General features: G+C 40.1%; 1 protein-coding gene across 4 annotated transcripts; it reads right to left on the bottom strand.

Moving 5' to 3' along the window:
• Positions 1–37,129: 37,129 nt before the first annotated feature.
• Positions 37,130–68,074, bottom strand: naif1 (nuclear apoptosis inducing factor 1). Of its 4 annotated transcripts, none has more exons than XM_017468901.3 (3): positions 66,392–68,074; positions 46,711–46,758; positions 37,130–38,273 (listed from the first exon to the last, which is right to left on the bottom strand). In XM_017468901.3, the coding sequence occupies exons 1-3, from the start codon at positions 66,849–66,851 to the stop codon at positions 37,801–37,803; spliced, it is 981 nt and encodes a 326-aa protein (XP_017324390.1). In that variant the 5' UTR covers positions 66,852–68,074; the 3' UTR covers positions 37,130–37,800. The 4 variants fall into 4 exon arrangements, with proteins under 4 accessions (XP_017324390.1, XP_017324389.1, XP_017324388.1 ...); XM_017468900.3 differs by having other exon boundaries at positions 46,711–46,761; positions 66,392–67,209; XM_017468899.3 differs by having other exon boundaries at positions 37,130–38,276; positions 66,392–67,181.
• Positions 68,075–72,089: the final 4,015 nt, after the last annotated feature.

The following is a 72,089-nucleotide window of genomic DNA, read 5'->3' as shown; positions in this document are numbered from 1 at the left end:
GATAAGAAAAAAAAGATATCTGATAATATTTGAGCTATAGATGACCAATATGCTCTCAACCCGACCCCTGAGCTGCATAAACAAAGGCTTAATTTGCAGGTGGAGTTTGATTTGTTATCGACAGGTGAGGCGGAGAGGCTTTTGTTACATACACGTGGCAATTATTATGAATATGGGGATAAGGTCGGTCGGTTGTTGGCTCACCAACTGCATTGCTGAGCTGCTTCATGCTCTATTACTCAGATTATGCAGTCCATTGGGGCATTAACCTCGGATCCTGTAGAAATTAATTCAACTTTTAAAAGTCTTTTTTCCTCTTTATACACAGCTGGAGCTCCAGACAATTCGGGTAACATGAACCATTTTCTTAGAAATATTGATTTTCCAAAAAATTGACCCAGTAAAATCTCGCATTAATTATAAAATACTTTTATTAACCTATAAAGCACTAAACGGTCTCGCGCCACAATATCTAAGCGACCTTTTGGTTTTATATGATCCGCCACGCCTACTTAGATCAAAAGATGCAGGCTATCTGACGGTACCTCGAATAGTGAAGGCTACAGCAGGGGGAAGAGCTTTCTCTTATAGAGCCCCACAGTTATGGAACAGTCTTCCTATTAGTGTTCGGGACTCAGACACAGTCTCAGTGTTTAAGTCTAAGCTTAAAACATATTTGTTTACTCAAGCCTACCCTGACTAGATTCTGTTCTACTACTTCGCAGTCATAATTATCTTTTTTCTCCCTCTCTCCTTTCGCCGAGCCCCACACGAATTTATGGAGATACTAGAGATCCAGATCCTTTCTGCCTCTGGATGGAGCTCAAATCTTCTTTAATTCCAGACTGCTGGGACTACGGCTGCTCTTAACGCCATACAGACTTCATATAAATCCATAATGAACTTTTTCACAATATCTGTTGTTACCCAGATGAGGATGGGTTCCCTTCTGAGTCGGGTTCCTCTCAAGGTTTCTTCCTCTTAAAACATCTTAGGGAGTTTTTCCTTGCCACCGTCGCCACTCAGTGGCTTGCTCAGTTGGGATAAATTCACACCTTTAATATCTGTATACCATGTTGATATTTCTGTAAAGCTGCTTTGAGACAATGTCTATTGTAAAAAGCGCTATACAAATAAAATTGAATTGAATTGAATTGAATTATTGGCATCTGAACTTGACAGCCCCATCACATTAGATGAGATCATGAACTCAATCAATTCATTGCAATCTAAGAAATCACCTGGCCCGGATGGGTTTCCTTCCGAATTTTATAATAAATTTCATGTTACATTGGCCCCATTACTTCTGGCTGTATTTGAGGAATCCTTAGAACTAGGTACGCTGCCACAAACACTGAGACAAGCATCTATAACTCTATTGCTTAAAGCTGGGAAGGACCCAACATTATGTGATTTGTAAAGACCTATTAGCCTCCTCAATGTTGATGTCAAGATTTTAGCCAAACTTTTGGCCTCTTGTTTAGAGTGGATTCTCCCAAGTATTATTTCAGAGGAGCAAACCGGATTTATAAAAGGACGGCATTCCTTTTCAAATATCCGTACTCTTCTTAGTATTTTATATTCAAAACAAAACAGCAGCTCCTCTGAAGTGGTAATTTCTTTGGATGCCAAAAAGGCTTTTGATGGGATAGAATGGGAATATCTTTTTGTGATGCTAAAGAGGTTCGGCTTTGGGGATGTACTGATATCATGGATCCGTTTATTATATGTGGAACTGCAAGCTTCCATATATACCAACGATGTTAAATCTGACTATTTTACTTTGTCACGGGGTACATGCCAGGGATGTCCTCTGTCTCCCTTACTTTTTGCCATAGCGATTGAGCCTCTCTCGATAACGCTTAGAACTCTTCTTGTATTTCAGGGTATAATCCGCAAGGCAATTGAACATAAACTAGCCCTATATGCTGACGGCTTTCTACTTTGTTACAGATCCAATTGCATCTATTCCAGAGATAATACGCATATTAAATGACTTTGGGAAATTTTCCGGGTATAAACTGAACCTTCAAAAATGTGAATGCTTACCCATAAACCAATCGGGCCAAAAAATAAAACAGTCTGACATACTTTTTCACTTGGAGGATTCAAAATTCAAATATCTCGTTATGTTAATGTCACCCGTTCCTATTCTGCATTAATTGTGGCGAATTTTAACACTTAATTTCATACATGAAGTCAGCCTTTCAAAGATGGGCAGCTCTACCATTATCCCCTCTTGATAGAATAAATGACCTGTGTGAAGTTGGCCCCCACCCAACGCAAAACGTCGGCAAAATAGTCTCAATCGTTTGTGCTCCGTTTTTGCTGGTTTGTGCTGTAAAATTTTTCGTTTGTGCTGCTTTAGTTTTGGAGATATTAAAAGAATATTTATAGGTCATTCTGAGGTCATTCAGCACCCCACGTGCTCCAAATTCACCCCAAATAGTCTCAATCGTTTGAGCTTTGTTTGTGCTGGTTTGTGCTGATAAAAGCTTCATTTTTGTGACTGTCTTTTTTTTAAACAATAGATATGTGAAAGATATGATTGATTGAAAGGGTAAAATTGATTGATTGAAAATTGATTGAAAAATTGATTGAAAGGATGAAAGATATGATTGGTTGACAGGAGGCATGTTGCACAGACACTGTTTGAAGTAATTATCTTTAACCAAGAATGTAGAGATTTTGTTCACTCTGTCTCTTCACAGACATTATGGCATTCCATTTCTAAAATAGGCCTACTTATTGTTGCATTCATTTGAGTTGATGCTAATATGCAAAAAATTTACAGGTAAACTATTTGTGACTTTGTAGCAGACATTACTTTGTAACAGTTATTGGTTTCTGCTAAATATGTCTGCAGTTCAAATGGATGCCTCAAAAATTTAAGAGATTGTTATTGAACACATGTTAAATATGTTATTGTTAATGGTTGTGATAATAAAACTGAAGAATGTGTTTCCTTAATCCAGCTTCTCATGCATTTATTTATTTCAACACTGCACGTTTATGAGTAAATCTTAGTATATTAAATTTGTGATTAATTGTGATTAATCACAGCCCATGACTGTGATTAACTCGATTAAAAATTTTAATTGATTGACAGCACTATATATATATATATATGTCTTGACAAAGTCTTCGGCAATTCGACTCTAAAAGTGTGCTCACACCGAGGAGATTTGAGCCTATAAGTATATGACTACATTTACATGGACAGCAGTAATCTAATTATTGACCTTATTCTGAATAAGACAATATTGTGATTAAGGTGTTTACATGAGTCGCTTTTAGAATACTCCTTTCATGTTCCTGTTTTACATGTTATAGAACATAGATCGATTAACGGCACACGTCATTACGTCACCGTCACCGATGTTCCCTCCAGAATTTCACATATCAACATACAGTTCGTCTTCGTTATCGTACCGTATACAGTTTGGGGTGTTTTCAATTTTAATTTTTACGAACGCTTCAAGTGCGGTTAATTATTTTTTATACTATAAGTGCAAATAGACGACTGCTTGAAGCTGTGGTCTGCGTCCCAAACCGCGTACTTACCTACTATATGGTAGCTGAGATACATGTATCTCATGCATACATGTAGATCATGTACCTACTATACAGCAGGTAAGTACGCAGTTTCGGACACAGCCATGCTCTCTTGTTTGCCATAATGGTTGAGCACTGCCGTATTTAAACGTGTCCTGCCGCAAAATGCGGTGAAAACTCCCACACGACGTTAATAATCTGATTAAGGTGTTTACATGTCTGTAATACACGTCGATAATGCAACTAAAACAGGAGTACTCCACACGTCTTCATTCGATTTGTGCTTACTTAGAGTATGACTTTAATCGGATTAAGGTAATAAAAAATGGCTGTTTACATGGTAGTTTCTTAATCAGAGTATTGTCTTAATTGGGTTAATATTGGATTTTTGTTATCCATGTAAACATACTGAATGTCTAATATTTTAAAAACAGAAGCAGCACAAACTAAACTTTTATCGGCACAACCCAGCAAAAATGAAGTACAAACGAGACTATTTGGGGTGAATTTGGAGCATATGGGGGGGCTGAGTGACCTCAGAATGACCTATAAATATTCTTTTAATATCTCCAAAACGGAAGCAGCACAAACAAAGCGTTTATCGGCAAAAACGGAGCACAAACAAACGAGCCTATTTGGAGTGAATTTGGAGCATGTGGTGGGCTGGTAACACCATTGCACCATAATTCAATGTGTAATATTTTAAAAATGGAAGCAGCACAAATGAAACTTTTATTGGCACAAACCAGTACAAACAGAGCACAAACGATTGAGACTATCTGAGGTTGAATTTGGAGCATGTGTCGTGGGGTGTGTGTGTGTGTGTGTGCGGGGGGGGGGGGGGGGGGGGGGTTGAGTGACCTCTTAGAATGACCTATAAATATTGTTTCAATATCTCCAAAACCAGAGCAGCAGAAATGAAAATTTTTACGGTACAAACCAGCACAAATGAAGCACAAACGATGGAGACTATTTAGCCAACATTTTGGGTTGGGTGGGGGCCAACTTCATAGATATAAATGAATGAATAAATACGGTAAAAATGAACATTCTTCCAAAATTCCTCTACCCTTTTCAGTCCAATCCTTTGTTTTTGCCCAAATCTTTCTTCAAGAATATAGACCAATTAATCTCATCTTTTATATGGGCAGGATTTTCCAATTTTGGAAGTGGTGGCCTCTCATTGCCCAATTTCATGTGTTATTATTGGGTGGCTAATATTCAGAAACTGGTCCTCTGGGTGCAGGCCCCCTCTCTTCCATGGTGCCACTTAGAAGCAAAGTCTTGTATTTCAACTTCCCTCCTGGCTATGGTGTTCTCCTCCCTTCGTATACCCCTTTCACACTACACGGATAATCCTCTCTAATGTGTGTATGTACCTCTCTAAAATTTTTTTATCAGTTTAATTTAAATCCATCTCGGCCTCAACGATGGCACCTATATGTAATAACCACCTCTTTCCCCCCTCCTTTATAGATTCCACATTCTCTTTTTGGGAAAAGAAGGATCTGAAATGCTTTGAGGATCTTTTCATTAATGTATTTGCAAACTTTTCTGAATCATCCTCATCTTTCAGCCTGCCTCCGTCTCACCTATTCCGTTTCTTTCAAATTAGGCATTGTGTCTCCTCCCCTTCACTGGGTTTCACTCCTTACCTACAAAGTCTGCATGGGAAGATGTGTTCAAACTGAACCCTCATAAGGGTGGTATTATTTCACAGATATATGCAACGATCTGGTCACAGGACAATTCTTACGATATCAAAACCAGTAGTGCTTGGGAAGAGGAATTGGGCCTAGAGCTTGAGGATGATTACTGGGGCAGAGCGTTAGATAATATACATACCACCACGTCATGTACTAGACTTTGTTTCATACAATTTAAAGTGGTCCATAGAGCTCACCTCTCCAGGAGTAAACTATCTAAAATATATCTCAATGTTCCTGACATATGTGAAAAATGCACACTTTCGCCCTCAGCCATATGTTTGCACTCTGTCCCAAACTTTCTTCGAAAGTGTCTCCGACGTTTTTGGATGTCTGCCCTTTAATTGCCATCTTTGGTGTTCCATCTCAGCATCAGCCTCTGAACCATAAACAAGCTAGTGTTGTGGCTTTTGTATCGTTACTTGCTCGGCACAGAATATTGCTGTCTTGGACCTCTCCACAACCCCCCTGTATATCAGTCTGGCTTAAAGATTTAATCTTCTTTTTAAAACTTGAAAAAATCAAGTATAACATCAGAGGCAGGGGTGAATAATTTTTGGGAAAATGGCAACAATTTATTACCTACTTCAAAGATATACGCACCCTGGAGGTGGATTGAGGAAAGGTATACATTAAATACTAATCATCTTACTCTTTATTTATTTATTATTTTATTCTATTTTTTTTTTGTTTGTTTGTTTTTGTTTCCCCCTTTCTTTTGGTTTTGGCTGTGATTATTTTGTTGGGGTTGGGTGTGGTGGGGGTTGTTGGATGGGGTGTATATAATATGTAAAATGCGATTTTCCAATAAAAATTCTATAGTTAAAAAAATTAGTCTGTAATGGATATCTTGACATGGGCTCGGGAATTCTTTGGTAAACCTTTGTCAGTCAACACCATTCGTTGCTGCATCCACAGATGCAAGATAAGGCTTTACTATGCAAAGCAGAAGACATACATCAACACTGTCCAGAATCACTGCCGACTTCTCTGGGCTCTGTCTCATCTGAGATGGACAGTAACACAGTGGAATCGTGTTCCCTTTCAAAGGGAACTTCGACCTTGCATTTAGCATAACATTATAGGAAGCGCCTTGCGCACAATCTGAAGCTTGTGTAAAATCATGCCTCTACTTATAGGCCTGTCATGATCAGGTGACGTGGCAATTAAGCGCGTCACATGATATATATATATATATGGCACCTGTGAACCACACCGCCAGCCTTATTATCTTCAGCGAGACTGCATATCTGTTGTTTGTGTGACAAAAAACGCTTCTGTTCTACTCTATATTTTCTCAAAATCCCTTTTTTAGAAAAAAGAAAAGAAAAGAAAAGAGAGGGAAATAATGTGTGAGAAAGAATTCAGAAAGTGTGTTATGCCTTGCTCCCGTTTCATCACGGGGAATAGCGCACACTTTCTGGGTGAAGTGTTTAGGAGTGTAGCATGCGATGTCAGCCTTGAGAGGCTGCGCATGGTAACGCCTACATTAAGCAGCTCAGCTCGTGACTCGCGCTCTTCTCAGAAGCCGAAGCGAGTTCGGTTTCGGAGCCTCGTGGATCTGGGCCGGCTGCTGCCGAGGTAGCTAGCCATCTCAGGTTCGTGGGATCTCTTATGGATCCGGAAGAGGAGCCGGAGACGAGCGCTGCTCTATCTCTTGCTCTGTCTTCCGGGTTCGGCTCTCTGCTGGATTTTGGAGCTCACGTCGCGACTCCTCCTTCCGCTATGGAAAGCCAAAAGGGGAGGGTGGAAAAAAAGCACACACAAAAATAATAGTAATAATTCCTCTCTGACTCCGAGGAGCCAGAAGGATGTGCTAAAAACTGAGAGCAGCATATAAAGAGCTGCTTGAAGTGATTACTGAGGCTGGATGAGCCTTTTTCTCCCCACTGAAAGTAAATCCCTCACACTGCAGAAACTCCCCTTTCTTCCAGAAGTGCATGACAAAATATCAGGCTTCTGGGGGAAAATCATGCATAAGCCATATTTATAACCCCACGATGTTGGATTATTCGGCCATTGTGGGGAATGAACGGCATGGCTATTTAGCTATGCTGAAGGTGGAGGAGGCACTTGTGAGCTACCTCTCTCCATTGACGGCAGGTAATTACGGGGGCCGGCTTTGCCATCCAAACCACTGTGTAAGGCCACTGTGGCATTGGTGGGCAAGCCTATGCAGTAGTAGTCTTGCTTGTGGGTCTCTGCAGACAATGACAGTGTTGCAGGCCTACCAAGCAGACCTGCTGAGTGAGCTCGACATATGGTGGCATTCAAAAAAGCCAGTTCCTTCCCTGTTGTCTCGAGCTCACCCGGGCGTCCACAAGTGGAGCCTGGACCAGCAATAGTGTGAGGGAGACCCAGAAGTTGAGTATGGCAGCCCTCCAACCCCTGCATACAGCCAGGGTAAGCGGGTGGCCACAGTCGCGGTGTGCTACTAGGCCTGATCTGAGAATGGTCTTAAAGACCAAGCAGGCAAAGAAGAGCGGTCCTGAGGGGCTGTGGAGGGACGTATCAGGGGACATGAGGTTGTTAGGGTAGGTAGCCCCCAGTGCTACTGTAGGGCCTCCCCTAGGGACCCAAGGCGATCCCCAAGTTTTCAGTGTTCTCTGGTCAGTGAGCTGTCACAGGGCAATGAAAATCTAATGCTTTCCCTCCAATAGAATGTGGAATAGTTAATGTCACTAAAAGACCATCGGGCAGTGTGGAAACTACTGCCAAATGTGTCTCCATGGTTCTGTCTACCGTAGAAAAGGGTTACCGGGTCCAGTTTATAGCTCGACCCCCCCGGTTCAGAGGTGTGCTCACCACAGTAGTCAGCACAGACCAGAGCCTGACATTAGCGCAGGAAGTAAGTTCCCTTTTGGACAAAGGGGCCATAGAACATGTACCCCGTTCCCTAAGGGAGGGAGGTTTTTACAGCCATTATTTCCTGGTCCACAAAAAAGATGGGAGTATGCGGCCAATTTTAGATCTGCGTCATCTGAACCATACTCTTTGGACATTCAGGTTCAAGATTCTGATGCTCAAACTTATCATGCCACAGATTCAGTTCGAGGACTGGTTTCTGACGATAGAGCTGAAAGATGCATATCTCCACATAGGAATATCACCCAGCCACAGGAAGTTCCTGAGGTTTGTGTTGGAGACAACACATAACAATTTTGGGTTCTTCACTTCGGGCTAGCTTTATCCCCTCGTACCTTCACAAAGTGCATGCGACTCCAGGGCATCCATGTACTAAACTACCTGGATGACTATTTAATTCTAGCATGATCCAGGGAACAGGCAGTTCAACATCGAGATGTTCTCACCCACATGAGGAGCATGGGGCTCAGGTTGAACCTCAAGAAAAGTATGCTTTCTCCAGTGCAGAGGAGAACATTTCTAGGGGTTATATGGGATTCTACTACGATGAGTGCATTTCTATCCCCAATATGCGTAGGATCGATCCTGTTGTGGATAAAAATGACATGAAATAAACAGGAGGGAGACCTAGTATGAGTAATATGTAATTTTATTGAAAATTCCTCTTTCAAAACATAATGGTAGTCAGAAAATCCTCTTTCAAAACATAATGGTAGTCAGAAAGTCCTCTTTCAAAACATAATGGTAAATTTGATAAGCCTCTTTTTAAACATCATGGTAATGTAGATGAGCTCTTTTTTTTTTCACCCTATTGGTATTGATATCATAGTCTTTCTAAAATATATTGGTTATCTACTGTGTAAATACAGTATAAATACTGGAGTTTGAGCTCCAGATGTCAGATCACTTCTGAGAATTCTCATTGGTGTGGATCTCGTGTGGTGGAACGGAACCAATAAATCTGGACCCTTGCTTCTTCTCACTCACAGCTGGTGTCTTTTTTCTATCTCCAACTGGGTTTACAGATGTGAGTATTTGCTTCTATGTTGAATTTTAAGTGTCTTTGGGTGATAGGCTAAATTTGGGCCAGCATTTGGCACCCCAGATGGGACTTGGTTAAGATCTATATGTCTGTAATCTCTCCCGTGGGACTTCACTCTCTAAGCAACAGATAGGCAGTGTAGAAAGAAGGCATTGCAGACGCCTGTTATTTCAAACGTCTGTCTTAGTGATCTGTTGTTACGGGTGGGAAGCCCCCGGGGTGGGAAGAAAGACTAAAGTTGGTCTCCAAAAGAACCTTGAATGAGTGAGAAGAGGTAAGAGAAGTGTGAACCGATTGTAATTGTATAAGGGCTATGTATAAGTTTCATAAGACTGTTTAATGAAATTGTATGTGTTGTGTGAGTGAAAGTCCTGCAATACCGCTGGTTAAAAATTCCAGGGCTGGATAAGAAGCAGGTGGATACGAGGCCTCAAACCCCAGATACCGGCCACTCGAGGTGGTGGCTGCTTTGGTGGGGGACCCCTAATACCGCTGGTGAAAGATTCCAGGGCTGGATAGAGAGGGGTTAAATCCTGGGCCCATTTCCGGGTCACGCAACTCGGGGAAAGGGCCCGTCAAGAGAAGCGTGCCTGGTGTATGAATGTGTATTAACAAATGTGTAATAGAATATTGGTGTGAGAGCTTGCATGCATGTGTGATAAACTCCAAAAATTAGTTTTGGATATAAGTGTGAGTGAGTCTTTTCTGTGCAGGCTTGCTTCTGTGTGAAAGGGAAAAAGAAAAAAAAAACAAAAAAAAAAACCACTATGTGTGTGCTCTTCAGATTGAGATGGGTAACACAGAACGTTGTGAGATATTTCTGCTTTTTCATTGAATGTTTTGAAATTGGTACAGACTTTGTGTGAGTCGGGTGGGACTGTTTGTATTATAATTACTTTGGTATCAATAACTGCTGTATGAATGTTTTAAAAATTGGAGCAGTCAAGAACATTGTAAATATTTTAGACATCTGCCTGATTGCCCGTTGTGTAAATCAGAACTTCTAGACCTGTAATATATAAAAACATATTCCCAGATTGTGTGATCCAGGGAAAAAGGAAGACTGAAGGTGAAAAAAAAGTGTGCATTTTCAGTCTTAAATGGCTGTCCAGCTCACGGTCTTTGGAACGGCCCTCATCTGGAGTGGAATGTAAATCGCCTAGACATGCGGGCCGTATTCCTAGCACTGAAATTCTTTCTTCCTCAGTTGAGAGGTCACCAAGTGCTAGTTGTGTCGGACAATCCGGCGGTGGTCTCATATATCAGCCACCAGAGAGGGTTACGTTCACGCCCCCTGTTCAGGCAGGCGCAACTAATCCTTCGCCGGGCAGAGGGAAAGTTCTTGTCAGTGAGTGCAATGTACATTCCGAGCAGCCGGAATGTAGGGGCGGACATCCTGTCAAGGCAGGGGCTGAGGCCTGGGGGTTTGAGGCTTCATCCACAAGTCTTGGAGTCCATATGGCGGAGGTTCGGACAAGTGTAAGTGGAGGTGTTCGCCTCCGAGGAGACAACACACTGCCCGCTGTGGTCTGCCCATTGGGACTGCCCATTCCTGTACCATTGGGGCTGGAAGCCATGGTGCACACGTGGCCGAGGTCACGTCTATATGCTTTTCCCCCAATCGCTCTGCTCCCACAAGTTCTAGCGAGAATTCGCCAAGACTGTCTACATCTGCTGCTAGTAGCACCTTATTGGCCAGCTTGAATATGGTTCTCGGAGATAATTTTCCTGCTTGATGGTACTTCTTGGAAGATTCCCATCCATAGGGATCTACTGTCTCAAGCCAGAGGGCTGATTTATCACCCTCGGCCAGAACTATGGAAACTGTGGGTCTGGCCCCTGAGGGGCACCAGCTCATAGATTCTGGTCTCACAAGTGAGGTTGTAGAGACCATGTTAAACGCTAGAGCACCATCCACAAGGAAATTGTATGTGCGCAAGTGGCGGCTTTTTGTCTTGTGGTGTGAGGAACGTCAGCTAGACCCAGTGAACTACGCAATAGCTACAGTCCTGGAGTTCTTACAAGAACGTTTCTCAGCAGGGTTGGCTCCTTCTACAATCAGGGTTACGTGGCCGCTGTTTCGGCCAGCCATGCCCCGGTTGATAGAGCCTCTGTGGGGCAACATCCTCTAACTTTGAGGTTCATGCATGGTGTCAGACGGCTGAGGCCCATCTGTAGGCCGCGCATACCTTCCTGGGACCTTTCTGTGGTCTTGGAAGGTCTGTCAGGGGCCCCATTTGAGCCCTTAGAGTCAGCCTCTGAGAAGCTTCTGACTCTAAAGGTAGCTCTTCTGCTACCCCTGACATCTCTCAAGCGAGTGGGAGGTCTACAAGCTCTCTCTGTTGCCCCTTCCTGCCTTGACTTTGCCCCTGGATTAGCCAAAGCCTTCCTGTATCCTAGGCTGGATGATATTCTTAAAGTGCCTACATCGGCTGCCCACCCTGTGGTGTTGCAGGCTTTCTGCCCTCCTCGGTTCCTCACACTGGAACAAGAGAGGATGCACCTGCTGTGTCCAGTAAGGGCTCTCTGTACTTATGTCCACCGCTCCGGCCAGTGGCGTAAATCAGAGCAGCTGCTGGTCTGCTGTGGCGGCGACAGTAAAGTTGATGCTGTGTCAAAGCAATGCATCTCTAATTGGATAGTGGAAGCAATCTCTATGGCTTACGAGGCACGCAGTCTCGGCACGCCTCTGGGCATAAGAGCTCATTCCACTAGGGCGGTTGTCTCCTGGAAGGCTTTGTCCAAAGGGGTATCCTTGCAGGATGTGTGTGTTGCTGCAGGGTGGTCTAGGCCACACACATTCATTCGTTATTACTGCCTGGATATTCATTCCACCCCGGGCTCGAGTGTCTTGCAGTGACCCTCGGGCTAGGGTCTTTTTGAACAGGCCGTACCCTCGGTATGATGGAGTGGGTATTCCTGTTCCTATACTGTTATGCTAAATGCAACGTCGAAGTTCTCTTTGAAAGGGAATGTCGGTGTTATGCATGTAACCCTGTTCCCTGAGAAGGGACATTGCATAGCTCTGTCATACCAGGGCAGGCCTGTGAATTGCATCTTCGCTTCAAATAATAGAGGCTGGCGGCGTGGTTCACAGGTGCCATATATATATCATGCGACGTGCTTAATTGCCACGTCACCTGATCATGGCAGGCCTATAAGTAGAGGCATGATTTTACACCAGCTTCAGATACCAGTCACGTGTGCAAGGTGCTTCCCATACTGTTATGCTAAATGCAACGTCTCGTTCCCTTCTCAGGGAACAGGGTTACATGCGTAACCCCGATGTTTTGTGTCCGATGAGTCAACATTTCAAATAGTTTTTGGACAAAACAGCCATCGTGTTCTCCGGGCCAAAGAGGAAAAGGACACTCTACAACATTTGTGGAGTGTGTTGCAGTCATCAGATTTTAAATGAGTGTATATTTTCAAAAATAAATTAAATTCACAAAATAAAACATTAAATAATGTGTTAATGTGTTTTCAATATAGTACAGGGAATTTTCAAATGATTCTTTTGGGGTTTTTTTTTTTTTTTTTTTTTGCATTTTCCATTTTTGGAATTGGCATTGTACATAATTTAATAATTAAAACCAATAAAAATGGCCAGCAGGCTTTAATGGTTACCTGTGCACATGAATGTAATGGAAACCACTTAACATATTATAATATTTTGGACTACCCAAAACCAATACTAATTTATAATGGAAACAAGCCACAACATTGTAATTGAATATGGCCAAAAACACACTACGTAATGGAAACAAGCTTGGATGCTAAATGTCCTGGCTCTGTGCATAATTTAAGAATGTTCCAAGAATGTTCCAACTGTCAGTGCTTTGAGGAAAGTAAGGGGAGAGGAGAAAAAATCCTATCCTGACCATGAGAAAAGGCCCCACAGCAGTTCAATGTGGCCCACAGCAGAACCTGAGAGTGTCACCACAGTGGGCATATGCAATCCTGCACAATATAGTCACTATCAGAAAAGAGTGAGTGCCACCAAACCAACAACTACTCCCTGATGAGACTGACCCCATTACACATTGGACCATCCAGCTGGCAGAGCAGTCAGAGATGCAGTGACAGCACAATATTTCATTTAAATTTAATGAATTAACTGAAAATAAAAGATGGCGCTGTGGATGGCTGCCTGTGTGTTGGTGCACTTTGTTTTGTCTTGTTTTGTGTGTTTTGTGATAATACTGGGAGTTCACTCACCAAAGAAGAGCTCATGAACATCAGGGCTACAGTCCCTATGAATTTATTTCCCACCTTTATCTAAACATTCGTGAATTTACTAGACATTCTGGTTACAGGTGCCCTCAACTTTGCACATGCAGTGAAACACCGGAGGAAGGGAAATGTGCCAGTGCGATTGTGCGCCTCCGCCAACGCGGACATATTGAATATGTCCCTCTGCTTGGAATATTTCTCTCCTACGTGCATTCTTTGTACAAAAAACTGGATGAACTTTATCGACTTGCGGGGAAAAACAGAGACTTACAACTTCCATCTTGTGCTTGGACTGATACCACACATCGCTGCAACTGGGAGGATTCCAACTCTTCAGAGCGGATCGCAACATGGAACTTTCAGGCAAGACGAAAGGTGTAGGAATTTGTTTTTACACAAATAGTGGCTGGTGCAATGATGTGACAGTGATTCAGCAGTACTTTTCTCCTGACCTTGAGTCATTTTTCATGAACTGCAAACTCTTTTACTCCCCACGTGAGTTTTCTTCATTCATACTAGTCGGTGTTTACATTCCACCACAAGCCAATGTGCAGGAGGCACAGCGTATGCTCGCTGACCAGATACTGTGTGGGGGAGCACACATACTCATGATTCAGACTCATTTGTTATTGTCCTTGGTGACTTTAACAAAGGTAATCTCACACATGAACTTCCCAAATACAAACAATCTATTAAATGCCCAACCAGAGAGGAGAACATTCTGGATCACTGTTACACTACAGTAAGCAGTGCTTATCTCTCCATCCCACATGCTGCAATGGGACACTCTGACCACGTCAAGGTCCATCTGATTCCTGTATACAGGCAGAAATTAAAGCTCTCCAAACATGTTATGAGGACATCAAAGCAGAGGACCAGGGGGATTGTGGAGGATCTTCAGGCATGCTTGGACTGTACTGACTGGGATGTATTCAGAACTGCTACCAACAGTCTGGTTGAGTACACAGAGGCTGTGACATCATACATAAGCTTTTGTGAAGATAGCTGTGTACCATCACACACCAGGGTGAGTTACAACAATGACAAACCTTGGTTCACAACCCGAATCAGACAGCTAAGGCTGGAGAAGGAAGCTGGGTTTAAGATTGGGGACAGAATCAGTTTTAAAAAGTCAAAGTACAAGTTTAGCAAGGATGTGAGAGAAGCTAAACAGCTGTACTCTGAGAAACTACAACAGTAGTTCTCAGCCAATGACTCTGCTTCTATCTGGAAAGGGCTCAGACAGATCACAAACTGGAAATCTAAAGCCCCCCCCACTCTGCTAACAACTTGTGTCTGGCCAACAGACTAAATGAGTTTTACTGTCGCTTTGAAAGACAATGGGACAGTCCTGACACCATCCCCCGTGACACCAGCTATCAGCTTCAGCTCCTGCCCAACAGCTTCACTACCTCTACCACAGTAGAGGCTGGGGCTTCTCCACAGCTGCACACTTCAATGGCTCCCTCCCCCTCCTCCCCCACCACAAGTATGACTATCTTCCTCCCGTAGAGAGATATTAACAGGGTCTTCAAGAGACAAACCCCCCGCAAAGCAGCTAGACAAGACTCTGTCTCTCCATCCACCCTGAAATACTGTGCTGATCAGCTATCGCCAGTGTTTACAGACATCTTTAACACCTCACTGGATATATGCCATGTGCCAGCCTGCTTCAAGACCTCCACTATCGTCCCCATCCCCCAAAAACCTGTTGGACCTGTCGCTCTGACATCTGTGGTAATGAAGTCCTTTGAACACCTCGTGCTGTCCCACCTCAAATTCATCACAGACCCTCTCCTGGACCCTTTACAGTTTGTCTACAGAGCCAACAGGTCTGTTAACTGTTAACAGTTAACACAATTATCCCAGCTCTGCTACAGGACAAGCTCTCCCAGCTGAGTGTGCCTGATTCCACCTGCAGGTGGATCATAGACTTCCTGCCTGACAGGAGAGAGCATGTGAGACTGGGAAAACATGTCTCTGACTCCCGGACCATCAGTACTGGTTACCACAGTACTGTGTGCTGTGTTCTTTCTCCTCTACTCTTCTGTCTCTACACCAACAGTTGCACCTCCAGTCAAAAACCCATCAAACTACTGAAGTTTGCGGACGACACCACCCTCAATGGGCTCATCTCTGAGGGGGATGAGTCTGCCTGCAGATGGGAGATTGACCCTCTGGTGACCTGGTGCAGTCAGAATAACCTGGAGCTCAACGCTGTGAAACTGTAGAGATGTTGGTAGACTTCAGGAAGAACCCAGCCCCACCTGCCCCATCATCCTGTCTGACTCCCCATTCAATACTGTGGACTCCTTCTGCTTCCTGGAACCATCATCACCCAGGACCTCAAGTGGGAGCTGAACATCAGCTCTCTGCTTAAAAAAGCACACAAGAGGATGTACTTTCTGCGGCAGCTGGAGAGTCTATACTCACCTCCTCCATTACCATCTGGTATGCTGCTGCCAAGGTCAAGGACAGACTGCAGCATTCACTTTTGCTGCCACCCCTTCATGACCTGTACACTTCCAGGACCCTGAAGCAGGCAGTTAAGATTGTGGCTGACCCCTCTTACCCTGGACACAAACTTTTTTAGGCACTCCCCTCCGGCAGGAGGCTGCGATCCTTCAAGACCAAAACCTCACACCACAAAAACAGTTTTTTTCCATCCGCAACTGGCCTCATTAACAATACTCAGGACCCACCATGGTCTCTTATCCACCTCCAAGGACATTGCGCATTACATTAACAAACAACCCCACATTGTTGTTTCATATGCGTTACATTAACACACACAACACAGACTTCAATACTGCACCTTTTGACATCAACTGTGAGCATTTGCACTGGACCACTTTTGCACATCCTGCACTAATGTACAGTTAATGTCTTATGCACATAGTTTACATGGCTTTATAGTTTTTTAATACCTCTCATTTTCATAACTTTCTCTACTGTTTATCTTATTAATATTATTTTATTTCTTGTATTTTACTGTTATTGTTACACACCAGTACACCAAGACAAATTCTTTGTACATGTAAACCCACGGTACTTGGCAATAAAGGTGATTCTGATTCTGATAAAAAGCACAGTAGAGAGAAATAGTTTGCCAGTTTTGTATGATACCAAAAATCACTAATTGGATGTGACAGGTCTAGGTCAAAGGTCATCATCAAATATAATTATGTTGGCAGGTCAAAGGTCATCACCAACCATCATTTTCTTAACAACTGTCGTTAACGGTCATTATCTTAAATCGTAATTATTTTGAGAGTTGTATATCAATGATAAATTTAAGTTTCAAAAGGGCCTACTTAGTTTACCTGACCTAATAATAATGATAATAATAATAATAATAATAATAATAATAATAATAATAATAATAATAATAATAAATGAATACAACTGTAGGCAGCCTCACAGTCATGAAAATGCATAAGTATACTACATTATATGACCTGTGACACAAAGTAATTGGAGTAAATATGTTGCAGGACATTAATTTTTTTTTATATGTTTAATAATGTTTACAGTGGATATAAAGAGTATACACACCCCTGTTAAAATGGCAGATTTTTGTTATGGGGAGAAAAAAGAGACCAAGATAAATCATGTCAACTTTGTGTGAAATTGCAGCATATAAAAATAAGTGAAAACAATCAGAAAATTGTCAAAAAAAATAAAAATCACAAATTACAATAACCTAGGTGCATAAGTGTTTACACCCCTAAACTAGTGCTTGAAGTTTGAAACACCTTTTGATTTTATTAAAAAACTCAGTCTTTTTGGGTAAGAGTCCATCAATGTGGAACATCTTGACTTGGCGATATTTTCGCACTCTTTCGTACCAAAAACATTCGAGATCCATCATATATTGAGGGCAGCTCCTGTGCACAGCCCGCTTCAGGTCCCCCACAGATTTTTAATTGGATTCAGGTCTGGGCTCTGGGTAGATCATTCAAAAACATTGATCTTCTTTTGCTTAAGCCATTCCTTTGATGATTTGGATGTATGCGTTGGGTCATTGTCGTGCTGAAAGGTGAAATTCATTTTCTTCTTCTGCTTACTACGAGGCACCTGAAGGTTTTATACTAAAATTGACTGGAATTTGTAGCTATTCATGATTGATTAAATCCCCAGTTCTGGTTGAAGAGAAGCAGCCCCAAAGCATGATGCTGCCACCAGCATGCTTCACCGTGAGTATGGTGTTCTTTTGGTGGTGTTTTTTTTTGCACCAAACATAAATTTTGGAATTATGGAATTATTATAACTTTTGGATTTGGTCTCATCAGACCATAACATATTTTGCCACATGGTTTGGGGTGACTTAGTTGCTTTAGGGCTTGGATTTATTTATTTATTTTGTGAAAAAGGGATTCTGTCTCCATTTTCTCTATTTGTTGATGGCCTTCATGGAGTTCCATGGTAAATATAAAATTTTGGAATTTTATACCCCTTTCCTGATTGATACCTTTCAACAAGTGATATAAATTCAACAAGTGATTTGTAAGCTCTTTAGCTTCAGAAGTCGTATGAAACCAAGAAGATGTGAAGAAAATCCTACAGAAACAGCTGGTCTCAATATTTGGGGTTAATCAGAATCATTTCATTGATGAAAGCTGTGTGATTATTACTTTTGAACATGAAATTGAATGTGATTGGTTCATTCTGAGCACAGCCACACCCACAATTATAAAAGGGTGTGAACACTTATGCAGCAAGTTTATTGTAACTTTTTCCCCCTAAAATGTTTGATTGTTTTTCAATAATTTTTTTATATATTGTAATTTCACATTGAGGGTGGATAAAGTTCTGACATGATTAATCATGGTTTCATATCAAACCTCCCGTTTTAACAGGGGTGTGTAGACTTTTTATAATTATTATATCTTTAAAAAATGTCTAACACAGCACTTCAAAAATATCAACATCATCAAGTTGGATCAAAAATATCAACAAAAATTCAAAAATCAAAAATACCAACAAGAACTTAACAAACAATAGGCCACCAAATACAGACTATTTAATACTTCATTTGTAGCAAATGATCTGCCTGAATCCAGAATGCTGGGATTGTGGTTCATGCTGTTGTATGAAAATAATCAACCTCATGGTGGTGACAGTAACTTTGCTTTTATTTGGGCCACATTAAGCCACCTTTCCATTGACTATTTTCTAACAATATGTACATGGTACTTTATTCATTATTAGATTGCATTAAAAGCATTTATGATATTAAAAATTAAGCTACGTGTTGCTAGTTAATTGAAACTGTTTGGCCAGGGCTGGGCCTCTGTGGGTCACCCTTAGCACTGATGATGATGCCGGTTTTTTTTATGTATGTATATACAGACGTTATTGAGTATCAACGAGTTGGTGACAGTTTTGCCCCGTTACTGAGATGCGTACATATAATGGGTGAAAACAACAAAGTCGTCCAAATTACTTATGATAAGCTGCATTACGTACCTCTCACCAAGAACCACATTACCGATATAGTAATCAAAGTCAAAATGGATGAGAACAAGCCTATGCCATTTAGTTACGGGAAATTTATAGCTAAACTACACTTTAGACCCACTAAACATTCGTTCTGTATGTAAAATGATGGATAGGGACTATGTTCATCTGCAGTCCTACGTGGATTATTATGTCCACGAGGCTGGAAATGGCCTTCCGGGTTTTCAAGGTGCACCCACCATGTATGGGTCGGGGCTAGGAGGTCTGTTCAAGAGTCTTTTTAGAATGGCGGTTCTGTTCCTCAAAAGGGGATTTGCTATTGCAAAACCTCATATAAAAACAGTGGCTAAAGGTTTTGTAAGCGATGTAGAGAGCAACATTATGAGCCACAGATTCGTAAGACACACACTCAGAATCAAGACGGATCAGGCCTTGCATTGATTGTGTATAAAAATTCTAAAAGGCTCTTAGGGCATCGACACGTGATTCTGAATAAAAGACGTAAGGTTACTAAAATCAAGACCAGTGTGAAAAAGACCGAGCAGAGAGGCAACAGGCATCCTTCCAACTCTCACAAGAGAAAGCAGCTGAACATTTTCTAACACCATGGCTTTCTTACACAGTCTATCCTCAGAGTGTACTAAGACAGAATTGGATATTTTCACAGTACCTTATACCCAAACGAGTATCGAAAAGTACACTTATGTCGAAATACCTCCTCTTTCCGCTCTTAAGGAGAACGGGCCCCTGGAGTTCTATGTGGCTGGAAATGGGGAGGATTACCTCGACTTAAACAACACTTTTTTACATCTGTCCTGTACAATCGTGTACCACGACGATTCCAACATAGCTAACAATGCAAAGGTTGGGCTCATTAACTGTCCTGTAGCCTCACTTTTTTTTCACAAGTGGATGTCATGCTCGGGGATCGTCTTATTTCTCAATCTAACAGTACATACCCATACCGCACTACCTTTGAAAGTCTTCTCAACTATGGAAAAGATACCCTGGAAACCCAATTTTGCACCGGGCTATTCTACAAAGTCACAGCAGGGCATATGGATGCCATAGACCCAGACAGTCGAAACGAAGGTCTCAAGAAAAGGGACAGTTTCAGTGCTGAAAGCAACACCTTTGACCTGATTGGACACATTCACTCAGATATAATTTTCAGGATAAACTTTTACTGAACCGGATCAATTTGAGGATTAAAATGGTTCGCAGCAAAGCTGAATTCTGCTTGATGAAGGAAGGAAATGCAAATTTCATTCTGAAAATACTCAACACTTCTCTTTTTGTGAAGAAAGTAACCGTCTCACCATTTGTAAAACTCGGTCAAGGGCAAGCACTTCTCAGTTCCACAGGCATGTACCCGATCGAATGAGTCTGTTTGAAGACCTTCAGTCTAGCTGCAGGGAGCCGCATTTGTTCACAAGAGAACCTTTTCCTCGGCCCTTTACCTAAAACCATTACCTGTGGGATGGTAGACAACGATGCCTTCAGCGGATCGTACAATGAAAACCCTTTTGATTTTAAACATTACGATACAGAGTTTATCACACTCTATGTAGACGGTACTCAATATCCTGCAAAACCTTTTCAGCCTGTTTTTCAGTCCGGTAACGTGGTCCGTGAATTCCATTCTTTAATTTTTGCATCAGGAACGCAGCTGAAAGATCAGGCTTTGGCAATAAACAGAGAAGAGTACCTGAACAGATATACTTTATTCGCATTTAACCTGAATCCTGACGACGATTGCGGGCAACATTTGTCATTAATAAAGTCGGGGAATATGCAGTTGGAACTCAGATTTCGACAACTGCTTCCGAGCACAGTGAATCTAATTGTGTACGCCAGTTTCGACAGTATTCTAGAAATGAACAATCAAAGAAACGTGCTCATCGATTACCAGTAATGCATGGATACCAGAGAACTAACTTAGGTTATGAGAAGTTGTCCTGAAATAGATAAAATATTTCACGGCGTGATGGCCTGTGACGAGCTTCCTGTGAGTACACTGAGAAAGTTTCCTGCTTTGTTCATCGTAAACACACATCCGAGACACATGCCGGGTGAGCACTGGCTAGCTTTATACCTTAATGACGAAACCACCGGAGAATTTTTTGACTTGTACGGAAACCCTCCAGACTACGAGCTCTTTCCTCCATCGATTCATTATTTTTTTTTACAAAGAACTGTTGCAAAATAAAATATACCCTGTACAAGTTCAAAATTTTACTTCAGTTTGCTGCGGGAAACACTGTGTTTTTTCTGTGTCACAAAGCTAAAGGTTATTTGTTTAACCGTATTATGTCTATGTATAGCAAAGATTTAAATAGAAATGATAATGCTGCTGTGTCTTTTGTTTAAAAAAAAATGTACCCTAGAGTAAATAAAAAGCATTCATTGACTTGTGTACAATGTGTTAACTCTCTAGATATGTTTCATTTGCATGTGAATATTAAATGACGACGCTTCACAAGAAAATTGTTGATGCAAAGTTATTTGATTGAAAAAAAGGGTAACGAAATATAACATACGTTGTCCCTCGCCATTTCAAAAACCAAACTAGCCAGAACGGTTAAAAACGGGAGATTTGAAAACTGGCTCAGAATCATAGTCTTTGCTTTTTGCGGGGGGGGATAAGAGGTAACTTTAGATCTTTTTTGTCAGATATTTTGCATCGAACACATCCATTAGGTATTGCTGAAAAGGGTATATTTAGGCTAGCTATTGTCTGTAAGAACTCTTTCCAGCCTAAAGGCCTCCGATCGTCGGATACTCTATGAGGGCCGTGAGATTTTTAAGCAAATCCACCATGTGAGATCCTTTGATAGTGTTTCCTTTAAAAATAAATTCACCGCTATCGTTTCATGAAGCACCGGCTTTTAAAAGTTTTTCCATAACATACAAAGCGTTTCTTTTGTTTCTTGCAGAAATGTTATTAAGCACCTCTTGTACGATCTCGTCTTTGGGTGGTTTGGTCACCGTTGCTTCCGTTTTGCTTTCCGGTATTTTAGGTAGGGACAGGGTCATTTTCCTGAGCGGTTTCCTGCTCTCCTAGTTTAACCAAGTTTTAAAAATTTTGCAGTGCTGAAGCATAGAGTTTCGCCTTATCATAATCGTTCAGATCAGTCCTTGACAAAATACCCCGTATTGCTTCATCCAAGTTGTTTTCGACAGTCTTTCTTAAACTTTCCTTCTCTGCGGTGATGTTTCTAGGTTTATCGAGCTGATGTTGAGGGACTAAATACATTTTCTCTGCGGTCTCCATGTTAATTGTTGCAGGCTGCAATTAAGCTGCTTATAAAAAGAATGGCTACACTGAGCAAAGGCAGAAGAAATCCTCCGGATTGATTAATAACTTTCCTTTTTCTTTCTACAGACTCTCTTTTATCCGCAAATAGTTTGATCCATTTATTATATTTTTTTTAAATCCCGGTATTGTTTTGTTGTCAGCGGTATGTTCCCTCTGAGTATGTTTAAAGCTAGTTCACATATTCTCAGGATGAGATCTGTGGGTGCATCACATAATATATCCTTTCTCCTTCGGGGTGGAGACCGGTATAATGAATTCAGCAACGGGAGGGTTTTTTTCAATCGATCAGACATTTGTTGTCGATACTTTAAAGTTTTTTTTTCTTCGGAGTATACACAACCGGATTCTCTCTCGGAAACAACCCTGACCGGAGACGAAGTTATTCTGGTGTTTGTGCTTTCAGATCAACAAATAAATATCCGTAAGCTCTAGAGACGGCATTGAGAAAGCATTCTAAAAAAACTTGATGTTACCCGGGTACATTTGACGAGCCAGTATGCTGATCTGTAATTTAACTCTAGGGTTTTTAAAAAGAACCATGCAGTTGGTGTTCAGGTTGATTGTTCTGCTAGTCTTGCCTTGAAAAAACAAGTTTTGAACGTGGTAGATGATGCTCAGATTTCTGTGGTGGGTATATTTTGTAAAAGCCTTTTCTACTTCATCGTTTTTACTGGCGGATTCCATCAAGTCATCGATTACCAACAAGTTTTTTTTATTGGGAGGAAATAGTTTGTCATCGCACAAAGAATCAGGGATTCCTTGAAGAAATTTTATATTTATTCTGGTCATCAATTCATTGTACAGAGGTTGCCAACACGTATAACATCAGACAATGTTTTCGGGAACTACAGACATTGCCTCTTTACAGTTTTCCAACAACATTTTGATAAATAAGATTTTCCGCTATTACTCGGTCCACATACGATACATGAAAAGGGAAGTTGAATCCTAGCGTCAAAAACTGTCACGTTCATATTTTCCATTACAAAATACATAAACAGAAACTATACACATATATATACATGAATAGTCTTAATCACCGTAAGGGAGAGTTCTAAAATCAGATAATAAAACACTCTTATCGTACACAACCCTGAACCTTTTTAACTGTGATTTGATTCTCAAATGAAATCCCTTTTTATCTCTCACAATTTGGTTATGCATGGTTACGAGTTATCTGGTTTGATCTGGATTTTTCATTCGCTCATCCACCAAGTCTGTCAGTGATTTCAAATAGACAATTTCAGAATTGATACAATTTAAAGTAATGCCTTTAGCTTTCATAGTTGTTTTTCGTTTTATGGTTTTGTAACCGTAGGTATTAGGACCTGCACTTCTAGATGATGGCGATCAAATTCTACGATTTGATCGCCATCATCTAGTTCGCTGGTAAGACCACCCAAGTAATTGCTTAAGGGCGGCATCCAGTCACCTTCCTTACTTTTAAAAATGATGCTGTCGGTGTCTGTGTCCATACAACGCTGATCCAATTGATCCATCAAATTGTACAGTTCAAGTCTAGCGTAGGCTGTAGTGAAAATGCCAACGAATACATTAATGTTCAGCGGTTTAATCAGTCTCTCGTCTGCATACCGCCACTGCACCATTGCCACCTTCTCATTCAAAAAAAAGAACTGGCTCACATAAGTAATGTCGGAAAACATGAACTGTAAAAACTAGGCAGGATCGCGGATTAAGGTCGCGTTTGATGTGTCTGGTCTTTGACACATCTTACCCCACAACGAATTTAGTGCGAGTTTAGCCACGGATTTTTTGGCAGGGTTAACGGTAATACAGTTCAGATCCAATGTGATCCCTTCGTTCTCCTTATATTTGCAAATGTACTCACGTTTAGAGGATTCATCAGCGACCCAGGAAGCATAACCTGAACTTTCCTGTTTGGTCTTGAGGAACATTTTAATATATTTCGTAAAAAGCTTATCAGACCTTTTTGGAAAGTGCCACACTTCAAACACTTTTAGAATATTGTAACCTTTTTCGGCATCTTTCTCAATTTCGACATAAGCCCATGTTCCGGTAAGAGCTCTCTCCTGATCCGTACGATTGCATTGTTTTTGCTGATGCTCGGCGCACGTTCTACATAGAGGAAAGAGGAATTTGCTTTTTACACAAAACGGAAGAACAGGTGCCCACAGACCCATAGGCGGTAATACTTTTGCTCTTACAATACCGAAGTAATATTTCAGTGTTTTAAAGTCATGATAAATGATGATAGGGTGATCGATCGGGTACGTCTTTGTCTTATTTACAAATGGGTAAAGAGAGGTAAAATTGAAATAATCAATTCTTTCACCAGGGTGAGCTACATAATGCAAATGTAATGCATTTGTTCGACTGCCGTAAAAAGGTTTAAACCTTCAGGAAAGCCAAAGTCTTTTAGGAAGTTTAGCACACGGTTGTTGTTTTTCTTCATTTCATTCCACTCGTGTCCCACATCAGAGTGACTTGCAAATTGAGAGTGTCTTGCAAATTCATAATTCTCTCCATCGAATTTTGATGGACATCTCCGAAGGTAGCTTTGGATGAGCTAAGAGGATATGGGGTCATTGAGGGAAACCACTTTCAACAGCCGTGATAAAAACACCCGAGAAACTCAAAAACCTTACGGTTTTCCCCATCTTCACAGTACCCATCTACATAATAGTTACCAAACCTGACTTCACCTTCGTTCAACACTTGTTGAGAAATGGGGAAAATAGCCTTTCTTGTTTTCGAAAAACCCATGGCTTTCGGGATGCTGCTCAACTTCATGTGTAAGAACGATAGGCTATCAATGTAGGACTGGCAAAACGCAGTTTCCGCCTTGCGCTATGATTTCGGGCATGATTCCTTCTTTCGCTAAATGGTTTAACAAAAGGTATGAATCGAAACCCTCTAGTGTTATGCATGATAAACGTGTAACCGTTGTATGTCTTACAACGAAACTTCTTAAAGGCACTGATGCATTCATCCCCTTCAGCCACCCACTCCTCTCCCTCAAAATCAATACAGCATAAGAAATTAGCTACATGAGTTCCTGTTTCCTGTCTAGTCTCGAACTCATAAAACACATAATTCTCATTGGCGCGTTCTTTCCTAGCCCGCTGTATAAAACATCTATGCTCGATATCCTCGTCAAGTTTTTGACCACAGAGTATGCATTTGGAATCTGCACACACGTGTTCCTTACGTTTAGAAGGTTTATCCCGTATCACACATTTACATTTATCGCAGTACAATCCCATTTCACACATAGAATGCCTTCGCATGACTGAATCTTTGCTTTATGTCTGTCGAAACAATATTATGATCTACATACTCTCCGACACTGTGGACATTTAGTTACATTCATAGGGTGCTTGTGACAATCGGGGTCGCGACAAAAGTTGCAGATATAATCACATTTATGTTTCCATAAAACATCAAACTCTGAGTGACAGAAATGACAAACATGACTTGTTCCTAAAAGTCTGGTGATACTATTAACCTCATAATAGTGGTTGTCATGCAAAAACAAGTAAATCGTTTTTTCATGGGGAATCTTGCTAATTTAAAAGAAGAAGTATCTGGCTTTGCTGACAGAACAGTGTACGATTATGATTTTACAATTCAAATGTCTATCAAATCTCGATACGCACAAAGCTGACTGCGGTGTTTACGGATAATCCCACATCATGTTGTAATTTTCTAGCGATTTGTTTGGTTTCAAAATCCTTTTTTTCATGATTCAAAAGTTGGGTAACGCACAAGGCAAAACACATGATGCTTCACTTTCTTCTGTATGGTTTCTGATTTGAATATATGGCCTATTTTCCTTCTATTTGCACCACCCCAATGTGGTCGGATGATCTGGAGGACTATTTCAAGGGTATTATCCGTAAAAATTTCGCATTTACTCTGAATTGCATTTTCGAATATGGTCAGAAAAGAATGTAAATCGATGACACCATTGTCTAATTGAACACGTGATGAAACATTGATCGTATCACCTCTGATTTCAACGGTGACGACATCCTCAGCAGAAATTAAATTGTTAGCGATTTCAATCACACTGTTTAAAATCTCTAAAACATAATTATAAAAATCTGCAAAGCTGTTGACATTAGCGATCGAAGAAAAATTCACTCTCCTCCTAATCTCAGTGTTGTTGAACCTTTCACGATTAATTATTCTAATATTAGGATATAACCCAGCACGATCTTGTTCATCTTGGATATTAAGATCTAACCCAGCACCATCTTGCTCATCTTGGATATTAAGATCTAACCCAGCACCATCTTGCTCAGCTTGGATATCAGGCGATTGAATGTTTTAAATGTGAGAATCTCGGATATCAGGCGATTGCATGTTTTCCATTGGACGGTTGTACTCATTATCATTTTCCGAATTTTGTGGAATATTGGCGGGGGTTTCGATTAAGTGGACCAGACTGTCATTTATTCTCATAAGACTTTGATTAAGCTCGTATAACATATCATGGGAAGATAACGGTCTAGGTTCCTGAGCGATTTCTGGAGTTGAGACGATATTGTGATTGGGAGATAATGCCATATTTTCATTGAATTGATTCACCGCATCTACTAAACAAGGATTTATCTGCATAGATTGTATTTGTTTGTTTAGGTTAGTTTGTAACTCTAACAGACATTGATTTAATTCGAAAAATATGTCGTACGACGTCCCCAGCGTGCTTGGTACACTTTGACTGGAATTTCGGCTAGGATTTTCATTTTGAGTATTGCTCTGGTCTGACGATCTTAAATTTTCATTCAACTGGTTGACTGCATCGATTAGATCAGGGTTTAATTGTACTTAATGACCGTGTTTATTTAGGGTATTTTGTAACTATAACAGACACTCATTTAATTCCGAAAATATGTCGCATGGCGTCACCGGTGTGTTTGATATGATTTGGACTCTGATTAGGTCTCTCACTAACAACCTGGTGTGACGGAATTAAACTTTCATTCAGCCGGTTGATTGCATCAGTTAAACATGGGTTCAGGGTTGTGTACGGATCATGATGTACAGTATCTCACAAAAGTGAGTACACTCCTTACAGTTTTGTAAATACTTGATTATATCTTTTCATGTGACAACAATGAAGAAATGACTTTGCTACAATGTAAAGTAGTGAGTGTACAACTTGTGTAACAGTGTAAATTTGCTGTCCCCTCAAAATAACTCAACACACAGCCATTGATGTCTAAACCGCTGGCAACAAAAGTGAGTACACCCCTAAGTGAAAATGTCCAAATTGGGGCCCAATTAGCCATTTTCCCTCCCCGGTGTCATGTGACTTGTTAGTGTTACAAGGTCTCAGGTGTGAATGGGGAGCAGGTGTGTTAAATTTTGTGTGCTCGCTCTCACACTCCCTCATACTTGTCACTGGAAGTTCAACATGGCACCTCATGGCAAAGAACTCTCTGAGGATCTGAAAAAAAGAATTGTTGCTCTACATAAAGATGGCCTAGGCTATAAGAAGATTGCCTAGACCCTGACACTGAGCTGCAGCACGGTGGCCAAGACCATACAGCGGTTTAACAGGACAGGTTCCACTCAGAACAGGCCTCGCCATGGTCGACCACAGAAGCTGAGTGCACGTGCTCAGTGTCATATCCAGAGGTTGTCTTTGGGAAATAGACGTACGAGTTCTGCCAGCATTGGTGCAGAGGTTGAATAATCATAAAAAATATAATCAAGTATTTACAAAACTGTAAGGAGTGTACTCACTTTTGTGAGATACTGTATATCCTTGTCTTTTAAAAGTATGCCTTTATTTTACTTTATTATCCTGCATGTAATCTGGCTCAGTAAGTACATGCCTTCTGTGTCTGTGTGTGTGTGTGTGTGTGTGTGTGTGTGTGTGTTTCCCCTTCTCTGTGTCTGTGTGTGTGTGTTTACCCTTCTTCTGCTAGAGCTGGTTAATGGTTAACTTTTTGTGGAGTTTCTATGTAACATGAGAGTGTTTTTCCACTGGGTTTTTTTCTACAAGGAAAGTGACTCTGTTCCTTTTCAAAGGGAATTTCGACGTTGCATTTAGCATAACAGTATGGGAACATCTTGCGCGCGTGACCGGTATCTGAAGCTTGTGTAAAATCATGCCTCTACTTATAGGCCTACCATGATCAGGTGACGTGGCAATTAAGCGCGTTGCATGATATATATATGGTACCTGTGAACCACACCGCCAGCCTTATTATCTTCAGCGAGACTGCATGTCTGTTGTTTGTGTCTCAAAAACACTTCATTTCTACTTGATATTTTCTCAAAATCTCTTAACTTTTCTATCCCTTTTTTTTAGAGGAAAAGAGAGGTAAGTGATAAGTGAGAAAGAATTCAAGAAGTGTGTTACGGCTTGCTCCCGTTTCATCACGGGAGTAGTGCTGGGTGAAGTGTTTAGCGGTGTAGTATGTGATGTCAGCCTCGAGAGGCTGCGCATGGTAATGCCTACATTAAGCAGCTCGGGTCGTGACTCGTGCTCTTCCCAGAAGCCGAAGCAAGTTGGGTTTCAGAGCCTCGCGGATCTGGGCCGGCCGCTGCCGAGGCAGCCAGCCGTCTCAGGTTCAGGGGATCTCTTATAGATCCGGAAGAGGAGCCAGAGACGAGCGCTGCTCTATCTCTTGTGCTGTTTTCCGGGTTCGGCTCTCCGCTGGATTTTGGAGCTCATGTCGTGACTCCTTCTTCCGCTATGGAAAGCCAAAAGGTAATAATTCCTCTCTGAGTCCGAGGAGTTAGAAGGAAGTGTTAAAACTGAGAGCAGCATATAAAGAGCTGCTTGAAGTGATTACTAAGGCTGGATGAGCCAGTGAAAGTAAATCCCTCACACTGCAGAAACTCCCCTGTCTTCCAGAAGTGCATGACAAAATATCAGGCTTCTGGGGGAAAACCATGGATAAGCCATATTCATAACCCCACGATGTTGGATTATTCGGCCATTGTGGGAATGAATGGCATGGCTATTTAGCTATGCTGAAGATGGAGGAGGAACTTGCGAGCTACCTCTCTCCATTGATGGCAGGTAATTATGGGGGCCGGCTTTGCATCCAAACCACTGTATAAGGCCACTGTGCATTGGTGGGCAAGCCTATGCAGTAGTAGTCTTGCTTGTGGGTCACTGCAGACAATGACAGTGTTGCAGGCCTACCAATCAGACCTGCTGAGTGAGCTCGACATATGGTGGCATTCAAAAAAGCCAGTTCCTTCCCTGTTGTCTCGAGCTCACCCAGGCATCCACAAGTGGATCCTGGGCCAGCACTAGTGTGAGGGAGACCCAGAGGGCGAGTATGGCAGCCCTCCAACCCCCCGCAGACAGCCAGGGGAACCGGGCGGCCACAGTCGCGGTCTGCTACAAGGCCTGATCTGAGAATAGTCATAAAGACCAAGCAGGCAAAGAAGAGCGGTCCTGAGGGGCCGTGGAGGGATGTATCAGGGGACATGAGGTTGTTAGGGAAAGGTAGCCCCCAGTGCTACTGTAAGGCCTCCCCTAGCCAAGGTGGTCCCCAAGGTTTCAGTGTTCTCTGGTCAGTGAGCTGTCACAGGGCAATGAAAATCTGATGCTTTCCCTCCAATAGAATGTGGAATAGTTAACATCACTAAAAGACCATCGGGCAGCGTGCAAACTACTGCCAAATGTGTCTCCATGGGTTCTGTCTACTGTAGAAAGGGTTACCGGGTCCAGTTTATAGCTCGACCCCTCCCCGTTCACAGGTGTGCTCACCACAGTAGTCAGCACAGAATAGAGCCCGACGTTAGCGCAGGAAGTAAGTTCCCTTTTGGACAATGGGGCCATAGAACATGTACCCCATTCCCTAAGGGAGGGAGATTTTTACAGCTATTATTTCCTGGTCCACAAAAAAGATGGGAGCCAATTTTAGATCTGCATCATCTGAACCATACTCTTCAGACATTCAGGTTCAAGATGCTGATGCTCAAACTTATCATGCCACAGATTCAGTTCGAGGACTGGTTTGTGGCGATAGATCTAAAAGGTGCATATTCCCACATAGAAATATCACTAGTTTTATCCCCTCGCACCTTCACAAAGTGTATGGATGTCACTCTGGCTCCATTGTGACTCCAGGGCAACTGTGTACCAAACTACCTGGACGATTGGTTAATTCTAGCATGATCCATTGAACTGGCGGTTCAACATCGAGATGTTCACACCCACATGAAGAGCTTGGGGCTCAGGTTGAATATCAGAAAAGTATGCTTTCCCCGGTGCAGTGGACAACTTTTCTAGGGGTTATAGGATTCTACTACAATGAGGGCGTTTCTATCCCCAACATGCGTAGTGTCAATCCTATCAACACCGAGCAAGATAAAGCTGGATCTTGGGAGACTATTGGGGTGGAGTCCATACGGCGAGGTTTGGCCAAGCAGGATGGCGTGTGGTTCGCCCTCACTCCTCCCGCACAATTAGGGGCTGGACGCCATGATGCACATGTGGCCGAGGTCACATCTGTATGCTGTTCCCCCCATCGCTCTACTCCCACAAGTTCTAGCGAGAGTTCGCCAAGACAGTCTGCTAGTAGCACCTTATTGGCCAACTCGAATATGGTTCTGAGAGATAACATCCCTGCGAGATGGCACCCCTTGGGAGATTCCCGTCCGCAGGGATCCACTGTAGACCCAGTAAACCGCGCAATAGCTACAGTCCTGGAGCTCTTACAAAAACATTTCTCAGCGGGGTGGGCTACTGTCTCAAGCCGGCGGGCTGATTTATCACCCTTGGCCAGAACTACGGAAACTGTGGGTCTGGCTCCTGAGGGGCACAAGCTCATAGATTCTGGTCTCACAACTGTGATTGTAGAAACCATGTTAAATGCTAGAGCACCATCCACAAGGAAATTGTATGCACTCAAGTGGCAGCTTTTTGTCTTGTGGTGTGAGGAACGTTAGCTAGACCCAGTGAACTGCGCAATAGCTACACTCCTTGAGTTCTTACAAGAACGTTTCTCAGCGGGGTGGGCTCCTTCTACAATCAGGGTTTACTTGGCCGCCATTTCGGCCAGCCATGCCCCTGTTGATGGAGCCTCTGTGGGGCAACATAATCTAACCTCGAGGTTCATGCGTGGTGTCAGGTGGCTGAGGCCCATCTGCAGGCCGCGCATACCTTCCTGGGACCTTCTGTGGTCCTGGAAGGTCTGTCGGGTGCCCCATTTGAGCACTTAGAGTCAGCCTCTGAGAAGCTTCTGACTCTAAAGGTAGCTCTTCTGCTGGCCCTGATGTCACTCAAGCGAGTGGGAGGTCTACAAGCTCTCTCTGTTGCCCCTTCCTGCCTTGACTTTACCCCTGGATTAGCCAAGGCCTTCCTGTATCCTAGGCCGGATTAAATTCCTAAAGTGCCTACATCGGCTGCCCACCCTGTGGTGTTGCAGGCTTTCTGCCCTCCTCTGTTCCTCACACCGGAACAAGAGAGGATGCACCTGCTGTGTCCAGTAAGGGCTCTCTCTACTTACATCCACCGCTCCGGCCAGTGGCGTAAGTCGGAGCAGCTACTGGTCTACTTTGGCAGCGACAGGAAAGGTGATGCTGTGTCAAAGCAGCGCATCTCTAATTGGATAGTGGAAGCAATCTCTAAGGCTTATGACACGCGCGGTCTCGCCACGCCTCTGGGTATAAGAGTTCATTCCACTAGGGCGGTCGCCCCCTCAAAGGCTTTGTCCAAAGGGGTATCCTTGCAGGATGTGTGTGCGGCTGCAGGGTGGTCTACACCACACACATTCATTCGTTATTACAGCCTGGATATTCATTCCACCCCGGGCTCGAGTGTCTTGCAGTGACCCTCGGGCTTGGGTATTTTTGAACAGGCCGTACCCTCGGTATGACGGAGTGGGTATTCCTGTACCCATACTGTTATGCTAAATGCAACGTCGAAGTGCCCTTTGAAAGGGAATGTCGGGGTTACGCATGTAACCCTGTTCTCTGAGAAGGGAACGAGACGTTGCATAGCACTGTCATACCAGGGCAGGCCTGTGAATTGCGTCTTCGCTTCAGATAATAGAGGCTGGCGGTGTGGTTCACAGGTGCCATATATATATCATGCGACGTGCTTAATTGCCACGTCACCGGATCATGGCAGGCCTATAAGTAGAGGCATGATTTTACACCAGCTTCAGATACCGGTCACGGTATTAGGTCATACATATGCATATATCTAGAAAACTCTAAAGCATTCACAAACATTCAAGCACCACTGTACATAGTAATAAATAAATAATAAATACACAGATCAGCCACAACATTAAAACCACTGACAGGTGAAGTGAATAACATTTGATTATCTTGTTACAGTGGAATATGTAGTGGGAAGGGAAATATTAGACAGCAAGTGAACAGTCAGTTCTCAAAGTTGATGTGTTGGAAGCAGGAAAAATGGGCAAGCATAAGGATCTGAGTGACTCTGACAAGGGCCAAATTGTGCTGGCTAGTGGACTGGGTCTGAACATCTCCAAAACAGCAGGTCTTGTGGGGTGTTCCTGGTATGCAGTTTGGTTACCTACCAAATGTGTGAAACGGCGCCCAAGGCTCATTGAAGCGCATAGGGAGCGAAGGCTAGCCCATATGGTCCGATACCACAGAAGAGCTACTGTAGCACAAATTGCTGAAAAAGTTAACACTGGCTATGATAGAAATGTGTCAGAACACACAGTGCATCACAGCTTGCTGCATATGGAGCTGTATACATGTCAGAGTGCCCATGCTGACCCCTGTCCACCGCCGAAAGCGCCTACAATGGGCATGTGAGCATCAGAACTGGACTATTGAGCAATGGAAGGTGGCCTGGTGTAATGAATCACATTTTCCTTTACATCATGTGGACGGCTGGGTGTGTGTGTGCGCATCACTTAACTGGGGAAGAGATCGCACCAGGATGCACTACGGGAAGAAAGCAAGCCACAGAGTCAGTGTGATGCTCTGGGCAATGTTCTGCTGGAAACCTTGGGTCCTGGCATTCATGTGGATGTTACACTGACACGTGCCACCTACCTAAACACTGTTGCAGACCAAATACACCCCTTCATGGCAATGGCATTCCATAATGGCAGTAGCCTCTTATGAAACCATGAATGGTTTGAGGAACAAAGAGTTCAAGGTGTGACTTGGTCTCCGATCAAGGTCTGTGGGATGTGCTAGACAAAACCGACCACCTTAAAACTTACTGGACTTAAAGGATCTGCTGCTAACGTCTTGGTGCCAGATGCCACAGCACACCTTGACAGGTCAGAGCTGTTTTGGCAGCACAAGGGGGACCTACACAATATTTGGCAGCTTTTTTATTCTTCTTCTTGCTGTGTTATTTGCGCTTTCTAATTGTAAAGCGACCTTGAGTGTATAGATCGACCGATAATCGGTTTTACTTATAATTGGATATCTGTTTTGTAATATCAGATCCGCCGATAAATGGCGTCATCTTGTGGGCGTTTTGAGAATTACGCACAGGACTACCATTGCAACACTGCATAAGAGGGGAGACAAGTCAACAACAGTGTGCCCAGGCAAAGTATACTTGCTTTGTTTTAATTAATAAACTTTCTTTACATAACAACCATTAATGCACAAATGAGATGTGTTACATAAATGCTTGATATGTAGTTTAAGCAGCTTGGCACTAAGAAATAGAGAGGAACTCACAGAGTCTCGTAATCTGTTTACCTCCTCAACGCTTTGGTTAAAAAAAAGACACTTTAGTAACAGTGCACTTTATTTTTTGCACTTTTTCAGACCCCTCTTTTATTGGTGTATAAATAAGAGTTGTTTTGTATCGTTTTGTATGCAAGGAGGAAGTGAAATTGACAAAATGTTATGTTATAAATGTTATAAATAAAACGGTTTATTCAGCTCAGTGGTGTTATCATGTGTCAAAAACAGAAGTAAAACAATAAATAAATATTGGTTCTTCATATCGGTCATCAAGCACATAAACATGCAAATAATCTGTATTGATTATAAAAAATCAATATTGGTCGATCTCTACTTGAGTGTGTAGAAAGGCGCTATAAAAGTAAACTTAATAATAATAATAAAAATATTATATATGACATATATATACACATGTATGTATCAGAGTTTCCACTACGAAATTTTGGTGCCGTCCAATGTGTCCGGGAATGATAAAAGTTTACAGAACAAACTGGAAAAAATCCAGTCATCTCATTCCGAGTGTTTATTTTGCACTGTAATGTTTTGGACTATGCATGGTATATGCGATTGTGGCGGCAAGGGCATGGCCGAGAGTCAGCTGGTAGCCCGAGTTTACTTGTGTGTGTCTGTCAGTGCTTTCAGTGCTTCTTGTAATGAGAGAGAGAGAGAGAGAGAGAGAGAGAGAGAGAGAGAGAGAGAGAGAGATTTAAGTTTGCAGTTGCAAATGTACTTTGTCTAATGTCTGCTACATGTTAATATTTTTACCATTTATTGTGTCCGAGAAGTTTTGATTTTAACAGACATTTAGAATTTTTAATGGTCAAAAACCAGTATTTACAGAAACTCTGAAAGGAAATTCTCATATATCATGTACTCTCTTATATTATGAACTGCTATCAAATACCTATAATGAATGTATACATTTAATTACCTCTTTAGTATGCTGATCAACTGCTACCCTTTCTTATAGCTGGCACATGTATTTTCTGTCTCTTGAAAAGACTTATTTTCATAGTGTGCTTTGTGTTTTGTTTCGTCTGTCTGGCTGGCACCTGCACCAGTAGAAACCATCCACACACTGCTGTTATCAATGTGTATAAATACTACCGTTTTGCATGAATAAACCGGAAGTCTCTGTGAACATTCATATGTGTCAGTGTGTGTTCATTCAGACTCTCCAGGCGCCTGAACTCTGCCACACATTCTAAACCACACATTCTAGCTCATAGCAGCACAGAACTAATATTTAATAAGTGTAGAACAGGCTGAAAGGGCTGATGGAGGTCTGGAAGACATTATCTGAGATTTGGAGATTCCTGAGATACATGGAAATCTAACAAACTCTGATATGTATATATATGAATATACATGTAACATATATGAAATGCTTTCTATGTCCATATTAGAGGTCAACCAATATTGGATTTTACGGATGCCAATAACTAAGTTGGGCAGTACCTGCCGATAACAGTTTAATCAACCAATAGTTTTTAATGTTGATACTGAACAAAAACAAACACTCAAGGTAAAATAATGCTGAAATTTATTACAAAAATAAACAGTACTGGCCGTACATTGAAAATGTACTGTACTTTTTTAAAATGAAATAAATAAATAAATAAATAAATATATTTGCTTACCTTGAGTGTGTAGAAAGGCATTATAAAAAATAAACTTATAATTATATATTATTATTATATCAACATATATATTAACTATTAATAAATACTGAAGTAAATAAAATATATACATCCAAACTGAACCAAATTGTAACACTCCGTGCTCCGTGCATAGTGTAGTCTCACATGTCAAAAACAAGCACCATGAAGCATCAGTGCTATTCAGTACTGTATAATGGCAGCAGACCCTTCTCAGCTGCTCCTACAATGGACGCAATCGAGAAAAACTATCGGTCTGGATTTTTGTCGATAACCAATAGTTCCAGCAATTGGTTATCTGTACCAGTTAATCAGTCGACCTCTAGTCCATATATCAGATTTCTGCGAAGTTTCAGGTACATAATTTTACATTTAAATAAAATTGTTTATCTGCTTTTCTGAAGTGCAGGTGGCATGACCACAGTTCTTCTGTAACCATTTCACAGTCACGATTTTCACATTCACATTAGCCATTCATGGTTTCAGAAGGGTCGTTTGTGAAAAGATTATATTGAAAATGTACTGTTATGTGTCTTACTGTTCAGTGTGTTTACCACCATCCAATGTTTTGCTGTATTATAAGAAGTTTTTATTTAATTTAATTTTAATATATCTGCTCTAGAAGCACCAAACAAACTATAGAGGTCTTGTACTATCGTTAATGTGGTTACTTTATTCTTCGGTTTTCATTCATCTTCAAGTGCTTTATCCTGGTCAGGATAGAGGTAGCTCAGAAGCCAATCTAAGGAACACCGGGCACAAGGCAGAGCAACATGTGCAAACACACATTCACATGTATGGCAATTTACAGCCAATTTTATGGCCAATACACCTACCTGCTTGGATTTGGACAGTGGGAGGACGAACACGGACGAAGCTCATACAAACCTGGGAAGAACATGCAAAACTCCACACAGAGAGTAAAATAAGCTCAGGAGTGAACCACAGGATATTGTGTTAATCAAATGGTAACAATCCCAATTAAGTCCATTTCAGTTCCAGGTTGTAATACTACAAAATGTATAAAAGTTCAAGGGGATGAATATTTAATCATGACACTATACAGTGTCACAAGGCGGTGGTGGTGTTAGATGTCCATGGGTTTTACTAGCAACATCAGATTAGCTTCATCGTATTTTTCTTTGCTGGTAACTGTGGTCTTTGCCTTTCAATGTCATACTGTTACAGTGAATGAGTATTATAAAAATTTGTTCAGCAGATAAAAATACAGCTTGTCTACCTTTTTACAGTACTAGGTAGCTCATGATTATTATACTCGTAGTGCAGCTTTCTGCCAATTTTCGTTCCTTTCACCATTAAAAAACAGTTGAACCTCTCACCATGACTACATACATAGCACTTCACTAAAATAGTGCATGTAAAATGGTAAAAAAAAATAAAAATAAAAATCTAACTACATGCAGCTTTGGTCATGCTCAGGCAAACAGAGTCTGAGTGTACAAATAGAAGTCAGTCCAGTTTCTGTGTTTAAGGTAAAAGTGAACTGATGTAAGCAGATGTCTACTTCTGAGTGGTACTCGGGTAGCTTTAACATCACTTGTACCAAATATAGTCCTGTCCTACTCAAATCAGTCAGGAGAAATAAGTAAGACCTTAATTATGAATATGAGTTGACAAGGGGTTTACATTTTGTCTTGTTTATTGACTTGTAATGTCAGAGGCTCTGGTGATTTAGTGGAAGCTCATTCTTACATGCAAAATTAAGTCAGAAATGATGAGAGGTTTTAAATTAAAATATAGTTGGGAAAAAGAAGATATGGTATAAAGAAAGCATATTGTCATCATTCATAAAGTCTCCATTCATATAAAATACAGCAGTAGTTCTTAAGCTGTTAGGAGCCAGGGACCTCTTAAATTGCAAAATAAAATTTCATGATCCACCTCATTACAGATTTATTTAATCAACATTTAGTTATTGAGGGTTAGATTAAGCCCATTTAATTCAAGTGACCAGTCAAAAGGCTAACAACTATAAAAGCTCATAATAATAAATAAATAATTTTAATAATTGTGGATTATCAAAATTACCACAAAAAAAAAAAAAAGAAAAAAAAGAAAAGAAAATAACCCATTAACCCCCAGCTATGGTTTCTGGACCCCACTTTGAGAATCATTGATGTACAGGATACTCTCATGGAAAGTAGAACGTAGGACAATCAAGGATATTTCAACACACACACACACACACACACACACACACACACACACACACACACACACACACACACATATATATGCACATACACGCATGCACACACACCTCACTCTCCCTAGAATACAACACATGTCAGTCTACTGTCCATCTTCCACCTGCTGTGGCATGTTCACCACCCCCTCACCAGTATCAATGCCTCCTGTAACATTAGGGTTGTTAGCATTTTGCAGGAACTTTCTCAAGTCCTTCAGAGCAGGCTTGAACATCTGGATGAGGGCAAGAAGGGTGGCCTGTGTACCTTCAAGGGCTTGTGCTTGTCTCTCCTGGGCACAGGCCTGTGCCTCCTGTGAACGACGGATCATCTGCAGCAGGTCATTCTGGTTCTCCAAGTGCTGGGCGATTTCACGCACATGCAGGTTGGTGACACGCTGCTCCTGCAACAGCTTGGCAGAGTTCAGTGCAATGCGGCTCTTAAGCTCCTGTGGCTTTACTGAACACTCAGCCTGTGCCGCCAAAACCTCCACAGGGGCTTCAGTCGTAACAGTGACAGGTGTCTCTGTTGTGCAGTACTCTACCATGCCCTCCTCCAGAGTGTGGAACGTGGTCTCAGCTACTGTATCACACACATAACTTTATTAAGCACTAGTTTAAAACACTGAATAAATTTGCAAAAATAATGTGTTTTCACATGAAACCTTCCTGGTTATCGTTATTTATTGAAGGAAAAAAGTTATCCAATTCCACCTGGGCCTGTGTGAAAATGTATTTGCCCCATAGTAATTCCTCAAATCTATAAATCTGCATTCATAATGGGGTTAAGCTGGACTAGATGCAACCAGGGATGATTACTGCCAGCCATGTTCAATCAAATAAACACTTAAATGGAACGTTTTCAACGGCATGAAGTTAGTTAAAAGGTCTTACCTAGTAACACACTATGCCAAAGTTGAAAAAAAAAAATCCAGAAATATTGTAGAAGAAGGTGACTGAAATACATCAGTCTCGGAAGGGTTACAAAGCTACAGTCATGTGAAGAAATAAGTACACCCCATGGATTTTTTTTTTTTTTTTTACATATTTGGACAAGCAAACATTTGAACCTCTTTGAAACAGTGCTTATTAATAAAGTTAATACACTCGATCAAATGCCACATAAAATTGACCTTTTGTAGTAATTTTCACAATTTATATCAACAAACAAAAAAAAAGAAAAGTATAAAAAAGAAAAAAGAAAGTATACCCCTACCTTTATCACACCTTCTAATCCATAAAATTAGATCAGGTGTTCAAGACTGGGTGCCAGTGATTAGAAACTGCTTACGGAGTGCAGGTGGAACCTGCCTTATTTATACCACTCTCATATCTAGTCTGGTGTTCGCTTTGGTATTGAGGTGTGTGGTGTCATTATGCCAAGATCTAAAGAGTTCAATAAGGCCTTCAGAAAAAAAAGGTTGTGGATGCCTATGAGTCTGGCCAGGGATTTAAAAAGATCTCCAAATTATTTGAAATATATAATTCCACTGTAAGGAAAATCATCTACAAGTGGTGCAGATTTCAAAAGACTGGCCATTACAGCAAATTCTGCCCAAGAGCACAAAAAATTTTAGTAGATGTGCCTCCTGGCACATCTACTTTGCTGTTGCAAAAAAGCCTTTGCTGTTTAAAAAGAACATTAAAGTAAGACTACTGTTTGCCAATGAGCATATAGGCAAAGACCAGGCCTTTTGGAATAATGTGCTCTGCACAGATGAATTAAAGAGTTAAATAAATAAATAAAATAGAGTTGTTTGGCCACAGTAACAGCAGACATGTTTGACGCTGATCAACCACAGCTTTTCAGGAGAAGCACCACTGATGAAGCACGGTGGTGGAAATGTTATGGTTTGGGGTTGCTTCACTACCTCAGGAACTGGACAGCTTGCATTCATTGATTCAACTATAAATTCTGCATCATATCAAAGAGTGCTGAAAGATAATGTGAGGCTATCTGTCCGAAGGTTGAAGTAGGACCTTTCAACTGAAAATGGACCTTTCAACAGGATAATGATCCTAAGCACACTAGCAAATCCACCAAGGAATGGCTCAAACAGAAGAAATGGAGGGTTATGGAATGGCCTAGTCGAAGCCCGGGTTTGAATCCCATTGAAATTTTGTGGGGGGATTTGAAACGGGTAGTACATGCAAGAAAACCCTCAAACATCTTGCAACTGAAAGGATATTGCATGGAAGAGTGGTCAAAAATTCCAGCATGCCAATGTCAGAGACTGATGGACAATTATTCAAAACACCTGCAAGAACTTATTTTTGCTAAAGGGGGCAATGCTAGCTTCTGAGGCCAACTTACTTTTTCCACAGAAGAATATCGCATCTATTGATATTTCTGTTGAATAAATGATTGAAAAAGCTATTTTTCCAAGTTTTGTTCAAGAAGACCGACTTTATTAATAGGCACTGTTTCAAAGATTATCAAATGTTTCCATGTCAAAAAAGCCATGACTATATTTCACATGACTATATTTCAAAGGCTCTGGCACTCCAAAGGACCACAGTGAGAGCCATTATCTCCAAATGGTAAATGGCATCTATGGAAGAGTGGTGAGCTGAAAACCAATGCTAACCCAGAATAACACTAACGCCTGTCTTAATTTTGCCAAAACAGACCTTGTTGATCCTCAAACCTTTTGGGAGCATGTTCTGTGGATTGATGAGTCAAAAGTGGAACTGTTTGGAAGACAGGGGTCCCGGTTACATCTGGCATATACCAAACACAGAATTCCACAAAAAAGAACATCATACCTATGGTCAAGCATGGTGGTGGAAGTGTGATGGTGTTGGGATGCTTGCTGCTTCAGGGACTGTGCAACTTGCAATAACTGAGGGAAACATGAATTCTGCTCTCTATGAGAAAATCCTAAAGGAGAATGTCTGGTCTTCAGTCCCTTGATCCAAAGAATAGAAGTAAATCCTAGTTTTATAAGTAAGTGAAAAACTGATCTCCAGTTATTGGAAGGATTTGGTTGCAGTTATTGCTCCTAAAAGTGGCACAACCAGATTTTAAGTAGGTAATTAGTTTTTCACATTGGTGATAGGTGTTGGATAACTTTTTTTTTTTGCTTCAATAAAATAAATAAATAAATAAACCCTGTATTGTGTGTTTACTCAGGTTACCTTTGTTTTATGTTCTATGTCATTTGAAGATATAAAATTATTTAGTATGAGATATACACAAAAAAGAAGAAATCAGGCAAGTACTTTTTTACAGCACTGTATGTCAGCTGTGAAATATGGACTGAGGTTATTCTATAATTCTCTGGGTCTGCATCTTCTCTGAGGCTCCAAGTTAGTATTAGCTAGGTGGATGCTGGTTTAGGCCATGTTTCTTCATGCATTCGGCATATGTCAATGCTGGTTAACAGGTACACACAGTCAGTGGCTAACGTAACTTAGCTAGCTCAGTAATGTTGTGGCCAAAAGTTCACCACAAGATTGACATAACAAAAAGAGTGGTTGGGGGTTAGGTTGTAATGCTTTCCATTATCTCTGCAATATTGATTGACTTAATTAGGTTGTGCAAAACTTTAGCGGTGAGGTGCTAAAGGCGGGAAAATATATATTTTCATGAATAAATAATAATAATAAATTAATAATAAATAATAATTAATAAATAATAAATACTAATAATAAATAAATAAATAATAAGTAAGTTAGCTAGATTTTCCTGGTGACTCTACAGTGCCATTTTGTTCATTGGGATAGTGGAGGTCACAGTTTCGTGCGCGTTATGGCACGGCATTGATAATTAATTCATAGGCAAAGATGTTAGCCAATCATAGCAGTGGGTGGTTACATTAAAGGTCTTAAAGATAAAGGATGCAAAAACTATCGTTTCAGTCAGAGGGTCACAGACAGGGAGGAAAAAGATAACAAATTACTTTTTTTTGTGCAGAAAAACTGTAGTAATATTATAATTACACCTCAGGGAAGGTAATAAAAAATAAATAAATAAACACGTCGTGATCCCTTTAATATCAGTGCTTTCTTGTGAAGCCACAAAAAATTATATATAATATACAGTATATAATTGGACAAAAAGTTGTGTTAATGTAAATTTTTAGTCTGAAGTTTATATTTGTACCACTCTGTTTATGGATTTTATTTTAAATAAACGAAAAATTTTATTGAAAATTTGTTTGTTTGCTTTTTATGAGATTAATCGGGGAAAAATTATTGGCAGATTAATCAATTAAGAAAATAATCGCAGCCCTATTCTCAATATGTTAGGAAGATACCAAATGCTAATTCCACCTAAACCATACTCAAATTAAACTTTTAATTTAGAAATAAACAACCTCACATCTATTCAAATTGTAATATTTTGCAACTCATTCTACCAAGCACAAAAGGATAAGATTTTACTTAAACTAAACAGGTGCACTTGATAGTGTGTTAGACACTAAATAATTATAGTTAAATCATAAGTAAAGTTGTTATATTTCAAGAAATGAAGATATGAAACAGGATAAATTGTTTTGGGTTTAAAATTTTTTTTAAAAATCACAATGCCACATGTGGAGAAACCAGATTTTCGGTCTGGTTTTCATTTCTGGACTGCATAGGGATTTATTATTTATACATGAATGTTCAAGTCTACAAACTAACACCATCACTTTGTCCTGGGATGGTATAAATAGGGTACAGGATGCTGTTTTGGTATGCTTTGGTATACTACTTGTGTCTAAGCTGTAGTTGGTGGATGTCAGAGAGCTGTGGAGATTCTAATTTCCTCTGATTCCTACAGCAATGATAAGCTGAGAGAGAAAAGTGTGCCAACCATTTACTATCAGCGATGCGGCGATTTTTAACAAGACCCAAAATGGACATCAATGTGCTGGCAATTGGAAAGAAAATGTTTTAGATGTAAGAAATGTGAAAAAAGTATACTAATAAGGTTTAGCCATGTCCATTTTTAAATTAAACTACACTGGTTAATCACATCAGTATGTGTTGAATGACAAGATGGCTAGATTAGGTAGCTATGTTTGCTAAACTTCTGTTAGCTGGTTATGGAAAGTGCTCCTTCAGCTCTTCTGCCGGTTGTCTTCCATGTGTAGGCTCTTAATACTTATTCATACCACTAGTTTCATGTTAGCCTGTGTGACATATGTTAAAGGCATAACTGAGATTTTGGTGCTAGATTTGGCAACTTTCTAGAACCCTCAGCAGCTTTACATAAAAGATATCAAGCTATCAATTCTAGCGACTTCTTGAGCAGATGTTAGGCCCTGTTTACACTAGTGCATTTTTGTTTTGAAACAGGATTTTAAAATGAAAATGATCCTCGTCCACACTGGCGTTTCCGCTGTGTTTCAGAAAAGATCTCCGTCCACACTACACGACCAAAAACGCATGTCACATGACCATTCATGAACACTTGGCTTGCGCGTACAAATTTAAACAGGAAGTTGGTAGCTAGTTACCGGCAGTCACAACAAACTGCCGTTCAATGTAGGGTTTTAAGTTGCTCGAAATGAGATTTGTTGCGGATTGCTCTAATCGTAGCTTGCCTCTTGTGCATGTAGGCAGCTGCAGTATTATAAAATACATATTTTAACTACACAATGGCTTTTAAAAATCACGACAAAGCCATCAAAGCTTGTGGTTCAGTCTTCATGTTGTTGTGTATACGATCAAGGTAGTGTAATGGTCAAATGGTAGGGGCTTGACGAATCAGGGAAGGAAACGCAATGATCCAGAAGACCCAATCAGGGGGCGAATGTGGGCACCCACGCCTTCGTTTTCAAAAGTCTTCGTTTTGGTCTGTTTACACTGAAATGCGAGCCTGGAGTTTTCAATCTAAAACGGGGTCTACGGCGTTTACAAAAGTCTCAGTTTTTGAGGGTCAAAAATTCCGGAGTAGTGTACATGACAGGCGTAACCATGGCAAAAGTTATGCATTTTAAAACGAAAATGGACTAGTGCAGTGGTTCTCAACCAGGGGGGCGCGTAAAGATCTGAAGGGGGGTGCAAATTGTTTTCAAGAAAAAAAACATAGACTGGTCATCATTTGGGTGCTCGGTGTATTTTACTGCTTTTCAAATAGAATGTGCATAAATGGAAAAACTCCGTATTCTCTTTCCCTCTGTATATTCTTTTTGCTGGGGAGAGGCAGAGCTTCTCGGATTGCAGACCAGTGTTGCCAACTTAGTGACTTTTCAGAGCCCTTTAGTGATTTTTTTTTGCAAAAAATAAAAGTGCCTAGCAATAAATCTAAAGTGCCTAGTGATAAATCTAGCAACCGTAGCAATTTTACAAAATATCGCCAGTACTGCAAGCGCGAGGTCTTGCTTTCCCTCTGTTCAGTGAGTGGCTGAGAGCCGGAGCAGCACATCCCGTTGATTGAACGGCAGCTGAAAATCAGTATGTTTACATGGACAACAATAATCCGATATTACCCTGATTAAGACAATACTCTGATTAAGAAACTACCATGTAAACAGCAATTATTGATTATCTTAATCCGGCAAAAGTCATACTAGAAGTAAACACAAATCAAATTAAGACATGTGCAGTATTCCTATTTTAGTCACATTATTGACGTGCATTACAGGCATGTAAACACCTTAATCACACTATTGATGCCGTGTGGGAGTTTTCACTGTATTTTGCGGCAGGACACATACACACATGGTAGTGATCAACCGTTTGACGGCAAACAAGAGAGCGAGGCTGTGTCCAAAACCGCCTACTTACCTGCTATATAGTAGGTGAAATACACGTATTTTGGCTACTAAATAGTTGGTAAGTATGTGGATTCGGACACAGCCCACAGCTTCAAGCAGTTGTGTATTTGCACGTATACCATGACAAATAATTAACTGCACTTGAAGCTTTAGTAAAATTAAAAATGAAACACCCAAGGCTATATATGGTACCTTAACGAAGACAAACTGTATGTTGATACGTGAATTTCTGGGGAATTCTAATCGATCTATGTTCTATAACATGTAAAACTGGAACATGAAAGGAACATTCTAAAAGCAACTCATGTAAACACCTTAATCACAATATTGTCTTATTCATAATAAGATCAATAATTTGATTATTTCTGTCCATGTAAACGTACTCAGTGACTACGCTTACATGGACAGCAATAATCTAATTATTGCAGCGTTTTTTGTGCTTTTCATGTGGAAAACTACTTGAACTGGTGGAACTGATGTTTGCTGGTAAATGAAAGTACTTTTAGCTGTACTCCTGTGATGCAGGTGAATAGAAAATGCATAATCAAGATAATCCAAAAGCAGCTGATTGCTAATATGTTATAGCAGTACAATATATTAAACCGAGAAATAAATCTAACACTATTGTAAACAAAATAAATTAAAATATTCGGGGCAGTCAATTTTCAGTTCAAGACAGCTGACACAAAGTTTCAGAATTTGGTAAAGTTTTTGTTTCTTTTGTTGAAGGACAAATCAGAGGTAGTGGTCGCCTTCAACCCATGGTGGTGGCCAGAGCCATATCTCCCTGCATTTCTCGCCTGGTTTCCCACTGAAGCTAAACAGGGGAAGCTAAGCAGGGTTGAGTCGGGCCAGTACCTGGATGGGACATCTCCTGGGGAAAACTAAGGCTGCTGCTGGAAGTCTTATTAGGGAGGCCAGCAGGGGATGTTGTCCCTGTGTAGGGCCTAATGCCCCAGTATAGTATCCCTGACTTTCGGATGAGACCTTAACCCAAGGTCCTGACTCTCTGTGGTCATTAAAAATCCCAGAACACTTATCGTAAAAGAATAGGGGTATACCCTGGCGAAATTACCCCATTGGCCCTTATCTATCATGGGCCCGTAATAATCCTCATCTTTGAATTGGCTACAACACTCTCTCCTGTCCACTAATAGCTGGTGTGTAGTCGGCGTTATGGCGCACTATGGCTACTGTCACATCATCGAGGTGGATACCACACAATAGTACAAATAGTATGGAAAGCACTTTGCGTAGAAAAGCACTATATAAATGTATCTGTAACTAAATAACTAAGCCTCTTGATGTTTATATTTGCATGTCATTCAAAGAGAGTGCAAAGATAAATAATAATCAAAATGATCTGTGGATCTGTGGAACACAGAGTGCACACAGACAATTTCCTACAAGTGTGTGTGGTTCTATCTCCTGAATAAAGCAATTCCAGTCACTTCAAAGTACTAATACTAATAATAATCTGCTGCTGATGTGCCAGAAGATTAAGCATCTCTTAATTTGTAAAATATTTCTTTATTTTCATTGCTCTGACATGCACCATTCTGTCATGACTTACTGCACCCTTTTCTTTAATATCATTACCTTTTCTAAATATTTCTTTTATTCTAAAAATATTGTGTATTATTGCAACTTTAATTTCAAGAAGGGACTGCACCTTTCCTCCATATTACAAGATTTTGAAGTGAAATAAACAAGCTGCAATCATTGGGGACAAATCTACAATTGGCAACTAGGGCCCCCCTTCCCCATCAGTAAACTGATTTCATGTGTATGTGGTAATTCTAGGTTTAAATGAAACAGCCTTGTTGCATGTCCAAATATGTTCCACATTTAATTAAAATCAGACAATCACAAAGTTAAAAAATGAAGCTGAAATAGTAATGCCAAACCACACTGACTGATTGAAGCCAAACTGTATTTCTGTATAACTGTATTTTTAATCAACCATTCTTTACAAAATATTTAATTTCAGCATCCACACATGTATCAAGCTTTATTCATCACTTGTAGGAGCCTTTAGAAACATCTGTATCCTATGGGTGCTCCAAAGTGTGTGTTAAATTACCTGAGGGGCTTGGACCCCTAGTAACCATATCTCAACTGGTATTTGAAGTACAAATATTATAATGCTACCATTGAGCTGTGACTTCCTCTTCATATCTAAAAATTTCCAGGTCAAAATAATAATAATAATAATAATAATAATAATAATAATAATAATAATAATAAAATTAACTTTTCCAAATACAGGAAAGTCTGTTTTCCTGAAAAATGGCTTAAAAGGCTTACCTTCTAGAGTTTTCATTTCACAGGTGGTACCAGGTGTTGGCTGAATACCTGCTGAACAAAGTAAAACAGTATAAGATTACTGCAGGATTTTAACTTGCTTTTTTGTATGTTGTATACTTACTGAAATTCTGTTTATATTAGTAAGCAGTATATTTGCAGTACCTTGCAAAGGTATTCACCCCCATGGAGTTTTACTTGTTTTACTGCATTACATGTAGGGGGGCTGTGGGACTGGTACCATTTGATTTACACAACATGCAGACCACTCTGAAGGTGCAAAATATTTTTTATTGTGAGGCAAAAAATAATTAAGACAAAAAACAGAAATCTTCAGTGTGCATAAGTATATACTTAAAAGTATAAAAGTATATATATACTTAAAGTCAATACTTTGTATAGCCACATTTTGCTGCAATTATAACTGCAAGTCTCATGGGCTATGGCTCTATTAGCTTAGAACATCTAGCCACTTGGATTTCTGCCCATTTTTCAAGGAAAAACTGCTCTAGCTCCTTCAAGTTAAATGGGTTGTCCTGGTGTACAGCAATCTTCAAGTCATGCCACACATTCTCAATCGTATTGAGGTCTGGGCTTTGACTAGGCCATTCCAAGAAATTTAAATGTTTCTCTTTAAACCATTCCACAGTAGCTATAGCAGTATGTTTAGGGTCACTGTCCTGCTGGAAGGTAAGCCTCCACCATCATCTCAAATCTCTGGAAGACTGAAACGGGTTTTTCTCAAGAATTGCCCTGTATTTAGTGACATCCATATTTCCCCCAATCATAACCAATTTGTCAGTCCCTGCTGATGAAAAGCATACACACAGCATGATGTTGCAACCATCATGCTTCACTGTGGGCATGGTGTTCACGGGGTGATTGGAAGTGTTGGGTTTGTGCCACACATAGCATTTCCTATCATGGCCAAAAAGTTCAGAGAACCTTCTTCCATGTGTTTGGGGAGTCAGCCACATGCTGTTTGGCAAATTTAAACGTTTTCTTGTTTTTTCTCAAAGCAATGGCATTTTTTGGCCACTCTTCCAAAAAGCCCCACCCTGTGGAGTGTATGGCTTAAAGTGGTCCTATGGACAGATACTCCCATCTCTGCTGTGGATCTTTGCAGCTCCTTCAGTGTTATCTTCAGTATATTTGTTGAATCTCTGATTCATGCCCTGCTTGCCTGGTCTGTGAGTTTTGGTGTGCGGCCTTCTTGTCTGGTTGGTAGTGATGCCATATTCTTTCCATTTTGTTAAAATGGATTTAATGATGCTCTGTTGGATGTTCAAAGTTTGGGATATATTTTTTATAAGCCAACCCTGATCTATACTACAACCCCAATTCTAAAAATGTTGGGATGATGTGTTAAATGTAAATAAAAACAGAATGCTTGATTTGCAAATCTCATAAACCCATATGTTATTCACAATAGATCATAGTAAACATATCAACTGTTTAGACTGAGTAAATGTACCATTTTAAGAAAAAAATTTGGTCATTTGATGGCCACAACACGTCTCAAAAAAGTTGGGAGGGGGGCAATAAAAGGCTGGAGAAGTAAGTGTTACTAAAAAGAAACAGCTGGAGGTTAATTGGCAACAAGTCAGTAACATTATTGGGTATAAAAAGAGCATCTTAGTGAGGCAGAGTCCTTCAGAAGTAAAGATGGGCAGAGGTTCACCAATCTGTGACAAACTTCATCTACAATTTGTGGACCAATTTCAGAATAATGTTCCTCAACATAAAATTGCAAAGACTATGAATATCTCATCATATACAGTAATAATATCATCAAAAGATTCTGATAATCTGGAGAAATCTCTGTGCGCAAGGGTCAAGGGTGAAAATTAATATTTCATGCCCGTGATCTTCAGGCCCTCAGGTGGCACTGCATTAAAAACAGGCATGATTCTTTAATGGAAATCACTGCATGGGCTCAGGAACACCTCCAGAACTCAGTGTATGTGAATACAGTTTACCGTGCCATGCACAAATGTTGGTTAAAACTCTATCATGCAAAGAAGACGCCACCATATGTGAACATGATCCAGAAATGCCGGCATCTTCTCTGGGCCAAAGCTAATTTAAAATGGACTGAGGCAAAGTGGAAAACTGTTCTGTGGTCAGGCGAATGGAAATTTTTAATTCTTTTTGGAAACCATGGATGCCGCATCCTCTAAACTAAAGGGGTGTAAAGAGGAGAGGGATCTGCATCTCTGATGCTATGGGGGTACATTAGTGCCTGTGGAATGGGCAGCTTGCACATCTGGAAATGCACCAGCAATGCTGAAAGGTATATACAGGTTTTAGAGCAACATATGCTTCCATCCAGATTCCATCCCATCTTTGCCTCTCTCAGATACACTTTTTAATACCCAATCATGTTACTGACCTGTTGCCAATTAATTAGTTGCAAAATGTTCCTCAAGCTGTTTATTTTTAGTAACACATACTTTTTCAGCCTTTGATGCCCCCGTCCCAAGTTTTTTGAGATGTGCTGCAGCCATCAAAATTAAAATTACCTTATTTTTTCTTAAAATGGTACATTTACTCAGTTTAAACATTTGATATGTTTTCTATGTTCTGTTGTGAATAACAAATAATAAATAATGGGTTAATGAGATTTGCAAATCATTGCATTCTGTTTTTATTTACACTTTACAGTGTCCCAACTTTTTTGGAATTGGGGTTGTGTGTATATATGTATATATGTATATGTATGTATGTATATATATATATATATATATATATATATATATATATATATATAATTTATTAGGGATGCACCGAATGTTCGGCAACCAAAATTATTTGGCCAAAAATAGCAAAAAATGCACTTTTGGTGTTCGACCGAATAAGTGAAAAGGCCGAATAAATTTGACTGAACAATGACGTGTTTGATGACGTGCCAAATAGCCTAGCAACCAGAGTGAGATGCGCAAATTTCACAACCTCCACTTCCGGCAGCGCGCTCGGAGCTACGTGCACGAACGCATGCTCTTCAGATGTTGACAACCGTGACATTGTTTACTGTGGACACGTGCATTTGTTTTGTTTCTGTTCTGGAGTATTCTGTCACGTCGTGAGACGTAAGGGAGTAGAGTACGGAAGCAGGTAAAGACGTATTTATTTAAAGGAACATAACATTAACAACGTATCTAACTATACTATATCTACTATAATACTCCACGAGGTGTACAGGGAAGCAAGCGGTATATATCCCCAATATAATCAGCCGTATATAACCGAATAGAACCATTTTTTGCATTCGTCAATGCACTTTTCAATGCACTATTTAGTTGTAAGCTACAGAGTGTTCCATTCTTTCAGCAGTCAGTTATAGGCCTAACATAGGCTATTAAAGGGGGGCTCAAAGATGACCACATAAAAAATATTTTTATTTTACTAATTTATTTATTTAAAGTTATATTGTGCCTTGTTGGTAGCCTATGCCTGCTGGAATGAAAAAAAATGTTCAGTGTTAAATAAATATTTTGAAATTGTAGTTTTTGTAATTGATTTTTTTCTTTGAAAGGCAAGACAAAATAGTAAAAAGCACATTTTGACTATTTAATCTATGCAATGATGAAAAAAATGGAAAAATAAACGGAAAAAACATGAAAAAACGTGTTCGGTATTCGGCCAAGTTTTTAATTATATTCGGTTTCGGCTTCGGCCAAGAATTTTCATTTCGGTGCATCCCTAATATACACACTCACACACACACACACACACACACACACATATACATTATATATATATATACAGTGAGGGAAAAAAGTATTTGATCCCCTGCTGATTTTGGACGTTTGCCCACTGACAAAGAAATGATCAGTCTATAATTTTAATGGTAGATTTATTTGAACAGTGAGAGACAGAATAACAACAAAAAAATCCAGAAAAACGCATGTCAAAAATTTTATAAATTAATTTGCATTTTAATGAGGGAAAAAAGTATTTGACCCCCTCTCAATCAGAAAGATTTCTGGCTCCCAGGTGTCTTTTATACAGGTAACGAGCTGAGATTAGGAGCACACTCTTAAAGGGAGTGCTCCTAATATCAGTTTGTTACCTGTATAAAAGACACCTGTCCACTGAAGCAATAAATCAATCAGATTCCAAACTCTCCACCATGGCCAAGACCAAAGAGCTCTCCAAGGATGTCAGGGACAAGACTGTAGACCTACACAAGTCTGGAATGGGCTACAAGACCATTGCGAAGCAGCTTGGTGAGAAGGGGACAACAGTTGGTGCGATTATTCGCAAATGGAAGAAGCACAAAAGAACTGTCAATCTCCTTCGGCCTGGGGCTCCATGCAAGATCTCACCTCGTGGAGTTGCAGTGATCATGAGAACAGTGAGGAATCAGCCCAGAACTACACGGGAGGATCTTGTCAATGATCTCAAGGCAGCTGGGACCATAGTCACCAAGAAAACAATTGGTAACACACTACGCCGTGAAGGACTGAAATCCTGCAGCGCGCGCAAGGTCCGCTGCTCAAGAAAGCACATATACATGCCCGTCTAAAGTTTTCCAATGAACATCTGAATGATTCAGAGGACAACTGGGTGAAAGTGTTGAGGTCAGATGAGACCAAAATGGAGTTCTTTGGCATCAACTCAACTCGTCGTGTTTGGAGGCGGAGGAATGCTGCCTATGACCCCAATAACACCATCCCCACCGTCAAACATGGAGGTGGAAACATTATGCTTTGGGGTTTTTTTTCTGCTAAGGGGACAGGACAACTTCACCGCATCAAAGGGACGATGGACGGGGCCATGTACCGTCAAATCTTGGGTGAAAACCTCCTTCCCTCAGACAGGGCATTGAAAATGGGTCGTGGATGGATATTCCAGCATGACAATGACCCAAAACACACGGCCAAGGCAACAAAGGAGTGGCTCAAGAAGAAGCACATTAAGGTCCTGGAGTGACCTAGGCAGTCTCCAGACCTAAATCCCATAGAAAATCTGTGGAGAGAGCTGAAGGTTCAAGTTGCCAAACGTCAGCCTCGAAACCTTAATGATTTGGAGAAGATCTGCAAAGAGGAGTGGGACAAAATCCCTCCTGAGATGTGTGCAAACCTGGTGGCCAACTACAAGAAACGTCTGACCTCTGTGATTGCCAACAAGGGTTTTTAAACCAAGTACTAAGTCATGTTTTGCAGAGGGGTCAAATACTTATTTCCCTCATTAAAATGCAAATCAATTTATAACATTTTTGACGTGCATTTTTCTGGATTTTTTTGTTGTTATTCTGTCTCTCACTGTTCAAATAAATCTACCATTAAAGTTATAGAATGATCATTTCTTTGTCAGTGGGCAAACGTACAAAATCAGCAGGGGATCAAATACTTTTTTCCCTCACTGTATATATATATATATATATACACATACATATACACACATATATATATGTAGACAGACTCAGAAGCCTTTCAGAACAGATGTATATATACAGACATCATGTGACAGATTGTGTGACATTTTGATTGCATACAAGTGGACCTAAATCAACTAACTATGTGCCTTCTTTTTTTTTTTTTTTTAAACAAGGCAGCAAAACAGGAAAAACTAAAAAACAAGGACAACCAGCAAGAATTTGTTTTCTAAAATGTTACACTGTGATGTTGGGTGTCAGAAACATAAATGTGTTCATAAATACACTCAATGTCCACTTTATTAGGAACAACTGTATACTCATGCAGTTATGTAATCATCATGTGGCAGGAGCACAATGAATAAATTCATGCAGATATAGGTAAAGAGCTTCAGGTAATGTTCAAGTAATGTCAAACATCAGAATGAAGAAAGTGTAATTTCTGTGACTTTGGTCATGTCATGGATATTGGTACCAGATGGGCTGGTTTGAGTATTTCAGAAACTGCTGAACTCCTGGGATTTTCACATACAGCAGTCTCTAGAGTTTAAGATGAATTGAATGATGAATTAATTGTGGCAAAAGGCTGGGGTGTGACTAAAAGAGAAATGGGGTAAAACCACACCTAAATTAGATCACTATTTCAGAATTATGTAAAAGCCTGTGCCACCAATTTATTCATTGAGGTGATCCACAGAAGTCTCGGCTTTGTTGTATTTTCAAAAAGTCTGATTTTTGGCATCCTTAGACCCTCGACTCTGGACATTTTTTACCTTTGATTGAAGAGATTTTCCACCACATAAAATTGGCATAGTTGGCAGGATTGGAACAAAAGCCAGGTAGGGTGAGGGACTAACTGCATGAGCAAGGTGGCCACCTTGAAGAAGGTAAGCATTTTTGCTTTTAGATAATTTGCTTGTGTGGTTTGCTGTGGCTCAGCCTGAGGTACTAAGAACACTCATGGGCTTCTTCAAATTAAAGAACTAAATTGAGCATAGGGGTTTTGGATCTAAAAAAGATACAGCTGCATGCAAAATGTATTTTGCTGTAAGAGGGCCTTGATGGATACAGTGAAATATAAATGAGGTAAAAATACATAGAAAGAGAGAAGCCTGCAAAACCCTGCGGATACCACATTTAACACATTTAACACAGCAAAGCTGACCAAAGTGCTGAACAGAGTAAGAAAAGTAAAATAGAAAACAGAATAAAATTAAATAAAGACAGACAATAGTAAAAATCTGATTAAATGAATATTCACAATATTAACAATATTAAGGAATAAAAATGCCTGGGAGGAGAGATATGCTTTCAGCCTCTTTTAAAAATGATAACTGATGGTGCAAGGCAGCTGTCCAGCGGCAAATGATTCCATAAACGAGCGGTGGCAACTGAAAAAGCTCTATCCCCCTTAGTTTTTAAACGGGATCGAGGGACATACAGAAGAAACCTATCAGAAGATCTTAAAAATCTGCTAGCTGAATGTGGTGTAAGAAAATCTTTGAGATAAGACATAGCTTGATCATTAAGAGTTTTAAAGACAAACAACAGAATCTTAAACAGGATCCTAAAATGGACCGGGAGCCATTGGAGCGATGCTGTAATTGGGAAACATGATTATATTTCTTTGCCCTGGCCAGCAGTCTTAGGCTGCATTCTGAACCATCTGGAGATGAGGAAGAGATGACTGAGGAAGACCCAACTACAATGAATTAAAATAATCTATCCACGATGTTGTAAAAGCATGAATAACCTTCTCTAAATCTTGGAAAAACAAAAATGTTTTAAGTTTAGAAATAAGCCGTAATTGATAAAAAACTATTCTTAATGACCAAAATTTATTTGCTTGGTTAAGCATAATTCTGAGTCTAGGATGATACCAAGGTTCCTAACCTGGGAAGAAATTGAGGGGATGATTACAAAGCTCATTAATGAGACCATCTCTCAATCTCGGGGGACCAAAAACAATTATTTCGGTTTTGGCTTCATTAAGTTGGAGAAAGTTATTTGTCAACCATTTTTAATATCGCCGAGACAGTCCAACAATGGTTGAATGGAGTCCCCAGCTTTCAATGGTATGTACAACTGGGTATCATCAGCAAATAAATGAAAAAATACATTGTGCACTCTAATAATATTCCCCAACGGACGCATATATACGTTAAAAAGAAGTGGGCCCAGAATGGAGCCGTGAGGTACACCACTAAGATTAGGAGTGAAAGATGAGGAGAAATTACCCAACGCTACCGAAAATGACCTGTCTTTAAGATATGAGCTGCACCATTGTAAGGCAGTACCTTTCATACCAATCAAATGCTTTAAGCACCAAAGTAGTTTTGCTGCACACAGACCAAGCGTTAACTAAGGCCATATTCAGAGGAGATTGAAGTAACGGGGTCAGATCCTGTTGAACGAAATCCAGTTGGCAGAGATTTAAGCAGTTCACTCCTCTATGACATCCGTAATCGTGGAGGAGCAGAGCAATTAGATGAGCGTAGAAAGTCTGGGAAAATAGGCAGATGAAAAACATCTGTAATCCCATGAGCGTCGCGTCAAGTGGAGTCCCTCCAAGCTTATAGTAACCAAGGGAATCTCCATCGATTGTATGGAGAAAGCATTTGCCCGTCTGATTCTCAGCCGAACACCACTACGATTCCCTTTCTTCCTGCGGCGCTTCCTTAGAGGAGGAACGCGGCAAGGTAGCTGGCGAGTGCACTCCACAGCGGGTTGTCTGGACAAGGACTGAAAACAAGAATGCAGAGCAGGACAAAATCCCAGATGAGCTCCCATACAACCTTTGATGTTGAGCGAAGCTTGACGATCTTAGATCAACACTGAGTATACATGATACCAGAGTGGCACAATACAAAGTAAAAACAGCACAGATGCCAGACGAACAGACATAACAGATACAACAAACTGTAATAGACGGGAAAGACAAGAGAGATGACATGCCGACAGATACACTGGCGCCATCATGGATCTTGGATTGTCCCTATCTTGGTGGCTGTGGAGTCTCTTTTCTCTTTTTTCCTTTGTGATTGTTCCTACCTTAGGGGCTGTGGGTGGTTGTTTCTCATCTGGGTGAGTTCCTGGCAGGCCTGGCCTACCTGACCCTGAACCATTCACAGCACCTGCTGTGAGGTACTCTATCGAATACCCCTATCGCTGGCCTAGGGTATAGTAAGCACAACATCGATCTAGCAACTGAATGCTCCAATTTGTTGGCTCAGCGTGTCACTTGTTGGGTGCTGATTACTCCATTTTGAGTGTTGTTCTCTTGTGTTAAAGATCTTGGTCTTGGGGTGCTCAGTACTGCGTGTGTATAGTGGGTTGGGGTCCTCTCAGTATGAGTGGATTGCACGGGTGGGGTGTCCTTGCTTGGCAGGTTCCACTCAGGTAGAGACAACATGCCTGGAGCCCTACATTAAGAAAAATCACTATTTTTTTATTGTAAGAAACATGAGTTCTCAATAAATAGCTGTGTGAGTGAGCTTCAGACATAAGGAGACAAAGTGTGAATGTATGAATCAAAACCTTTGTATTGGAGAAAGAAAGTGAGTAAAAGAAGTATTCTTATATGCTGTTGTGTAAGTGAATATTAGACAGAAAATTCCTGTGTAATAAAAAGAACTGCAGTTGCTGTGTGTTTTTTGAAAATTACAGAGCAACCAAGGACCTGGTTTTGTAAATATTTTTGTACATTTACCTAACTGTCGCTGTTGTAATACAACATCAGTCCAGGTAAAGGGCCTGTTGTGTACAAGAATACTCCTAAAATGTGGATGTGTAAATTTTTTGGACACTCGCCCAATTGCCATCACCGTGACCCTAATAGGGAGACTTTTACATTCTTACCATTTAAGTTGAGTATTGTGCATTAAGTAATCTATGACACAATTTGCATTATACAGAAGAGGGAATCCATTTAGACCTGTTTTTAAACTTCCACTCACATCTGAGTCTAGGTAACTTGAGCCTTACAATGACACTTTTCTGAAAATCCAGTAGGGGTAGTATTTGACAAACTCCCAAAGTGGGTGGTAGACATTAGCCCAATCAGACACAGAGACATGGAGTTTGTATGGATGTGGGTAATACAGAAGAAATTGATATCAGGGAATAGAATAAAAAAGTACAGCGGCAGCATATATATCCCATTTGTTATCCTTTTGATTGTAAAAATCTAGGGTATATTTACATGCCATAAAAAGAAATAGAAACATAGATCAACTAAAAAAGAGCAGTTGACATCTTTTTAATTTTTTTTTTTTTTTTTTTACATCCAAGGGTGGTCCTAGCCCAGAGTTTAGAGAACAGACCACCTTGACTTCATATAGGGAATTTGTACAACTGTATGGGATAACAGTGGTAAGAGATAAAGTACAGTGCTGTGAAAAAATAATTGCCCCACCGTGATTTCTTCTGTTTTTGTGTATATCTAATACTAAGAATTTTAGATCTTAAAACGAAATACAACATAAAATTAAAGCTGCAAGCAGCAATGAACAGGACCTTGCACCGTTGTGCATGTTGGGGCTGCTCTGCCAGGGAATGCCATTCCATTTTTTAGCATTTTTTAGCACTTATATGTTGTTAGAAGTGTATAGCGATATAAAACATGTAATTTCCTGTTGGCAGTAGGTGGCGCTATGACTATAACTGAATATTGGCATGTAGATTCATATCAAATATGTGAAGTTAATATGTGAAGGTACAGATTGAACATTGTATGTTTGAGTTATAACAACTTCCTGTTTCATGGCATTAATAGCATGCTTTAGCACTTAGCTAAGTGTTGCTAGCATGTTTAACATGTTTCTAGCATGTTGGTAACATGTTTAGAATTCGCTGGCATATTTTTATATGTTGCTAGGAATAGATCAGAGTAAAACATGTCATTTCCTGTTGCCAGCGGGTGGTGCTATGACTATAACTGAATATTGGCATGGAGATATCTTCAGGCCGGGACTTTTATCAAACTTGTTAAGTTTGGAGCAGATTGGACATTGTATGTTTGACTTATAACAACTTCCTGTTTCATGGCAAAACATCAAACATTGTGAGACCGCCACACCCAAGCCGTGCAAGCAAAAACACAAAAGCTTTTTGCAATTTAGCATTGTCAAGGCCTTTAGATGAGACTGACCGAATATGATGTCGATTCGATGAAATCTCTAGGTGGAGTTCATTAAAATCCACCTAGAGATCCACCTAGAGATCACAGATCTGAGCAAAATCTGAGCAGAAATTTAAGAGAAAAATCAAAATGGCTGACTTCCTGTTGAGTTTAGGGCATGGGTACCAGAGACCTTTTTGTATGTATTGGCATGTTACACATGTTTACCAAATTTCATATTTGTAGGTGAAATGTAGCGCGAGGCACACAAAATTCTGTAGGTGGCGCTATCGAGCCATTTTGCCACGCTCAATTGTAAAACCTTAGCAGATGTAAATGTTCACCACTTTTGTCAGGCCACCACGGACACGCCCTTCAATGAAAACTCAAAAGCTTTGCAATTTCATATCAGCAAGGCCTTTAGATTAGACTGACTGAATATGATGTTGATTTGATTATATCTCTGGAAGGAGTTTGTTAAAGTATGAGTCCTGGAAATGGTTGTTGCCAGCAGGTGGCGCTATGGCGCTATGACTACAACTGATTATTGGCATGTAGATATCTTCAGGCGGGACTTTTATAAAACATGTGAAGTTTAGAGCAGATTGGACATTGTATGTTTTAACAACTTTCTTTTTCATGGTGAAACAAACATTTGTGAGACTGCCATGTACATGCCGTGCAGCGATCTCATGACCAGTAGGGGGCAGTGTGCCGAAACGATGCATGTAACCTCAGGGCCTAATGCTGATGAAGATTACCAAGTTTCACCACAATCCTTCAAAGCGTTGCAGAGATACAGCCTCATGTTCAATTTTGCGCATTCTTCAAATTCATTGAAGCGCCATTAGAAAACAGTATGGTTTATCAAAATTCTGTGAATAACTTTTTGTCGTGAATAACTTAGTGCCTCTAGATCGGAAGGGGGATGCAAATAGTTTTCAGGAAAACCGACAGGGCATCATTTGGGTACTCTGTGTATTTTATTGATTTTCAAATAGACTGTGCATAAATGAAAAACCCTGCATTCCCTCTCCTTCTGAATTTTCTTTTTGTTGGGGAGAGGTGGAGCTTAACCTGCCTTTTTTCAAGCTGTCAGTGCAGACCTGTGTTGCCAACTTAGCGACTTTTCAGACTCCTTTAGCGACTTTTGTTTTTTGTAAAAAAGTACCCAACGACAAATCTAGCTACTTTTTGGACAAACCTTAGCAACTTTCCAAATGTGGCCAGTACTGTCCTGCAAGTGCGAGGTCTTGCTTTCCCGCTGAACTCACACCTCTCTCTGCGTCTGCTCTGTTCAGTGAGTGGCTGAGACCCAGAGAAACACATTCTATTGATCACACGGCAGCTGACATAAGCCTTGTTTATACTTTCCCCTGGTTCCATACTGCGAGCCTCCACTGACTGCGTGCACACCACCGCAAACGGATGAGGCGTTTATACTTGATGTGCTCGACATTGTAATATTCTTTGAAAGAAAAGTGGATGACTTGGAGTAATCGTCCTATAAACCAACAGGAAGCAGTTAAAAGAAGTAGTTTGTCGGAACAACCATTGCAACGCGTACAAACATGACGCTTGGAGTTGCTGAACGCTGAGGAATATCACGTGTCACATTACAACAAAATATAGCTATAAATATGAGCATGTAGCCTAAATTAAATTGAACAACCTCATTTTTTTTTATTTTATTCATTTCATTAAAATGTTTCTTAAACATGGTCCACCACTTTCATTAAATAGACATTATTTATTCTAGGCTCATTTTGTAAATGTTAGCAATTACTATAGACATAAGCAAAAAGTGGGTGCTTCCTGCAAATGTCATTTCTCACATTTACAAAATCATGTGATTATGTTCGCCCATCAATGCAAATGTCTCTTTACATATAGAGACAAAAGAAAGTTATTACAGAATCATCACTCTGTATGGCCGCCCATCCATGTAAATGTCTTTATGTATAAGACAAAAGAATGAGGTTTACTCAACGCCTGACGGTGTGGTGTAGTGACTGGTTTATTTGTGAAGATACTGATGAATGAAAACATGGTTCAGCCCCAAAAAACTTTCAGCTTTGGCTTTATTCTTTCAACAGTATGTACAAAGCAAATCAAAATCACTATTTTTTAAAAACCTTTCCATGAATTTTCTGCCATCTGTCTATCTCTATGGTCCCGCATGGATGGATCATAGAGATGCCTGTACAATCGTACCTTTCGGCAAGAGTCGCCTCGAAGTCATTCACTTTCGGGTGTGGAGCAAGTTACAATAAATGCCGTGCACACTGCCACGTGAAATGAGGCCTCGCACACTCAACATGCTCGACCACCCACTCCGCGATTATGTCACTTTTGCCGCAAGCTCCCTCGCACTATTGCAGATGCGTTGAGTATAAACCAGGCTATAGATGTGAATGTAAAAAGAAGCAAGCGCAGGTGTCCCACTGATTGATTTAACAATTTTATGGCTAACGAGATACCCCTTCATCCTGATTTGCATAATTCGTATGCAAATGTTTTTAGAATGCAAGACGAATGGAATGCAACGTTTTACATGTAAAATAGTACACGTTATTACAACCTAGTTCTGTTGTTCAAAGTAGTTATAGTGTTCAGAAACATTTCTGATTATTCATGTTCCATACCTGTCCGTTATATAGTTTTATAAAAGTCATTTTAAAAAATCATAAAAGCTATGAAAAGTAATTGAGAAAAAAGCAAAAAATCTATCTATCGATCTATCAAAGCAGATTATAGATTAGGATATATAAAGATAGAATTTATATAGAATCATTTTACTTAGTCTCCACCAATGGGGGGGGGGGGGGCACATGGTAGGGGAGGCTTGGGTGGAGTTTAGTTACAAAAGGTTGAGAACCTCTGCTCTAGATGATGCAGGCCAATTTTCGTGCAAATCAGACAAATGGTCTAGGTAGAGTTTGAAAAATTAGGCTTTTAAAAACATTTAAAAATAGCGGACAGGAAGTTTGCTCGACCATGACATAACTGGTATCGTTGTTCTCGGCCTGAAGCACAGAATCTACAAGACAAGTCTCATGACAGCAGGCAAAACGAGTCAATACCTATTAGCATTTTTAGAAATAGCATTATAATTTTTGACCACAAGGTGGTGCTGTCCCAAAACTTTGAGTCCCTTCAGAGCCTCGTCCCAAAGACACATACAAAGTTTCGTAAGGATATACCAAGTCATTCGTAACATACAGCATTTTATATCTAAATTCAAAATGGGCAACATACAAAATGGCCCACATAGGAATTTACATAGGTATGCCCTCCCCCCTGAATCTAATGAGACCAATTTAATGATTTGATGACAAACTGTTCAAAAGTTATTAACAAAAATTTGTTTTTTTCACATCTCTTGACCACTAGGTGTTGCTGTTCCGAAACACTGCAGCTAACCTCCTGGCCTAATGCTGATGAGACATTCCAAGTTTCATCATAATCCCTCAAAAAGTGTTACGGAGATATACCCTCATGTTATTTTGGTGTGCTCGCCGTCGAATTCGTTGAAGCGCCATTCGAAACATATGGTTTATCAAAATTCTGTGAAATTCTTTTTGTCGTAAGTATCTCTAGATGATGCATGCCAATTTTCATGTAAATCGGACAAATGGCCTAGAACGAGTTTGAAAAAGTAGGTTTCTTAGAAAATTCAAAATGGCGGGAGAATTTAATTTCTAGGACTCAGCCCCTTTGGGGCTTGACCCCTAATAATAAGAAAACTAAAAAAAACAATAGGGTTCTTTACCCCTTCTGGGCTTGAATACTAATAATAATAATAATAATAATAATAAGAGGAAGAAGAAGAAGACGACTAATGAAAACTATTATTGGCACCCTTAGTAAATATGAGCAAAGAAGGCTGTCAAACATCGTCTTAACTGTTTAAACTTTATCCAAAAATAAGTCTTGGTTAAATATAGATGTGCAACAATTATTGGCACCCTTTTAAAACCCCAATTCTGGAAAAGTTGGGACAGTATGGAAAATGCAGAAAAAAAAAATGTGTCATTTGAAAATTCAATCCACCCTGTTCTATATAGAAAACACATTATTCACACATTATTTGATGTTTAACTTTGGGAATTTAATTTATTTTTGAAAATATACACTCATTTCAAATCTGATGACTGCAAAACACTCGAAAAAAGTTGGGACAGTCGACTGTTTACCACTGTAAGAACATTTTATTTTAATAAGACTTATTTGGGCACTGAAGATACCAGTTGGTTAAATTTAGCAAGGGAATTTCCCCCCATTCATCCATTATGCATTTCTTCAGCTGCGCAACTGTACGGGGCCTTCTTGCCTTATTTTGCGCTTCATAATGTGCCACACATTCTCAATCGGAGACAGTTCAGGCCTGCAGGCAAGCCATGCTAGCACCTGCACTCTCTGCTTATGCAACCATGCGCTTGTAATCCGGGCAGAATGTGGTTTGGCGTTTTCCTGCTCTGGATGGCAGCATATGTTGCTCCAAAATGTGTACATATCTTTCTGCATTAATGGTGCCCCCACAGATGTGCAATTTACCCATGCCATGGGCACTGACACACCCCCATACCATGACAGATGCTGGCTTTTGGACCTGACGCTGATAACAGCTTGGATGGTCCTTTTCCTCTTTGGCACGGAGAACACGATGGCTGTTTAGTCCAAAAATTATTTGAAATGTTGACTTGTCAGGCCATAAAACACGATTCCACTGTGTTACTGTCCATCTCAGATGAGACCGAGCCCAGAGAAGTTGGCAACGATTCTGGACAGTGTTGATGTATGGCTTCTGCTTTGCATAGTAAAGCCTTAACTTGCATCTGTGACAAATGGTGTTGACTGGCAAAGGTTTACCAAAGTATTCCCGAGCCCATGTCAGGATATCCATTACAGACTCATGGTGGTGACATCTGAGAGATCAGAGATCACATGCATTCAGAAGTGGTTTTCGGCCTTGCCCATTACGCACCGAGATTTGACCAGATTCCTTGAAACTTTTAATTATATTGTATACTGTTGAAGGTGAAATGCCCCCAAATCCTTCTGATTTGTATTTGGGGAATGTTGTTCTCAAAGTGTTGAGTTATTTGCTAAATAGGGATGCACCAAAATGAAAATTCTTGGCTGACGCCGAAACCGAATATAATGAAAAACTTGGCCGAAAGCCGAACACGTTTTTTCCATTTATTTTGCCATTTTTTTTCACCATTGCATAAATAGATTGTTAAAATGTGCTTTTCTTGCTTTTCAAAGAAAAAATCAATACAAAAACTAGTTTCAAAATATTTATTGAACACTGAACATTTTTTTTTATTTCAGCAGGCATAGCATACCAACAAGGAACAATATAACTTAAAATAAATAAATGAGTAAAATAAAAATATTTTGATGTGGTCATCTTTGAGCCCCCCTTGAATAGCCTATGTTAGGCCTATAACTGACTGCTGAAAGAATGGTACACTCTGTAGCCTACAACTAAAAAGTGCATTAAAAAGTGCATTGACAAGAGTGCAAAAAAATGGTTCTATTCGGTTATATACGGCTGATTATATTGGGGATATATACTGCTCGCTTCCCTGTACACCTCGCAGAGTATTATAGTAGATATAGTATAGTTAGATACGTTGTTAATGTTATATTCCTTGATATATTTAGTTAGTTTAAACTATAGATTAGTTCATTTAGTCCCTGCTGGTTTTTCCGCTCCCAGTCCATAGTACTAGTTCATGTTTCTTGTTTTGACCCAGTTTTCTATGACCATGACTTTGATTCCTGCTTTGCCCCGTTTATGCCTGTTTGCCGATCACCCGACCCTTTGCCTGTCGTGACTACGTTTTTTGGATTACGATTTGGATTTGTCTGCTTCTGTACTATACTCCCTTACATCTCGCGATGTGACAGAATACTCCGGAAAAGAAACAAAACAAAAGCACATTACCAGAGTAAACAATGTCACGGTTGCCATCATCCAAAGAGCATGTGCTCGCTGAGCACTCATGCACGCGCGCGCCTTCTCATCTCTCAGAGCGCGTTGCCGGAAGTGGAGGTTGTGACATTCGCACGTCTCACTCTGGTTGCTAGGCTATTTGGTCACGTCATCAAACACGTCATTGTTCGGTCAAATTTATTCAGCTTTTTCGCTTATTAATTTAATAATTTCGGCTGCCGAACATTCGGTGCACCCTTATTGCTAAAGCATCTGTAGGCAGATTGTCAAGCCTCGACCCATCCTTGCTCTTGAAGGACTATGCCTTTTTTGGAGGCTCCTTATATACTATGATTAGACGACTGCCTCACCTGCTTCACATCACCTTCTTATTTCAACTTGTCACATCGCTCTTAGTCCTAAATTGCCCCTGTCCCAACTTTTTTGGAACGTGGTTCATGCATCAATTTCAAAATACATGTTTACCTTCAAAAAAACTATGTAGTTGATTAGGTAAAACATCGAATACCTTGTCTATATATGTTTTAGTTTAAATACAAAGTACATTTACAACTCACTCCTTTTGGTCCAAACTTTTTCAGAATTGGGGTTGTAGTCCATACTTTGTACTACCTCCCTTTGCCAAGATAACAGCTCTGAGTCTTCTCCTATAATGATGATTTTGTGGATAGTAAACCATTTTTGTGTTGATTTTGATGTATGTTTTGGATCACTGTCCTGCTGGAAGATCCAACCATGGCCCATTTTAAGCTTTCTGGCAGAGAGAGTCAGGTTTTCATTTAATATCTGTTGATATTTGATAGAGCCCATGATGCCATGTATCCTAACAAAATGTCCAGGTCCTCTGGCAGAAAAACATTAAAGAGCCACCACCATATTTAACTGTGGGCATGAGGTACTTTTCCATATGGCTACCTCTCTGTGTGTGACAAACCACCTCTGGTGTTTATTGACGAAAAGCTCTATTTTCGTTTCATGTGACCATAGAACCCGATCCCATTTGAAGTTCCAGTAATGTCGGGCAAACTCAAGACACTTGAGTTTGTTTTTGGATGACAGTAGATGCTTTTTTTCTTGAAACCTTTCCAAACAACTTGTGGTGATGTAGGTGACTTCAGATTGTAGTTTTGGAGATTTTCTGACCCAAGACACAACTAATTTCAGCAATTCTCCAGCTGTGATTCTTAGAGATTTTTTGGCCACTTGAACCATCTTTCTGACAGTGCATTGGGACAATATAGACACACGTCCTCTTCCAGGTTGACATGACATAACATTTCCACTTCTTAATTATTGCCCTGATGGTGGAAATGGGCATTTTCGATGCTTGTGCAATTTTCTTATAGCCACTTCCCATTTTGTGAAGCTCAACAAGCTTTTGTCACACATCACAACAATATTCCTTGGTCTTACCCATTGTTATGAATGACTAAGGGAATTTGGCCTATGTGTTACCTCATATAAATGCCAATAAATTGTTGCACACCTATATTTAACAAAGATTTTTTAAAATAAACTTTATATCAACTTTTGCTAAACCTGTGTTGTGTTTGTGTTTAATTGTTTGATATCCATGAAAGCAGAGTATTTTTGTGAATTTTTTTTTTAACAAAAGCTCAAAAGGTTAAACAATAATCACAATTTTTCACAGTCTTTTTTGTTTGTTCGTATTTACCAAGGTTTTGTTTATGTAAAATAAAATTCACAAACTGAGTGTTACAAATATAAACTTCAGACTAAAACTTTACACAACTGTTTGTCCAATCAAGACTGCATTAAGTGCAACAGGACACGAATCACCAGTGGGTTATTTTTTAAATAAAATTCAAGTACACCATACTTATCAGTCATCACCGTTGGTGTCTGTGTGACTGTGACGTGTGTGCGAGTATCAGTGATGATGATTTAGTTTTTTACGGCATTATGGACAATAATGATCATGGCATAATTTTTATGCTAATGCTGCTGACGTATTACCGGCAGTACCAATCAAAATTGTTAGATGAGATGCAAAATGAAGCGACAAAATCCATCAGGAGCTCAACCATGTCACAGAAGCGTCTAAACAGTCTGGCTGTGATTACCATTAACCATGACATTGCTGGTCAAATCTCATATGACAACATTATTAATGATTTTGGAGCATGGAAGGCCAGGAAGGTAAAATTGTAAAAGCACACATTACTTGAAACAAATGTAGATACAGCAGAGTGTTTAAATTACAGTATATTTGTTGTACTGTTATTTAAATTACAGTATGTTATTTTTGTACTGTTATTTATTTTCATTAAAAAATTCTTAGCACTTGCTTTGTATTGAACATATAATAAGGAAAATTTGTTTTTAGATTATTTTTTGTGGTTACGCCTATCCACAATGGCTGTTTATTTTTTATGTTTTATTTTATTATTATTGAAGTAAATAAATTATTATTGGGGGGGGGGGGGGGGGGGGGTGAATCTCGCCGAGACCACCAAATGGGCTAATGTTAATTAAGCACTGGTCTCACGTGTCAAAAACAAACACCACGAGGCATCAGTGTTATATCTTATTTAGCCTCTAGAGGCCGCTCTCGTACTGTATAATGGCAGCGGACCCTTCACTGCCGCTCCTGCAACAGACGCAACCAGGAAAAACTATTTTGGGATTTTTATGCATTTTTGCCCATAACCGATAGTTCCAGGAATCGGTTATTGGTGCCGATTAATGTTAATTAATGTTATGGCTGATCGGTGTATATGATCGTTGTGTGTTCTTAATAGGCTCCAAATGTCTTTCACTGCTGAGTTTGTTTCCAATTGTAATGTTTTTATGAGATGAAGAGATTGCTTAATAAGAAACAATTGGAACCTCATAAACCCAAACCATATTCGATCTTACAGAATAATAAAGTTCTGGGTTTGGTCTCTGTTCAAAAATAATTTGCTTTTCAATTGTCTCAGAATTGCAACAGTGGGCATTTAAAGTAAACTTATAGTTGTTGAGCTGTAAATGTAAATTTCAGTGCGTTAGCGTTTTGCTAGCTAGAATGTCAAAACTTGTCCCATATCTATAAACGGCTCTTCGCTCAGACAGAACATTATAATACGAAAGTCGCGATTAACACCATTTCATAACATTTGTTATTGTGTTGGGTTGTGGTGACGTTTTCCACCATTATTTTGAGGATCGTTTACGGTAATAAGCGCTAAACCGCGCTGCAGTAACGCCATTGACTTACTCTGCGTTAGTGTAACGGTAGTGGTGGCTGTGCTAATAGGCACGGACACCGGTACCGCAATCTCCGCACTCTGCTCTCCCGATTCTCCAGCAGGCAAGCTGATGATGGTGGCTTCCCCCAACAGGTTACAAATGCGCTGCTGCATGGCAGTAAGAATAACCGGTACCGTGGTGCAGTCCCCTGTGTCCTCAATCGCTGCGCGAGCCTGCGCCACTTTTCGACGAACCTCGGTTTTCAAATCAGACCACTTCTTCTTCACCTCGGCGAGCTCGCGCTGGCAGTTGGTCACAGCGTTCACCCGCTTCAGAATATCCATCCAGGCGTTATTTTTGGCGATGTGAGTGACGCCAGCGTTGTAATGGTTCACCAAAATGTGCTTTTGTTTTTCCATCTCCTCCACAATGATTTCCACCTCCCTTTCAGAGAAATTCATTTTTCTCTTCTTTGCCTGTGATGCCATAATATTTTGAATAGGACTTAAGGAAAGTATTTTAAAGTGCGTAAAATACGTAAAAAAAAAAAAAAAAAATAGTAAGTTTTTCTTGACTAAACTGCGCAACGTAATGGCTTCCTGAATCGACTTTTCTTTAACCACGACGTTTACGGCCGTAATGGGTAAAACCCCGCCTACTTTCGTAACACGGATCCTTACTCGTTGTACCGTTTAGGAAGTTGTGACGATTACTGAGATTATTGGCGGAACTAACAGTCACTTAAACTAGTCTTAAGCGGATAATGGTGGTGGGTCTGTTTGAAATGGTATACTCCGCAAGTGTATTGTATACTGCATACTACTTTGATGCAATGTATGAGAATTCTCTCATTCATGCGAGTCTCTAGCAGTTAAATTAACTCGTGGACCCACCTTATACAGATTCATTTTTGTGCAGAAGATTTTTATTTACTATGACTAAAAACAATTGAATTTCTGATCAGGAGTAAATGGCAGATATAATCATGGGAAAATTATCATAGCTTTGTTGCTTAACTATAACTAGTTAAGAAATTATTTTTTAAGCATGGTTGAGGGAAACACTAGTATTCAATCATTCACAGAAATAGTTTTATCACTATTATAAATCAAAAATGGACACAGATAATTTATTAATATTTCACTTTTGCCTACACTGTAGTTTTGCCTACACCTGTATTTTGATCAGATTATGGAAGAATGAAAGCATATTTTTTACCAGATAATAGGATAACATTTTCTTTAATTTTGGCAGCAACAGTATGTCAGAATTCTGACATAATATTTAAAAATGTTCACTTTGTACCTTAAAATGCTTTCTCTCACATCTCAGATATTTTTCTGACTTATTTCAAAATTCTGACTAATTATCTCAACATTCAATTTCAGAATGTTTGACTTAATATCTGAACATGTTGACTTACCTTAATTCTTTGACTTAGTATCTCAAATTGTTTACTCGGTATCCCAAAATTCTTACTTATTACCCCAAATTTTATTTTTATTTTATTTTGCTGACAGGATACAGGCTGAATGGCGATGCATGGTGGCCCATTATGAGGTAGTTTATAACGGAGCACTTGAAAGACGGGCCCTATATTATGTTTGAGGCAGCTGGCATTGTGGCCGTGAAACCAGCTAATGTTATGATCCATGTAATATTAGCAATAGCCAGTTATTTGTTAATGATGCTAACGCATTGCACTGTTATAAACTACCTCATAATGGGCCACCATGCATCGCCATTCAGCCTGTATCCTGTCAGCAAAATGTAGCCTAAAGTCACTAATAATTATTCAAATGTTCATGCTTTTAATAAATCTTTTTGGCCTGCCTCCCTATTACTGAATTTAAACTAATGCTTGCATTCAGAGTATAAGGGGTGTGTATTTGTGTGTGTGCGCGCGCACTTATGAGTGCACCTTAGTGCTTGTAGCCTCCACTGTTTTATTAGTCATTGTCAGACGGTGTTTGATAACTAAAATATCTCTCCCTCTCTCTCTTTTTCTCTCTTTTTCTCTCTCTCTCTCTCTCTCTCTCTCCAGTATTAGCCGGAGGAGGATGTCCTCCAGGAGAGTTTTTAATTTTATTAAAATTTTTTTTTTTTTTTTTTTTTAAACCACACAGTGGTATCGACTTTGGTATCGAGTATCGTGTACTTTTGGTGGTATCGGTACCGACTACTAGATTTTTGATATCGTGACATCCCTAGTGGAGAGTACATTTGCCTTTTCCACTGTATCACTGTTACACATCTGATCTGACAAAGTCCAAAGAGAGTACTACAGTGCATCCGGAAAGTATTCACAGCACTTCACTTTTTCCATATTTCGTTATGTTACAGCCTTATTCTAAAATTGATTAAATTCATTATTTTCCTCAAAATTCTACAAACAATACCCCTTAATGACAACAAGAAAGAAGTTTGTTTGAAATCTTTGCAAATTTATTACAAATAAAAAACAAAAAAAAAGCACATGTAGATCAGTATTCACAGCCTTTGCTCAATACTTTGTTGAAGCACCTTTGCACCAATTACAGCCTCAAGTCTTTTTGAGTATGATGCTACAAGCTTGGCACACCTATTTTTGGGCAGTTTCTCCCATTCTTCTTTGCAGGACCTCTCAAGCTCCATCAGGTTGGATGGGGAGCATCTGTGCACAGCCATTTTCAGATCTCTCCAGAGATGTTCAATCAGGTTCAAGTCTGGGCTCTGGCTGGGCCACTCAAGGACATTCACAGAGTTGTCCTGTAGCCACTCCTTCATTATCTTGGCTGTATGCTTAGGGTCGTTGCCCTGTTGGAAGATAAACCTTCACCCCAGTCTGAGGTCCAGAGCGCTCAGGAGCAGGTTTTCATCAAAGATGTCTCTGTACATTGCTGCATTCATCTTTCTCTCGATCCTGACTAGTCTCCCAGTTCCTTCCGCTGAAAAACATCCCCAAAGCATGATGCTGCCACCACCATGCGTCACTGTAGGGATGGTATTGGCCAGGTGATGACTGGTGCCTGGTTTCCTCCAGACATGACGCTTGCCATTCAGGCCAAAGAGTTCAATCTTTGGTCTGAGATTCCTTCAGGTGCCTTTTGGCAAACTCCAGGCGGGCTTTCATGTGCCTTTTACTGAGGAGTGGCTTCTGTCTGGCCACTCAACCATACAGGCCTGATTGGTGGAGTGCTGCAAAGATGGTTTTTCTTCTGGTAGGTTCTCCTCTCTCCACAGAGACATGCTGGAGCTCTGTCAGCGTGACCATCGCGTTTTTGGTCACCTCCCTGACTAAGGCCCTTCGAGTTGTGGAAACATCTCAAGGATGATCAGTGAAAACAGGATGCACCTGAGCTCAATTTTGAGTGTCATGGCAAAGGCTGTGAATACTTATGTACATGTGCTTTTTTTGTTTTTTATTTTTAATAAATTTGCAAAGATTTCAAACAAACTTCTCTCACGTTGTCATTATGAGGTACTGTTTATAGAATTTTGAGGAAAATAATGAATTTAATCTATATTGGAATAAGGCTGTAACATAACAAAAAAAGTGAAGCTCTGTGAATACTTTCCGGATGCACTGTAGATACCTACTATTGGCTAATGATTGACAGGAGAGTGAAAGCAATGCCATCCCTCCCACCTAGAGAGTACAGCTAATTTTATTCCCTTGGCTTTCTGCAATCTGAGCTAGCTGTTTGTTTGTCCCGTCTAAAATTATAGACTCCTTAGTTTGTCTGTCTGCTGAACATGAGTCAATTACAGTGCTTGCTATTATTTGCAGCTGCAAATCTATGTAAAGTAATTGCTGCTTTTTATTTTCTTTTATTTATCTAAATATGAAACAAGTTAAATGTATCCTGGATGCTTTTACATGGATCTGACCAGATGTCACCAGTAGTATTTTGAAACATTTTGGAAACTAGTACAATTGAAAAGCCTTTCTAACTGCTGGAATTTTAAAAGTAAATTCACTCTTTTTTGAGGGACCAAGCAGGCAGACAAGAGAACACAGGCTTTTCCACAAAAAAGGGGTCTTTATTTTAACCCAAAAATCTATCAACCAAAAATCAAAAATATACTAAATGAATAAACTCAGTCAAATAACAAATAAACTAGACTAAAACACTGACGTCAGCTGAACAAAACAAACTCAAACTATTATTCAGCTGAAACGAACTAAACAGAATAAAACTGAACTACATACTGTGTTTCTTCTTCTTTTGGTTTTAATGGCGGTTGGCAAACCAACTTAAGGTGCATTACCGCCACCTACGGAGTAGGAGTGTGGGCAGCAGATTGTCTGGGGGGAAAAACAACAATAAGAATAAATAAATAAATAACTATATACTAGATATTCATACTAAATTACTAAAGTCTCTCACTTATCCCAGTATTTTTTAAATCATTTATTAGGGGACAGTGTACTCTCTCAGATGTTTTTTCCCAGCAAGTTCTCTAGTGTCATGTTTTGCTTTCCAGTTTGCATCTCTAGCTCAGTTGTTTCTTCCTCATATGTTATGCAGACTAACAGAACGTGTTTTACCGTCTCTTGTGTATTGCAGTGGGTGCAGAGTCCAGTGGGGTGTTTTTCTATTCTGTTTAATGTTAGATTCTAAGATGCGTAATTATCATCCCTTCCTTTGGGTTCCTGCCCTGCCTAATATCCATTCCTAGCTATTTTTGTATATTATATAGGTGTCGTACGGTGTCAGCTATGTCCCAGTATTCCTGCCATATTTTGTGTGTCCCCCTTTATAATGGTTTTAATCTCTGCTCTACTTAATGGTACTTGTATATCAACGGTTTCATGCTTTATCAATCTTTTTGCCAGTACAGCCACAGTTTCATGTCCTTCTACCTCTACATATGCAGGTACCCAAAAGGAGGAGACATTCAGCCCCCTACCATGGAGTATGAGAAGCAGATAAAGTATTTGGTAAACAATGTTTTGTCTACATGATGTTTTCTCAAATTGTATATTTGATAGTGCAGATAGATTGTAAGAAACTATAGCGACATTTTGGTTTTGATGATTTTTTTCCAAACCACTGCACTGCCAATAGGACTCCTAATAGTTCTACAGTGCACACTGATAAGTGATCGGTTGCTCTATTTTGGACTGCTACTTCATAACAAGAAATGAAAAAAAGCCGCACCAGTGCGGCCTGTCTCAGACTGTTTTGACACATCTGTATATATGAATAATTTATCCTGATAATAGTCCATATAGTTTTGAACTATTACCCACTGTGGTGCTATTTTAGATTTCTCTTTTAATATTTGTTGTAAACTTGTATCTACAGATGGTTTTATGAATCTCCAGGATGGTACAGTTGGTATCGCCACAATTGGGCTTACTTGTAGCTGGCGGAGGCTTGCATTTTGTGCCTTTGTTTTTCCTAGCCATCCAAAACTGTTAAAGTTAGTTCTATAATACTCAAGAATGTAAGATGGCTTTCGTGGGGTGCACCCTGCTATGCCCTTGTAAATTTATCCAATACGCCAGCATGATCTTGACCCTCCTGATATGCAACAGCATCTCTCCTGGCTGTTTTTTGCCCACTGTTCTACTTTCCCTTTTGCATTTTCTTTTTTAAATATTCTATATTTCAACCCCTAACCCAGAGTGCCCCATCATCCACATAAAGCAACTTACCTATAATTTTCTCCAACCTAATCAAAAGGTCATTAATCATAATATTAAACAATATTGGGCTACATTCACTGCCTTGTGGGGT

Source organism: Ictalurus punctatus, chromosome 5 (assembly GCF_001660625.3).
Source record: "Ictalurus punctatus breed USDA103 chromosome 5, Coco_2.0, whole genome shotgun sequence".
Taxonomy (NCBI): Eukaryota; Metazoa; Chordata; class Actinopteri; order Siluriformes; family Ictaluridae; genus Ictalurus; species Ictalurus punctatus.
Note: the sequence above shows the minus strand (reverse complement) of the source record. Positions and strands in the feature narration are given on the sequence as shown.

Bases quoted from the DNA above. Each gene is read 5' to 3' on its own strand.
- naif1 (XM_017468898.3), bottom strand. From the start codon at position 66,851: ATGGCATCACAGGCAAAGAAGAGAAAAATGAATTTCTCTGAAAGGGAG. The intron at 46,762-66,391 runs GTAAGTCAATGG...TACTTTGTTCAG, and splicing joins TACCGTTACACTAACGCAGA to CAGGTATTCAGCCAACACCT. The intron at 38,277-46,710 runs GTAAGCCTTTTA...TGTGTGATACAG, and splicing joins TGAAATGAAAACTCTAGAAG to TAGCTGAGACCACGTTCCAC.